The 72,089-nt window shown below is 41.8% G+C and overlaps 2 protein-coding genes across 4 annotated transcripts in view; one reads left to right on the top strand and one right to left on the bottom strand.

The window, feature by feature from the left end:
- GPC6 (glypican 6) overlaps positions 1–25,721 on the top strand; it is an 807,879-nt gene extending 782,158 nt beyond the window's left edge. For both annotated transcript variants that reach the window (XM_080577232.1, XM_080577233.1), the window contains 3 exons: positions 10,417–10,553; positions 20,311–20,486; positions 20,944–25,721. In XM_080577232.1, the coding sequence (XP_080433358.1) occupies positions 10,417–10,553; positions 20,311–20,486; positions 20,944–21,146 (516 nt within the window). In that variant the 3' untranslated portion in view covers positions 21,147–25,721. The remainder of the gene's footprint in view (positions 1–10,416; positions 10,554–20,310; positions 20,487–20,943) is intronic.
- A 17,287-nt stretch (positions 25,722–43,008) lies between these two features.
- DCT (dopachrome tautomerase) lies at positions 43,009–68,036 on the bottom strand. 2 transcript variants are annotated; one of them, XM_080577234.1, is made up of 9 exons: positions 67,672–68,036; positions 60,510–61,275; positions 54,610–54,909; positions 51,698–51,798; positions 50,493–50,659; positions 47,886–48,065; positions 47,656–47,791; positions 45,727–45,928; positions 43,009–44,308 (listed from the first exon to the last, which is right to left on the bottom strand). In XM_080577234.1, exons 2-9 carry the CDS (start codon positions 61,045–61,047, stop codon positions 44,127–44,129), a joined length of 1,806 nt encoding a protein of 601 aa, XP_080433360.1. In that variant the 5' UTR covers positions 61,048–61,275; positions 67,672–68,036; the 3' UTR covers positions 43,009–44,126. The 2 variants fall into 2 exon arrangements, with proteins under 2 accessions (XP_080433360.1, XP_080433361.1); XM_080577235.1 differs by lacking the exon at positions 67,672–68,036 and having other exon boundaries at positions 60,510–61,294.
- Between the last annotated feature and the right edge of the window lie 4,053 nt (positions 68,037–72,089).

Raw genomic sequence — 72,089 nt, 5'->3', positions numbered from 1 at the left:
CCATGATAGAAAACAGAAAATTAATGTCTTCTTAGATTTTTGTTGCTTTAGGATAAAATCTTCTGAGAACACCTCATTACTTTGCTGTACTTCAAACTGGGCTTAATTTTTATCCCTCTTTTAGAGGGATCCTTAAGCACTCACAGTAGCTGGACCCACGCCCCACCGTCTCTGTCCACTCCCTTCCTCTGGCAGCCCTGAAGAAGCTGTGTGCAATTGTTCCACTAGGACCCAGTAATTGGAGTACTTAACCCTATCATGAAAGGACAACAGAGTGCAGCTCCACATCAGTGGAGGATAACCCACCCTCCCCTCAGTAGGAAGGCAATGGAAGTCATTAGTATATTGACACAGTAGATTTACTGTACAAGGCTCCCTCTGACTCAGATTGTTTTCCTGATAAGCTCTTTTCCTGCTGAGCCTACCGGTATTCATACTTTCCTTGTCAAAAATGTCCTCTTATAAACCTTTCTGTCTCTAAAAATATTATTGTTTTAATTCTAAATCTTTTGGAATTTTTAGTTTGGACTTAGACGTTTTAACAAACGATATTTGTATGTGCTATAATAACAACTGGTTGCATCATCTCTCATCTATGAAGCAACTCTGGAAATGAAATTGTGCATCGTACTCAGGCAGCCTGGAAAGAATTTTTGTCCAAAAATACGTATAGATTTCCACATCAGCACAACACATCAGCACAATCAGTGTACACAATGCCTCAAAGCCTCTATGTTAATTTTTAGTTCTTTCCTGACCATATGGATTCACCACTTGCAATAATGCAGATTTGTGTGTTTGGATTAAAATAATCCAGCATGCAAACACACAGGCCATTGAAATCAATCAGTGGTTTCAGCTGAGCTGAATGATGGACAGCCAGAACTACCAGGGGAGGAAAACTTACGGAGCTTTAATTCTGGCTGAAATGCAAGCATAACATTGGAAGAAGCAGCGGTAGCATGCAAACCAATTTGGGGTGTTCTGATAAAACATTATTACAGGTTACAATGGTGGAAAAACGCATCTTGCCAAGTCTAATTTTTTACTGCTTGCAGCTAGGGCTGGTCCTGTCACTCACACCAAGATGACACCGCCCCCGAGCTCACGGGGATTTGCATCACCCTCAGTGGATCGCCCCTTTCCCCTCCCTTTTTTCTTTCCCTTTTTAACGTGGAGAGGAGACGGACATCTACTGATGAGCCTGCAAAATTTCACCCCAAGAGGGGTGACAGCAACCCAGATCCCTCTGAGGATGTGCAGCCCTGCCAGCCCCGCGCTGCCTGAGAAGGGCTCTGAGCATTTCTACTGACCTTAAAACCAGGGTTTAACAAGTCAAGAGAAGGGTTGTACTAACGAATTAATCACTTTGCAGCCTAAGAACGCCAGTCATGGAAGAGCAGGTGGTTTTGCACCTAAACTCCACCAAAAAGTAGTCGGGCTCTGAAAAAACAGACAGTGACGAAAGATCCCTGAAGTCCATAGGCAAGATTGTGCTGTTCTTGGTATCATACAGAAGACATGTCTGATGTTTTACAATGCTGTACAATAATTTCAAAATCTTAAAGCAGATTCTTCAGCAAAACTCTCACCTGCATACTCTGGCCTTACGTGTTGTTTTTTTTTTTGCTTTGTGTCATTTTGGTCACCCTAGCACAGCCTTTTCTCCATCTCTCAGTCTCTGGGTAAACAGCTGGATGAGCTTCCTGGGGCTGAAGGAGGGGAAGGTCAGAAGCTCCGAAGCTTCTGCCAGGCTAGCCATCATCTTATTTCCGAATCCTGAGCTTTTTCAACACATCAAGTGTCCACTGAAATCTTCTTCAGTTTTGAAGGCAACAGAGCTATGTCAAGAAGCAACCACTAGAAAAAAAATGAAGTTAAATGTAAGGCTACTTCAGCTATGAAGTACAATTATCCTTCTTGCTGTGATATGAAAGGATGTATCATAGCTCTTGCTGCCCTTAGAAATCGTATGCTTCTCACAGCTCTTGGGAGGCTTGAACTCCTTGTCTGTTATAACACATGTAGTTCCTGTAAACCCTTGAGATTTAAGAGAAGAAACAGCCACTTTACAACTGGTACTGAATGAATATTTCCAAGACAAATGAAAGCCAGCATAAGCTTGAAAAACTCTATCAGTAATTGTTTACATTAGCTATTAACATTTTTGCTTGGAATGATAAAGGACTGCTCAGAAAAATATCAGTGCTTAACTGCTAGGCCTTGCCACAGAAAAGCCTCTGGCATTTTATCTTTAAGATTCCAGCATATTTCTGGTACTGCTTTTGTACTTATCTGCAATAAAAAGCTGATTCCTCTGAATGCCTTGGATTTGCTTGAATCAAATTCAGGGACCAGCTTTTTTAGCACTGCTCACAGGTATTACAGGAAAGGCAAAAGCTGCTGCAAGTTCCTACAGGTTTCCTTGACAGAGCACTGAAGTTTACAGTAGCTCCCACTTTCTAAAAGCAGTGTTTTTACTTATGGGGGTGACGTGTAGTGAACTTGGCCTGACATACCTACTAAAGGAGGTGGAAGTGCAAAACAAGCCAAGAGCCGGGGTCATTGGTGACATTTCTGGAAAGGAGTAGAAGTTTAGCCCAGGGTGCTCCACCGCTTGAAAGATTCCTCCCTCTCTTCTCACCCCAGCCAAAATGAATGCTGAATGTGGGAAGAATTTGGTGTCAGGCTCTGCTTTCCTGTAAGCAATAATGTCAAATACATATATATAGGCTCCATTTGGTGATGTGAGGCAGCATTAAGCTCTCTCCAGACCTGTGGAGACTGCAGGAGGTAGGCTTTCCAGGTTAGGGTTAAGACAAAAAAGTGGCAATGCTACAAGGCACACACTCACTCTGGTCATATTATTTTTGAGCAAAGGGCCATCAGCTCTGGGAGGTGACGGTCCATGTCTGGGCCATGGCACGTGACCCTGGAGCTGGCAAACACACGGTGTTGTGGCACAAACATCACCAAGCCACAAATGACGAGGAGATTTCTGCAAGCACATATCAGCATTTGTGCAGACCTCTAAATTGTTTTCCTTAAAACACATGCAATGGGCAACCTGGATTGCTTTAAAACACCTGTTCCAGATCAAAGCTGAATGAAACATCCAGAGCAGCACATGGAGCATTCACATACATCTCACAACCTGTAGGAGACTTGCACTGGTCACTGCAGGCTAGGTGGGATACCCTGAGCATCTGGGAAGGTACTAGAGACTTAAGTGGGGGCAACTGAGTCAGTCCCTGTGTTGGTGTGGATTATACTGTGAATGTAGAGATATAAGCATAGGAGAAGTCAAACAGGAGCTGATTCCACCCCAGCAGTCTGAAGTTATATGCCTGATATTCTGAGAATTCAGAAGGACCAGTGGTAATTCTTCACTTACTTTTATTAAAGGCTTTAACTTTTTCTTGTCAAAGACGTGAGCAGCCCTTAGAGATAAGGGCAAAAAAAAAAATTCTTTCATTTCACTTTAAAATACTCTGGTGAGAAACGTCTTGCTTTGGAAAGTCGCCTAGCTCATTTGTTTTATTTCACAAATTACCCAAGCGCCCATTTGTGCTTTATAACTGGGATTCAGCGTTAGTTCTTGATTAGAAGAGCTGTCATCTGCTTTTCTAAGCAGAAACATGAATCATGAGCAGGCAGTTATTGGGAGAGCTCTGGATCATTTTAAGCCGCAAAGTCAAATTTATAAAAAAGGAGAAGCAGAAAAACAAAACAGCGTTTGTTGCGCAAGAAGGCCCGGGCGAAATTCTCAGAACTTGTATGTGCTGAGAAAGTATCAATAACCGTAAAATTTCACAGCCCCCTTTTTAGAACCGCAGCCTTAACATTTTGTAGGGAAATAAAGCTTTGGTTAACCTTGGCACTGGCAGACCTCATTAAAATAACAGCCTGTCACTTTCGAGTATAAAATAACAGGGTTGTCAGTTTTATATGCAGCGGAACAATCCACGGCCTCACTCTCTGGAAAATAACGTGCAGGGAGCAGGAGGGTCTGGCAGCAGCAGAAAGCTGAGCAACACCGCCATCTCCAGGTCCTGCCGACCCCACCCGCTTCACTTCTGAAAAATCACTGCCACGAAGTGCAGGGTTCAGCAGCTACTTGAATTTCAATTTGCTTTTGTGAGGTAATGGGGAAATGCATAATGTATGAAAAAAAAATAATCTCCGCATAGAGCAAATCCGTTCCGCTTCGCTTGCTCCAAGTCAAAGTGGGTCGTCCTCGCCAAGGCACCCAATGGGCATTGAAACTTTGGGCGCTTAATGAGCTGTTCCAGACAAAAATATGCACCTAATCTCCTTGTGCCTAGTCAGTGGAGAAATGCAGGTGCCTGAAAAACCCTGTGAGAGAGAGATCCTCTTTAAATTCAGGCACCTAGGTGTGACTGAGGGAGCCAAGTTCAACTGCCTTTATACATAAGTGCCTTATGCCTCCGAGACATCTATAGGAAGCTGGCAGATGTAACGAAGGACATACAGAAGACGTGTCTTTCTTGAGGGACAGCTCTTAAAACTTAGGGGTCTGAGTTAACTGTTTTTAATTAAGCCCAGTTTACAGGGAAAGCTGCGTGTCAATTAAGATATCCAGCTGTCCTGTACTTACCTGCTTGTGACAGGTAATTCTTGCACCGTCACACCCACATGTACGAGAGACATAAACATAACAACCAGTTGCAGACAGTACATAATATGTGTTTTAAGCCTGCTGACTGAGTCCTTTTAAACAAATTGTTGGCCATTAGTCTGAGAATGCTTTCAGATGAAATCCCTAATGGACATAAATACTGATCGATGTATAAAAGTCCTGGGCAGTTTTCTGCTGGTACGGCATAACACAAATCAGATCATAATGATCTGCTTGTTCTTGCTACCCTGCCATGTCCATGACAAAAGGTATGTTCTTCACAATCCCACACACAGCTCAGGCTGTCAAGCTCCATATCCATAAATCTGTTATCAAGCTGCCCATCATTATAAAAGCTCCGCATCATTATTCATAAAGGCTGCAAGGGTGCTGGGTGGCTGGCTGGGGACATTAGACAAGTCTAGGGGAAAACAAGCAGCAGGCAGCGGAAAGCACTCTGGCTGTTCACCTGGAAATAACGTAGCATGAAGAAAAGGGATTAGTTAAATGTTGTCTGTGAATTCAAGTCTGTGAAGCCACAGCACCTCATCAGAAACATCCACTTGAAACATCTGAGAGGCTGCGCTGCCACTTGCCAGCCCACAGTGTGCCACACAGAGTGGCACCCTAGTCCATCAGAGAAGCAGTGTCCAGTGAGTAGCAAGAAACATTTGTACTTCTTTCCAAGGCATAAAGGCTTAACCTTCATCGAGATTTTGCATTGAGATGTTTCTGAGCATCCCCAGGGAGAAGGTATCAGCAGAAAGGCAAGCTGCATATCCTGCTTGCATTTCAAAAAGAAAATCTGCCAGAACTTGCAGAATAAACCAAAAAAGCATGATGTAAAAGTGTCAGTAAGAAGGAAAAAAGAATGCTAATAACCATTTGTACTTAATATCAGCAAGACTCTTGTATTTCATTTATTGCATTGAACCAGGGTCAGTTCTGGACACATTCCAGCATCTTTGAACACTGTTTTTGCTTCTTGTAAGACTCCTCTGACTATCTGTGAGAGTAGGGATTATGTTGGGGGGATAATAAACTGGAAGGACTCTGAGATGGACTTCCTGTGGGGGAAGGAGGAAGAAATAACAGAAAATACTTTAAATATATATATATTTGGGGGCATCACCTTTAAAATTTGCTTTTTGGCCCACATTGCTTCTGGACACGTTATCCCCCTGCCGAGGAAGTATGTCTCCATCAGAAATTAAACCAAAGCAGATTCTATGGGAAATTAGCTGCTGGCTTCACAAGCAACAGTCTTTTTTGGATCTTTCCTGCTTTATGAAAAACCATCATTTCACTTTTAGTTTTGCATGATATTTTAGATGCATTTCTGAATTATCCTGGTGAGTTTTTCAATTTATCCAGATGTCCTGAGCTAAAACAAGGAATTCTAAGGTCTGATACCGCCAAAATGATGGGCTTGCTATGGGCTTGCTTTTTAGCTCACCTCCTTCCTCTGGAGTCCAAGGTGAGTAAAGAAGACAAAAAAGTTGGTCTGCTTTATTTACCTGCTTAAAATTGAGCCTGTGCTGGCAGGATTGGAAGTGAGCTCATAGGCGGTGGTGTTAAGTTCTGCTGAGGAATTGTACAGCTTAAATGACTGCCCTGATCAGAGAAAGTCAGTGGCAGGAGTAAGAAATTAACTGTATTTCTCATTATAGGGCGTGTAACTATACCATTTTCATGACTCTGGACATGAATTTCTCTTTGGAAATGATGCAAATTTGTAACTTTTCTTACCTATAGAGTAACATCTTCCTTCTGATAGCAATTGTAGATAAAAGCCTGGCTATTTTAATATCCATTTCTATGTATCCCCAGGTAAAAAGAAAAAAAATGTAACTCTTTGCACAGCTCTTGATATATCTTTTTTTCTTACGAAAGTATTGCAACTCAAAATAAATTTAGTACCTTCAAAGTAGCTGAAGAATAATTCAAAATAATGGCAGGGCGGCATCAGGGAGACAGCCAGGAACAGTCACACTAACTGAGACCAAGGAGATCCAGCTGTCTTAATTCAAGTAAATGTCTGCCAGAGAAAGTGGGAAGGAAATATGTAAAATATCAAAATCGCAGACTTCTTGTGTTTAAATGTTTCCACAGAAATCTAACTAAGCTTGAAAGTTAATCTTTAATTCAAAGCACGGGAAATACCAAGGAATCATTTACATGGCCACAGATCACTAGGGGATGGAGTAGTCTGACTTCATAAATCACAAGCAAGCAATGTTAACTGAACCCTTAGTGGCTTTTACCTCATTTTCAAGGGACTGTACATCTATTGCCTGTTTTTTATATGCTGGCAGTGATCAAAACAATGTACAGTGGGACACATGTAACTTTGGGGACTAATAAGAGACTTTCTGAGGCTATGCTTGAGGAGATCCCAAAACTGAAGGTACTGAAACCCACAGGCAAAAGTTTTACTTATCATTGCAGTTGTTGCAGCACCCAATTCTATTCTGCATTTAAAATTACATTAGAAATACTTCAAAGTCATTGCCTCATTGCGCTCCTGGACATCTAGTGTCATCTAGAGAGATCTGCAAATGGTAACCTCTCTCTAAGCTGTAATCATTTTTGCTATTGCTGCCTTTTGTGAGTCATGTAAATGTCTCCCTCTCCCCAGGCTCTAAAATGGGAATGACACCTCACAGGAATACTTGGGAGATTTATTCAGCTGTCTTTTACCAAAACCTGTTGGTAAAGTAAGATTTTCTTTAGCAGATGTACTTCTACAATGCAAATATATATATATATATATTTATTGTTAGGAAATTTAATAATGTGTTGTCTATACGCAGTATACATAACGAGCATGCCAACATTATTTAATATCTTTGAAAGTCATTGGGGATTGGAAGTCCTTGTTTTAATTTTCAGAGCGTATTTCTAGAGAGCCTGTGAACAGTAAGAACCTCTCTTAATCTTTTATTGAATTGTCTGAAAATATGAGGTTTGTACTCCAAATTACAGGAGCTGGGGAAAATCACTTTCCAATGGGTGTTGACTCACGTGTGGTTCAGAATATAAGTCTGTAGTTCTAGAATGCCAGATCTAATTTGGTTACAGTAAGAATCTGAATATAGCTCTTAACATCCAAGGTTTGAATAACTTGAAATAACTTCCAGATAGCCATGAAGTTACTGCTCTGAAAACTAATTACTCACCACCAATATCTATCAGTTTGCTTTTGTAAATGGTTATTCAGGAGAGGTAATAAATGAGAAAATCTGTTGCCTTGCATGTCTTATTACCCAAGATTATACGGATGGACCTACAAACCCTCCCTACATGACCTTTTCCCTACACTGCCAGCAGTTTCAGTAGGATTTCTCTATCTGATTTACTGGCCTATGGTGGTTTTACTCGGGTGGGCGGCCGAGCTCCACCTCAGCCGCTCCTTCTCGGTCCCTCCCTGCCCCTGCTCCACGCGGGGTCCCCCCCACGGGATGCCGTCCTTCCCGAACTGAGCCTGCGGGGGCTGCCCACAGGCAGCAGCTCTTCAAGCACTGCTCCCACACGGCTCCGTACCACGGGGTCCATCCCCCAGGAGCAAACTGCTCCAGCACGGGTCCCCCACGGGTGGGCGGCAGCTCCCCCCAGACCCCTGCTCCTGCGTGGGCTCCTCTCCACGGGCTGCAGCTCCGGCCCGGGGCCTGCTCCTGCGGGGGCTCTCCATGGGCCGCAGCCTCCTCCAGGCCACATCCACCTGCTCCACCGGGGCTCCTCCACGGGCTGCAGCGTGGAGATCTGCTCCGTGTGGGACCCATGGGCTGCAGGGGGACAGCCTGCTCCACCAGGGGCCTCTCCACAGGCCGCAGGGGAACTGCTGCTGCCTGCCTGGAGCACCTCCTGCCCTCCTGCTGCACTGACCTTGGGGGCTGCAGGGCTGTTCCTCACTCCTCGCTCTCCCAGCTGCTGTGTGTAGCAGCATTTTTTTTCCCCTTTCTTAAATATGCTCTCACAGAGGCGCAAACAACATCGCTTGTTGGCTCGGCTCTGGTCAGCACTGGGGCCCTTATCTAACATGGGGCAGTTTCTGGATTCTTCTCACAGAAGCCACCCCTGTGACCCCTCTGCTACCAAAACCTTGCCACATAAACCCACTACACAGCCTAGCAGAAGTTTACACAGCTCTCTGTGAACTCCAGGCAGTTTATCCAAGTGGCATGTGCTGTTCAGCTGTACCACCAGTGACGCTGGGGTTTTTATCTTTAGCGTGCACAGAAGGGGAAGAGCAGGGGCTGCTCTCTACCTGCTGCCCAAAACCCCTGGTCCCATGGACCAAATAGATCAGGCAGGGCAGGCATCCCGAGACCATCCCCACTGCTGATGAAGGCCTGCTCACAGTCTGTAAACTGGAATTTTATTTTTGGCTTGTCAGGGCTCTCCTACTGAGACTTTACAGGCTTACAAATGCTGCTGGTGTCTGTGATATGAAAACACAGCAACGAGGGCTTGGCAGAGGGTATGGAGGAGATTTATAAGATTTCTATCACGGCGAGAAATACTGTCAACAATTCACGCAGGCAAATACTGTCCTACTTATTTCTTACGGATGAAAATGTGTGTGGTGCTTCTGAAATAACATCCTTGGATGTTTCCATCTCCTGGCATATAAAGTGACACTCTACAGGGTTTAAGCACTGCAAAGCAGTGTGGGCCATTTGCTCAGAGAGCTATCATGTCTTCAGAACAAAAGATAAAAGAGATAAATAGCCAAGTACAATATTGTACCTCAACAACCTAAAAGCCAATCTCAGAACAGAATGGAACAATGGAGGGCTTTTATTTCTCATTTTTTTAAAGAATAAAGCTCAGTGATTTCCTTTGAAAGCTATTCAACAAGCTCCCCTAAATCCTATTACAACTTAATGTGAAATGCATCTGTTTCCATAAGAACAACAGTGGCACCATTCATCCTTTGTAGTCTGTCCTTTGTTGTGTTCTCTATCTATTCTTGTAGATTTTTCCACTCTAGTAAACCAAACGCAAAACAAGAACTGATAACGTTTCAGCCAGAGCATGTATTAAGTTGGTGCTGGAAATTCAGTTTATTCCTGCTTGCTGCCTGAATCATGCCAAATTAAATTATTGTTCAAGAGGGAGTTTATAACATAAAGGAACTGTTCTGATACTGTCCCAGCATTTCTTGAATGTGAAGTCTGTATCCAGCTACAGATATTTGTCTCTATCTAGTAGCAAAGACGGATATAGTCTCTGCATGCCTATATATGCATAAACCTCTCATTGTTAGCAAAATCCAAATGTACTACAATGTATTCAGCCTGTGTGTCTTAAATCAGTTGAACATCAGCCCAGCACTGCATCATTTTTTTAGAACCTGCACATATAGTTCTAAGTATAATATTTATTTAAGGCATGACCGAGCTGGTGGGCAAGACATTTTATCTGATGAACACTATTTAACTGAATTGACATTCAGCAGACAGCGAGGCATATTAATTCTTAGAAAGATATATATTTAGAAAACCTTAGACAAATTGAGAATAGAAAGAGCAAGATGTAACATGCTTTTTATTAATGTCTTGCCTGTGGAAAAAGGTGAATTTGATTATTTGTATTCTCTGAACCCAAAGGCACTGTGCCTTGCTCATAAATAGAGGAGTTTAGGTTTTAGCACCATCAGTCCTTTTAACCTCCACCATCATTTATTATGGAATTAAACAACATATTATTTACAATGATAGCTAATATGGCTGATGTGTTTTAACCAGTTTTCCCTTTCATTGTCTCTTAATCAGGTAACAGACATTAAAGAAAAACTAAAGCTCTCTAAAAAGTTCTGGTCAACATTCCCCTACACAATCTGCAAGGACGAACGAGTGACAGCCGGTTCGTTAAATGAGGAGGACTGCTGGAACGGCCATACCAAGGCAAGGTGAGGTGGACCCTTTCTCATCGGACTTGGTCCAAATCCCCATCAGGCCTGAAGCAATCACAAAATGGAGGGAATTTTACAAAGCTATTTGTAAGAGCAAAATAGAAATGGGGAGAACAAGTAATTGTTCACACGTAGTTTGCAGCTGAGATTACCTATTGTCAAGGTGCCATTAAAGCTAGAGTGTGAGTAACTGTAAATGTGCACAGCGTGCCAGCATGTGAACACAGAAAATGTTCACTGGTTCAGCTCCAGAAAGATAATTTATACTGAGATTTCAAAGAGCTCTTTAGCTCCATTTAGTATCCCTGTGTTGGGACTGACAGCTTGTGAAGCAATTGCACTCTTGGGATACCATACTAGGATGAAGCAGAAATTGGAATTTTGGCTCTATTTACAATTGGCTGGCAAAGCTTAGGGCTATTTGCTGTGGGGGAAAAAAAAAAAAAGAGAGAGAGAGAGAGAGAGTCAGAGAGAGAAAGAAAAGAAAGAAAGGAAAGGAAAGGAAAGGAAGGAAGAAAGAAAGAGAGAGAGAGAAGAAAGGGGGGAAAAGAAAAGAAAAAGAGAAAAAAATGGCCAGCAGAGAATAAATATAATACTCATAGTTATCTTGTGCAGAAGGCTTGACCTTATGTTACTTTATCAAAAACACTAGGTCATCTGCCTTTTTTATGTGATGACTTTTCTGTGAGTTTTAATTTCGAGGTTTGCATGTCTCTGGCTTTGGCCAGGCTGGTGCTAGCTGATGAGCAGTGTCTCCAAGTGTCCTAATGTGGATTCATCAGCAGACAAAGGAGAGGATCTGATTAACCCTGCAGAGAAAGGGAGAGAAGGATTGACTCAAGGAGTATAATAGGGACAGTCTGGTCTTGGGTCTGCAGCTGTAGCCTGTGACTTTGAGGAGACAGGAGGAGTTGAAGGGTTTGAGTGTCCAGTGAGTGCTGTTTCTAGAGAGTAGTAACACCTCTTCCTCTTTATCTTCCTTTTACCCGATGATACAAATGAAGCTATAATTTAAATTAAATAAAAATAAATAAAAATTTTAAAAAAATAAAAACAACCCAGTAAGAAAAAATAAAAGCTAGACAAACACATAAAATATAAAAACTCAGTGCAAATAACAGAACATAACAAAAACTCACAAACCTGTTAAGTATCATTTTGCATGGATGGCTGGGTAGGTGGGTGGATGGACAGATACAAAGACGGGTGGCACCCATGCCACTACCTCGCCAGTTTTATGAGAAACACACTACAGGGAGAGGTCTTGCAGTGAATACATCCCTTTCACTATGCCTTACTGCATAATGCTCAGAATAATTCATTTCACAGACCAGAGCAGAGAGCTGTATGGGCTGCCGCTAGTCCATTCAACCCACCTTGAGATGCACATGAAAAAATCTGTCCAAAAGCAGGAGCACTCTTACAGGCCGCTGCTCCATTCCTTCGTCCCAGATCCAGGGAAAGCCCCTGGGGACTCTGACAAAGACACCTGAGAGGAGCGTCTGGCTGTTACAGCATTCATCACAAAGGAACAGCGTGAAGAGAGAAATAAAGATGTGTTTTTACCTTCCTCTATAATATCTGTTCTCATAGGTGTGCTTTGTAAGCTATGACTCCAGGCTGGCATGCTGCAGTGGTTAAACAGAGTTTCCAGGCCTCACAGCTGGGTACCAAGTGTCACATCAGGACGCACACATTAATAAGAGATATATGCTGCTCTTTCTACAAAAGAGCAGTCAAACCAACCTGCTAATGTCCCTCCTGCTTCCCACAGCCAGTGATAGAGTTTGTACCACATCTAGCAAATACTTTTCATCTCTCTTGTGCGCTAAAGGAACTAGCAAGAGCTCCAACTTTGGGGAGGGTTTTGTAGGTTCATTTTAAGCTTTTCATCCTCCTTTTGCAGAATTTACCATGTGGGAAACCTGGTTGTTTTCATTAGATTAATGTTCCGGAGTGGTTAAGAAAATCTATCCTCTGCTGATAATCTCCTTGATTAATTTAACACAGGCATTCCACTGGATGCAGAACCATAGCTTCACAGCATCACCTGAAAGCACAGTCTCAGCAGAACTAACCACAGCTCCTCTATTTGTTTTCTATTTTGCATGCATTCACAAAGGAAATGCATAATCATAATCTTAATAACAGAATTCAATAAATGCTTCAGGTGGAAAGAATAGTAATGAATCAGAGAGATACCATAAGATGTCATGGCCTGTATATGAAATAATATTGAAAATGTAATTAGCTTGATATGGAAAATCACCTCCTGACTCGTGAACAAAGATATTTACTGCGGCGTAAAGAAAAATCATAAATGTTTCCATAACCATATTGACTACCATCTGATAGCAAACACTAGTTTGAAAGAACAAGGGTAGCAATATCTGGCCACTCTGCATATATCTACTTTTGTTCATTATGTAGTCTGTTACAAGCAACCTTGTGCTACAAAAAGAGTTGCATTTTGAGTTCCAGAGAATATGATAGCAGCTCATAAGAAAATAAAAGGAAGGGAAGGCAAGGCAAGGCAAGGCAAGGCAAGGCAAGGCAAGGCAAGAAGAAATTTAATCACTTCCTGTTTTCCCTAGATATTAGTACTACAAATGAAAAGACAACATGTTGTTGGTTACTGCTGGGAAAGGAGATTGTTGCTGGGTTTTGGTCAGAACTTGTGACTGTATAAAGAATTAGAAACTGAATTGCCAGATACAGGTTATGCTTCATATTTCATTTTACACATCGCCCTCCAATGCTGCTTTTGCAGGAAAAAAAAAAAAGTTACAAACCTGAGATCACACAGAATGAAAGCTAGGCTTCCTCCTGAGAGAGACATTACACCAAGGTCACTTGTGGTTATTGCAGTCCCCAGATATCGCACTGTTGCCATGATTAATTTGCAGTGACACCAGCAGGGGCTAAATGAAGTTTTCCAATTCACAAATAATCATGGAGTAACAGAGTGATCCATTATGGCGTTCTGGAAGGGTGCACTTGGCATGTTGCTGATCCTCTGTGAAGAGAGGTTTTAATCAGGTCACATCAGGTAGAAACCAGGTGCTGTGCAAATGGGAAAACATTCATTAGGTGGATGAATCTCTTTTTTGGAAAATCAATTTAAAAAAAAAAAAAAAGATACTTCAGACAAAGTGCCTTTCAGAGAGATGCCAAGCAGAGATTCCCATCATATCCGTATTCATTAAAAAAAAATGAACATAATTTTACGTTTAAATAATGGTTGTCTTCTGCCAGATGCAGAGACAGATTTTTTTAACACATTTAGAACCTAAAACCATCATTAAGACCAAACTTTAGAAATGTAGCTCCTCTCCTACCTGCAAATAAATCCTTAACAACAGCTGATAACATCTTCACTAATACATGTTTTCCAGAAATTAAGGGAATTTCCCAGGAATTTAGGAACTCAAGCTTTAGGAGGATCTACACTGAATCCCAGATATTATTCCTTGAATAAACCAAGTGATTGTTACTGCAGTGAGAACACTACCCAAATCTGCAACCACTCTGATGGCTGGGAGAAGGGCATCAAATTGCTCCAACCACCCTCAGCCAACTGGGTTTAACCAACCTATGTGAGAGATGGTACTTATGTCAAGAACACATAGATAAAAGCTAAAAAAGCTAAAGAGAGCTCTTAAAAAAAAAAAAATACTGCAATTTTCAGTGTTAAATACAAAACTAAATGGTATTTCAGCAAAATGAGCAAGGACCAAGTCTCAGCCAGCATGAATTTTTCTCCTCATGCTACATGTGGGTGAGCACCTACTCCCCTTGCAGAGATCCTGGTGAATCTCAGCTGGGAAGAAGCACTGACCAGAGCAGTGCCTGCCCTGAGCAAGTGACTCTTTGCGGGCCAGCAAGGCTTGCAAAGAGAATGAGCAGAATGTGCTTTACCCAGGTAGGCAAAGATAACCATTTAGTGCCACCAGTGGAAGTGTGAATAAACCACTTCCTGGTAAGTGCAAAAACTGCCTATTCTTAACTGCTGGCTCTAGTTTATTTTTGTGGTTTCTTTAAAAAAAAAAAAAATGGCAGATGAACAATTCCCTCCTTCTGGCTCCTCAAGCTTTGCTCCAATGTGGTTAAGAAATTATTAAAATACTGAAAACATCCTTTGAGGGTTACCTCCTGAGCAAACAGATTCAGATGAGGTGATCTAGTTAGCCAAACTAGCTAGTTTTCCACTGCACTTATCGTTCTGGACCAGCTGTGACTGCCTACCCTCATCTCAGCCTGAGTAAGCTTGTGCTGGATTTTGTGCTGTATTGCCTACAGTTCTGGGCACCTGGAAAAACTCCAGTACTGCCGGCGTGGGATGCTCCAGTTCTACTGCAAACAGCTGCCATGGTGGCAAAATATGGAGAACATTGCCCTTAAAGGCAGATGTCTTTTAAAAAACAGAATGTTCCTCTTTTTTTTTTTTTTTTTTTTTTGTGTGTGTGTGTGTGTTGTGGTTTTGGTCTTGTTTTGGGGTTTTAGTTTGTTGTTTTGTTTTGTTTTTTGATAGCTACAGCTTTTATGTAAATGGTCAGAAAGATTTATCAGCCATTTTTAGACATAAAAAGGAAGCAAACACCCTAGAACATTAAATTGATATTAAAGGAGGGGGGAGAGGGAGAGAGAGTGGTTTTAAATAGGCTTTGTGGTGCTTGGCTATGGTGTGCCAAAAAACATTTTTGTTGTCTCTGCTGAGACAAGCAAGAACTGCAGAAAGGCTAAGAGGAACACAAAGCATTAATATTTTAGAAAACAATGTAAATTACACTAAACTCCTGACATAGCTGAACAAGGAGCAAACAGCAGAAAACAAACAGCATTGTTCAGCTTCTCTATAGTCAGAGGACTAAGAATGCTGGGTTTGGGGGTTTTTTATTTGTTCTTTTGCTAGGAGAATGCAAAGAAAAGACACAAATTCAGGTTGGCATGATTTTGGTTTGTGGCTTTTTTTTCATTTATAATGGGCATACAGCTCTTGTAATGGCCAGGCACACATAAAGATCATTAGTGAGCGCAGAAGCAGCAACAAAACTTTAAATTCACAGGGGTGTCTCCACTTACAGAACTGCAGCAAAAGCAGCTGTGTGCAACAACTTTGCCCAGCCTGCAACAAATCTTCTGTCAAAAAGTGGTCCCAAGGCAAGACTTCCAATTCAGTGCGACTTAACCCTACCTCGCACACATCAAAATGCTTCTGTCAGAACATGTGCTGGGATGCTTCTCAGAGGCTGCCACTCAAGAAACACCATGGGCTGCATGTTTCCATATCTGTACCAGTCCTTTAAAGAAGGAAAACCAATTCAAAGATATTTGCATTCAATATAAGCTTTTCTGATTTTTTTTTTGCCCCTGAGGAAGTAGGTAAACTAGTTCAGTAATGAAGGCAGAATTCAGCTTCACATTCAGACATGTAAATTCACACATTTAAATACAGATGCCTATGAGTGAGCTTACAGACAATAAGGAGTCAAATGTGTTGCCCAAGCTAGAGTAGACAGATATGACACGGGAGACTACCTGCTAGAGATGGGGCAAGACCTGCTAGAGCATTTTAAAAAATCACCCATGTTAAGGTGCCTGAACAGAGACCCAATATCCAGTCAGTGTTGCAACTGCCTAAACACTCTTAGCTACTGCTATGTGAGATGCTGTCATGAAGATATCTTCATGAAGCTGGCAAATAAGACACTGGACCTATGAGATATTCAAACCTTACTGGGGTGATAGTAGGACACCGAAAGGGACACCTTTTAGATAAAGTGGCACTCAGCACTCAACACACAACACACTTACTTAAAGAAAGGCACCTAATATCATGTTAGATGCTCCAGACATCCAAGACCTCCCCATCAAGCCTATAGATATGATGCAGGACCTATGGGAAAACCTCACCTTTCAGGGCTGGTAACCAGAGAAGAGGAGGAATAACCAAGAGCAACTGAAATTGTACCAGATGTCTATGTTTGTGCAACTAAACCCCAGCAGATGAAATCTAATGAACTAGTCAAAGACATGTAGGACCCCAACACGTCTCCCTACACCACTGATGAATATGCCTCTGGCTAATGTTGGCTAGATTGTTAGTCAGGCATTGGAACAGGTTGCCCAGGGAAGTGGTGGCATCTCTGTCCCTGAATGTGTTCAAGGAACGGTTGGACCTGGTGCTTAGGGACATGGTTTAGTGGGTGACATTGGTGGTAGGGGGATGGTTGGACCAGATAATCTTGGAGGTCTTTTCCAACCTTAATGATTCTGTGATTCTGTGATTCTATGATTCTATTTTTTATGACATCACGATGACCAGATCTGGCGAGAGTGGTACTCTGCTCATATTCACACACGTGTATGTAGACATAAGTTTTGATACCTACGGAAACCTAAAGATGAGTTCTTAGCCTAACCCTTATTTTTTTTTTTGTCGTAAATGCCGAGAGGTTCATTTGCCTGCGATTTTAAGTATCCACCTAACTTTTAGGTGATTAGATGGTGATGGATTTCTTGCGATCCACATTCAGTATGGCTAACTTGCCCATCTAGGTTAAGGTGCACCACACCATTCTCATGAGAGGTGAACCAACCTGGAGAGCACATCTTGGGGGCTAGCTGTACTTGTTGGCTCCCATCTTTCCCCACCACATACCATACCAGAAATCTAGGGACATCTGTGCCAAAATTAGATGTCTGCATTATTCATGCTGGATCACAGTTTCATGTTCTTAATGTGAAAACTTCTCTGAGCCATGCTGATATGATTTTTAAATGCCTGAAGTTTGATGAATTTGCTTAAAGCTTGATGAATTGATCTGTGTGATGCTCCCTGTAGAAATGTTAACACTCATCTTACCTAAAAACAGATTTAGGCAGTAAAGTCTAGATTTGCATGCCTTATTTGATAATTAGATGTGGAATAGTCAAGCCCAGTTTATGTTGAAACAACGCTTTCCGTCACATCTTATATTTTCCCTTTTTAGAAACGTTTTCTCTTACAGACCTACTGTAATGCAGCTGTTGGTTCTGCATCCCCAGCACTTCATATAAAACCATCCATATTTTCAAATAAGTTTTAAAATGTCTCCTTTGTATATCATTTGTTGCAGTTTATCCTTTGAAAGCGATTGTAGTTCCTCCATGCCAGGAATGTTTTGGGGATCATCAGATCCTGATGCAGATACTGGCAGGGGGTGACAGACTGAAATCACTTTCTATAACTGAAAGAACTGGCACATTTAAAGTTAGATGATCTTCAGAAGGACATCTGACCCGCACTGATCACAGAATGTGAACCTCAATAAAAAGCAAACACCAGAGCACTCTCTAACCACATTAAGTCTCCAAACTAGCTCATATTCTCTCCATATAAAAAGCTTACTTAAGAAGTCACTACATTCTTCTTTTATTATTGACAATAAGACAAGAGGAAATCAAACATAAATCAGTCAAAGAAAGCCTGTGAACTGCAGTTCACAGCTAGCCATAGCTTCTCATGGATGGTTTGCTATAAAGAGCAGCTAACTCTTCATAAAAAAGGAAAGCAATCCACACAAATGCTCAGAGATTTAAGATCACTTTTAGCTGCTAATAGCTATGGCCTTTGTTATGGACAAGATACTGGGCAAGATCAACATCTTCTCCAAGCCGGTAGGGCAATGCTTATATTCTTACTTTTTTTAATCAACTGCACCTTGAAGTCACTGATTTACTTCAAGGCTGAGTAATTTGTCTACAGCAGCCATTTCATTTGTAGAGACGTGTGACAGATGGAGGTGCTGTTCCTTTGCAGCTCAGAGCTTTCCTGCGTGCCAAGGTCTCCATCCTGCTGCCTCCAGGCAGCTCTGCAAAATTATTTCCAATTTCTATCTTTGGTGATTTGATTCATAACATTGCAGTCTGCAGTCATTTGTGCTAGGGGAGGTAGCTCTGTATTCTCAATGTAGTTTAGACTGTACCACAAGAGTCTGGATGGGATCCCTATAGCACTGTTATTTCTTGTTATGGTACCAGTGAAACATCAAGAAATGCAGTTTGAGGCTGGGTGTTTTTGGCAGTCATGTTTCGTTCTTCTGTGTTCACACTCCCCTGGGATTATTCTCATGTAGGCTTTCAGAGGCCACTGATGACAAATGAGTCTCATCTTGTGAAGCAAGCACCTATTATGATGAGACTAAACCCTTTCCTGTCTCAGCAAAGCAGTCATCATTCTGTGAATCTCCAGAAGCAATACAAAACTGATTTTTGCTTAACCATGACTTCAGTAGAAAGTCCTTTCTTCTTCCATACTTTCAAATTTTTTTTAAGGAATATATTTATTTTCCAGACCCGTACAAACAGAACACTGGCACCAGAGTCAAATTTGAATACAGATAGCGAATTAGATTGGCACCAGTAAGAGAGAAGTAAAATACTTTTAAAACTACATTTGGTACCAGACATCATGAAAGTTTGCCATTAGTAGACTAGACTGTTCTATGCACGCACATGAGGAGTTCTACAGACATCAGTAGGATAGCCTGTTTTGTAGGCTAATTACAAAATGCATCATAACCTGATAATGAACATGAGCAAAGGGTAGATCTGCCCCAAATCCCTTGCAACCTAAATATGAGACAAAGAAAGTAGATTAAAAAAGATAAGAGAGAACAGGGAAGCAGTGATACAGTATTTTCTCAGGATACAATGCCAGCACAGAGAATAATGTCAGCCTTTTATCAGCCCAGCAGCTGTAAAAGGCACAGATAATTTTTTACAGCAATTCAAAGTCAGAAATAAGGTAGCTTTGCAGATGCCTATAAGGAGTACCTATGAGTACAGAGAGCAGCAAGGGACAAAGTGTGCATACTTAACAAAAGATGATGGAGATTTTTACTGTAGAATGATTGGAGGAATAGGCTGATTTTCTAGGAGAGAGATCTGCAAAAACACTCTTGATCCCTGTGAGCCGCATAAGACTGCATTTGCCAAGGTCATAGAAGGGAATGCTGCAGTAATCAAGAAAAGATAAGCTAGAAGCCTGAATAAAAATTTCAGATATGTGGATGGATAGGAAATGCCATACCTTAAATATGTTATGCACGAAGTATGTGGAAGATGCACCCATAGCCCATTTGTAAGGAATAAGGACTGAATGAAAGAGAATACTGGAGTCTGGTGAATTACCACCACCATTTATAAGTCTGGATGTCAGATGTGCTGGAGTTCACTGTGGTCAAAAAAAAAGAATGTGAGGAAGGACTGGAGAAGAAAATGAATTAAGTACTTCCTTTAATCAAGGAGGGTATAAGGCCTCAAGATTGGCTTCTGAACTATCTCAAAACAAATACACTATATATAACAAAGGAGTTCATAATTTTTAAGCACCAAGAAATAAAAACAGAAGAATGCACGGCTGGATGTTTAACTTAGTGCACAACTGTTCATATCAGTGCAGGATGTGCAGTGACTTACTGCTGGATGGTGAATCTCTTCCATAGATTACAGTCGGTGCACGTGCTGGGGAGTATGTGAATAGTTATGAGGTTGGAGAGCTTAAATCCTTTCTTCTTTCCACACAGCCAGGATACTTAAAAGAGCCTTTAGAGTCTGTAAAATTAAAAACATATTTTTAACATGGTTTCAGTGGAGCTGCTAAAGAACTGCGTAATCATTATTGGTGTCAAATTGCTTTGTAGAGCATTTACTGTTCAGTCTGTTTCTGCAATGTACTGCATTCAAACTAATCATTCACCCTACCATATAGATACTTGCCTGAAATTATGAATGATGGCTTGACCAACCAAATCAACAATCCAGAAGTAGATGTGGACATCACAAGGCCAGACACCTTCATTCGACAACAAATCATGGCTTTACGTGTCATGACTAACAAACTGAAGAATGCGTATAATGGAAATGATGTCAACTTCCAGGATACAAGTAAGAAACCATTAGCTGTCATTAAATAACCATATTTTTGAAATACATTAATAAATCATTCCCATTTAAATGGTTTTCCTTTGTGTTTGTGCTCTCTGCTTCTGACAACATAAAAAAAAGTCTTACTCTGTTCCACAAAATCCCAATTACATATTTGTTTCTTTTGCTTCCCTTGTTTGTCATCATATCAAGTGCATCAAAACACTGAGGGTTTTCCATTATGCTGTATTTCCATTAATTTCCATTAGGGGAGTCCACTCCTTTTTCAGAAGGGCATTTCAACACCTAATTAAATAACAGCAGCTTTCATTCGGATGCTTTATTGAATGAAAGTTACTACCCCAAATGCTTTCCCATGATGTTCATCCCCACCAGGGCACCGGGTGGGACAGGAACAAAGAAAGGGACAACAGCTTTAACCCAGGGCCCTCACCCTGTTTCTCTCATTATGCACCAGGTGATGAGACCAGTGGCTCCGGCAGCGGAAGCGGCTGTACAGACGACATCTGTCCCACTGAGTTCGATTTCATCACAACCGAAGCACCGCCTGTTGACTCCGACAGGAGGGAGGTGGAGGCTTCAGCCACGCAGCCTGGCCGGTCACTGCAGATGTTGCTTATCGTCTTCATCAGCCTCGTACTGCAGAGACAATGGAGATAATCCTGGATCTGGTCGGAGAAACTGTGTTTTAGCTACAGAAACAGCCAACTTCCTTCTTTTCTTACACTCTTGGACGATGGACCATGCCACAAACACTTGCAGTTTTCTATGAGAAGAGAGCAGTACTGCAACCTGCTTCCCTTTTTGTTTTCCCAAAGAGTACCAGGTGCCAGACTGAACTGCTTCCTGTTTTTTGCAGATATCTCTGAAGACAATGTCCAATCTTGAGAGAATTCTTTCTCAGATCTTTATTACAGAAGACTTTTTGAGCTTCACTTCCTTTTATGCTGCAGAAGTAAAAGGATCTTACAGCGATTTTTTTTTCCCTGATGAGAAAAAAAAAAAAAAAGGTGTGGGAGGGAAACCAAGAAAACAGTTTCTTTCTGAATTGGGCCTAACTCAAGTCTGCTGCATTTCAACTGAAAATCAACACAACAAAACAAAACAAAAGACAAGAAAGAAAAAAAAAATGCAACTGTTCTTCACTGACAGCCAGGTTTCTTTTAGGAACTTCTGTGGGATGATTCACGTCATCAGAATGATCATTGCTATAGGGAGGCAGTCTGGATTTTTTTCCGACACAAAAGTTTGTCTCAACGGTGAATGTCTTGCACTCCATCTGCCAACCACATCAGATTGGTATGAAGGTATAGAAAGTTGAAAAATAAGTTTATCTTTTAGTATGACAGTAACTCCACTAGCTTCAGAATATCATGTTACAATTTCTTAGGATTTAAATCTTAACACCCAGAAAAAAAAAAATGAAAAAAAAAGAAAGAAAAAAAAAGAGTAGTAGCACGATTTTGCCTAGCTTCTTTTAGTATTTATCCATGTTATACAATTGGCACAGATTTCCACATAGCTCACCATCAGCCGTGGTGGTAATGCTAAACAACTTTCCTGATAAATCTCCCCTCAAGGGTTTGGACAGAAAATAATCTCTTGTGATAAAATCTCTTTCCTTTTGTCACTGTTCTGACATCGATTAGGACTTTCTGCTACTATGTTTATTATCCTACCAAGATGGCAATTCTCTAATGGACTAACAACAGCGACTGGATCAATAGTGTGTTTCACATCTAACTACATCTTTCATATCAGTTAATTTCAGTATCACAAGGATTTCTTCTACAACTTTCAGAACAAACAAGTATATAGTACTGACATGGAGATTTCTTTCACTTTTTTAGTCTTAGTATGATCATCTATTTTTATATATATAAATATATATATAAATCACAGATTTTAACTTCTTAATTACAAGCTCAGGGTTGACACTTCTTTCTAAAGAAAAAAAATGTTTGGTCAACCAGCTCTTCTCTTTTTGTGCTACTCTGAAAAGCAACCCTTTAATGACTGGTCAGCATGAAAATCAAAGAAGAGAATTTTTTACATATCCAGTTGTCCATTTCTTAACAGGTTTGCAGGGTGGGGGAGAAAACCTCTCTCAACCTTGTGTATTTGTGTGAGCATGGGAGTTTGTGTGATAGGCCTAGAGAAGGACACGGATGTCATTTGTGAAGGCAATTTTACTTGCAGATTCTTCAAGGATACATTGCTTTAATAATCATTGCTTGGATGGCTGTGGTCCTGGATAGAGTTTCCGTGATTTGCATCTGGTTGTAAGACCTGAGATGGAAGCTATTTAAATCCTGGACAAATGAGTGTCAACAAGTAGACATCAAAGACTTCCCTCCTCCATCAGCCACAGACAAAGGGCTTCTGTGACAATTCTGTGTGGTGCTGAAATGATTCACCAGAAACTCATTTCCTGATTCTTATGGTGACTCTGGAAATGGTATAGACAAATTATGAAAACATTGCAAAGTCATCCAACCACATAACAATTTAACAACAGAGCAGGTAGATCATATCCATTGCAATCTCTTTTTCTTGTCAAATTATAATTAGCTATCGATTTAGGCATGAAATTAAAGTAGAAAACACACAGCACATTAGGATAAAGGATACTTAAGCACTTTTACCAAAAAGTATTTACAAACTATCTATACAGTATGTCTAAAAAAAGTATATTTTTTTTCATTTGTTTACTTTGCAGTATAATGATCTATTCTTCTTGGTCCAACCTAGTGTGCAGGAGTCACTGGCTAGATGTTCAGACCATGCATGTCCTACACCAGCCTTAGCAGTGTTTCCTGCAACTCCGTTGGCTCACTCTAGAGAGGACCTCATGATTCAGCACTTAATACCTTCAGAAAGTTAAGCAGTGTTTAAGCCATTTCTCACAGGCTTTTTTGTTGACCATGGTGCAGCAGGTACTGAGCAGAGGATCTTCTCTTTGAGTTTTGGTTCTTTGTGTTGTTTTTTGTTTGTTTGTTTTGTTTTGTTTTTTGCGAACTTGTATATACATCCTCCTACAAGGAGAGTCCTGTAAAATAAAACTCTCCCCGGTCCATCTCTTTCTACCGATATACACATCCTTTTTGCGCTATTCCTCCTCAGCAACCTTGTTTTAGAACAAGCTGAGTTTCATTTTTATTACCCCATTGTGTATTTATTCCATGGCAACTGATACTATTTCCATCAGCTTATTCTGGGCCTGGAAGTTTATTGACAGGTAATGAAATCCAGCCCCTGAGGCAGGTCCTCCACCGTAGCTGCTTCACACTGGTGGACTCCAAGGGTCTTTGTGTTAGGCTTGGCCTGGGGTTAGCTGGTCTGATGACTGTGGGTTTGATGGTCTGGTGTGTGAACTGGGTGTCCACTGTGCCCTCAGCTATTTGTAGACCTCCATGGATCATGGGCAAGGAGTAAGAGGGATTGCTAGGAACTAGGGGCTTGCTGATGGCTGTTCTCGGAGGGGGGTAAATGTCCTAGCAAGGAGGTTGCAGGAGGGGCCCCTCTCTGCTTGGGCTGAATCTTACAAACTGATGGTAAATAAACCCAACTGGTCTCTGCTGAAATGTGATTGTCTCGTGGGAGTTCTGTCAGAAATTTATGTCTTTCATATTATTCTTTTGTTTATTTTTCTACTATGCGTGGCAGTATCTTGTCAGGAGATGGAGATCCCTTTGCATGAAGTATTAGGCATACATTTCTTTAATAGTCCCAGAAGGTTGAATATTCTCTTTACAAGTTGTATTTCTCTGAGATTAAGAGAGCTATTAAATCTACAGAGCAAATGAAATTGGGGAGGAAGGAAAGAAAAGGAAGAACAGTCATGTTCATAAATGCGAGAATCTACATAATTTCCAGCACTTCTATTTGCACCTCCTTTACATCCAATAACTCTTCTTTTAAGGTAATTTTTTCATGTGCCACAATTCAAATATTTCTCTTCTGCTAACAGCTGGTAAAGGAATAATAAAGAAGACAATTACCTGTTCAAGAAAAAAGGACACCATTTCTAAGGAAAAATCCTTTTACTGTATAAACCCTTTATGCTGTGCAACCCGGTTCTTGCCTTTATATGTTCTTTAAAGAGGAGGTTCTTTAAAAATCAGATGCAATGAATCACATAGCCAGTGCTAAAGAGCCCTGCAAGGTTTTCCACTTCATTATTAATTAAATTGATTTTGCATTGGCCCAAATTTTTAGTGTTTAGTGTACTGCAGGTTTTTTCTACTGATGAATTTGTGCACACTCCTGTAACTGCAGAGCAAACTACCTGAGGTCTGGCTACATCTTAGGCATTTCAGAAAAGACAATCAGAAATAATTGAAAAGAGAGGATAGAAAATTCCCACTAAAGAGTAAGAACAGAAGAACCTGTGCCCCAGGGTTCTGTTAAGGGCTGATCTATCCCAGTTCCCTAAAAGCATCACAGACCTCTGTCCACAGAAAGCTCACAAAATCGGATTCTCAGTCATACAAATCAGCCCAGTTCTGTGTGATTTTAGCAAGGATCATTACAGCTGCACATTCCCACAGCTGTGTGAACCTGTTTGAGTTGCTTCCGTGCAAAATGGCTATGAGCAAGAGCTGTTCTTGGGAGGTAGGCTCCATGTACATGGTCTCAGCAGGTAGCAGTTGCCTTCATTTTGCTAACTGACCCTGAATCATTATCAAACGTAACTATACTTATTCAATGAGACTTTTTTATTACTTCAACATAAAAAGAAATAAGTTACAGCACTAATGCGAGTTGTGTTATTTGTTTTTAATTCACTCCCAAAGATAATCCATTAAAACTGAATACAGGAAATTGTAGAATGATTCTGATGGAAAAATCATGTTTCTACAGTTTCGTTATGGAAACAAACGTCTGGACAGACTTCAGATATTAAGAACAAATTCACATTTCTCAAACCACAAAGCTAGTATTTACTATATTAACCCACAAATTTTCAAACCTGCTAGATGAGAATGAATAGAATTAACACCAGTAAAACATAGCATCGCAAAAGCCCTAATTTCAAAGGGAAATTGAAAGGCTAAGACTTAGCTGTAGGGTTGAGAATATGTTGTCAAAATGCATTAGAACAGCAATGCATACTTTCAAGAAAATTGGAGCAGGTGATGCACCAAATAGGGCAATGTTTCCATTCCAGCTACTCACATGGTCTGTGATTATCGTATTAACATGTGTAATTATGAATCTTTTTTGAAAAAAATATTGATATTTTTGATTATGTAGCATTGATACTTAACAGCACAACATGGTTGAAAGGCTTCTGTCTCATGGCACACTGGAATTATTTTTTTCTGCTTATTTATCCTCCTTTATTCTGGCACCAGGATATCTGTGAGTTTTCATGCTTTAATCACTTTAATCATCCAGTGGTGTAGTTTGTTTATCAAATTAAGAACAGATGCATTACCAAAAGAAGTTGTCCTTTTTCTTGCAAAGGATGAGGAAAATAAAAGTATCTATTCATCATTAGAAATAAAAAAAAAGTACGGAATGTCAACCATTTATCTTAGATATAGTGGAGTACCTTCTGTCAGTACCTCTGAAGACCTTTTAATGCCAAATTTCCAGGGAAGATAAATGTACTTCCTCTGAAAAAGAAAAGAAAAAAAAAAAAAGTACAATTTTATGAAAAAAAAAATGTATAAGGCTTTTAGTTCCTAGTGGCAGGCAAGATGGGAAGAAATGTACCTTCTTCAAAGTGAGAGGCTAGTCATTTAGGCAGTTATGCTGCTCTCCCTCCTGGAGCTGCTTCTAACCCTGCCCAGGGCTCTGTTGAGCTCCCACTCAGATCACCTGAGGCAAGGACCCTCCTGGGAGGGCCATTTCTCCCTGCCAGCAGGGACTGCATTCTTCCAAAATGTTTAGAGGGACAACTGAGGAGTGAGTGAGAGGAGCAACGACTTCACAGTGACGCCGGGCAGATACATCACTGTAAGAGCTTAGCTGTTGTTAAGTCACACAAGGAATGTCCAGGGCTCCCCACTGGTGTCCAGCTCTTACCTTTACCTACTGTCTGTGAATTTTCTGTGTAATCCAGTTAAAACCATCCACTTGTGTACATAGCAAAGACACAATGTAACAAGTCAGTGATGTTTCTCTACTCTTCTGCAAGGTATCTCTTTCTCTCTCTCATCTTCATTTCCAGGTGCATTGCCTAATTATCTTCCAGTGTGTGAGGAAGAATTTACTACCGAAAACAGACTTCTATGTCTTTCCTAACTTTTTCTATGAAAGTATAAATTATTTAGTAACACAAGTCCTTTTCATTCTCACAAAAATAACTTGATTCCATTACACATCCAGTGAGTTTTCTTCTCAAGACTAAAGAGGTCCCTCGTGTGAACTTAGGAGAAAACCCAAACTCCAGTCATTGAACCAAGGTTTAGCAGGGGTCTCCCAAATTCCACTAAATAGTCCAAACACCAGGTTATAGGTGAGCTGTGGTATTTCTCCCCTCTCTGCCCTCAAAGTATCCTGGACCTGAAAAATCTTTCAAAATTAATGTTTCATCAAAGCTAGTGCACTCGAGAAAAAAAAAAAAAAATCCTTTTTAGCAAACGAGTGTTTTCTGATGATAAACATTTCTAAGCTTTCTGTGGCTCTCCCTCCTCCTGCGTACCACACATCCTTGTCTGTCTTTGAGTCACCAGGGTCCCCATGACTGTTTTCTTCTCCAGGCTGAACTCTTTTCAGTCATTTTAGCTCACTGGATTTTCTATCTCCCTTCCCCAGAGCGCTATGCCTTTGGTAACACTTCAAGCTTTTTTTTGTTTTTTTTTCTTTTTTCTTTTATTTTCAGACAACAGATGTAGCAACAAAGAGATCTGGTCCACTTCTCTTTATGATTTGTTTGTTTGTTTGTTTGTTTGTTTTCCAGGCTTTAGCAGAACCTACCTTTACCTTTTATTTTCCATTCCAAACATATACTATCAGGAGCATGTTCTTCACCACCTGAGATAAATCTTTTTTTCAATCTAATGCAGCATTACAATTTATAGATTACATTTTGACTTATTCAGTTGTGGCAAAATTTTTTTTCTTCCCTGTAACTATAGCATGTACTTTGTATTTCATTACTGTCTGCTGTGCTGATGAGCCAGCAAAGCCAATGGCAAGGAATTTGTAGATTTTCTGTAGCAAGATTAACTGAACAGGTAACGCTGTCAGGAAACATTTCATATCCATTTTGTAACTGATTGTTTTGAGGTTTGGTGATGGATTTATTTTTTTCCTTTCATTTTATTTAACATTTACAATTTCATTTGATTTACTTTCTTACTGGCTATGTGTATATTATATTATATGCATGTAACATAATTATAGATGAACTGTTACAGTCTTTAGATAACACAGACAAAATTTAAGTAGTTGGTCTATCTTTGTCTGCTTGTATGAACTGTGGAGTGATGAACACTCTTAAAAATCTACCCAAAGAGAAATTGGAGGAGTTCAGATTTCAGCTTTATGCTATTGGTTGAGCTTGAGACTGCAAGAATATTGAATATTTTGCAGATCATTTCTGAATATGTGTATGTACATGGTGGGAGGTGGGGAAGGGAGCACTTGCATCTCCAAAATATTCTGAAGCTTCTTTCCAACTTTTACCTAATCTGAAAGCACATTTACAAATGAATAGTTTGCATTCAGATGTTCAGAGATCTCAAACTACATAAAATGATGGACATCTATATACAGACTCCTCCCTGGTTACTTTGCTTTGTTGGTAAGCAATATCGTTTAATTTCCACTAGCAATTTTGTTACATTTAGTAAATTCAAAGAAAGCGTGTAATTGAAACAGGTCAGATGTCTTGATTTGGGTTTCAATTGACATTTATAGTTGCCTGTTAAACTTTTACGACTCCAGATGTATGAACATTGCTTGAAAGCATGCAAATTGTTAGCTCCAGTTTTGATGCTGTGTTTCTAGTTTAGTATTTAAAATAGGTAAATGTGAGTTGATGGAGGGGATGTTTGAAGGCAAGTCAAGTTTAGAATAAAATTGGTTTTACACAGAAATAGGGCTGAGTTGAGAAAGTCTCATTAAACATTAAACCTGCTTTTCTACAGATCCAATTTTAACATTTCAGCCTAATCTGACACCAAAATAAATAAATAAATAAATAAATAAATAAATAAATAAATAAATAAATAAGACTACAGATTCTGTATATAGATCATACCTGAAACTAAATGATACAGCTTCAGCTTTAGGAGAGTTCCAATCAAAACGAAAGTCAAAGAAAAATCCCAAGTTCTCTCATTTCCAAATACTACTTATAATGATACACTATTTAGCAGCATATAACAGTGTGTGTGTGTATAGCAGTGTAGCAAGGCAGAGTTTGAACTTTTAAGGAAAAGATTCTTTATGGCTTTATAACTTCAGAGAAGTAATGTACCATGGACAGGATCAGAAAAATATATACAATTGTTTTGATACATTTGTGAGATAGATTTCACAGAGCCCAATATTTTTTTGAGTAAAATGCCTTAAGTCACTTTCTGTAGGGCTAATGCAATTGAATTTTTTTCTGTATATAGCTTTTTATAATAATTACTTCGGATGCAACACTAGACTTTTCTTTCCACTACAATCATATACAGCCTTAGGATTACTAAGTATGATACACAGACTAGAAAAGCTCTGCATTATTAGCTGTAAATGCACTTTCAATCCATTTCAAGACTTAGAGCTTGGAAGCAAGAAGAGGTGACAGTGCCAAGAGCACCAAGACCTTCCTGATGGGCGATGCTTATGTCTTCTCAGGCTTTAAATCCTTTCCCGCCCACTCCTTTTCCTTTCCTGTCTTCAAGAAAACCAGCTGTGTCTTAAGGCCTAGGGTCATCCCACCTAGCACTAGGCACTTCAGGGAGCACAGCACTTGGCAGGGTTGTCTTGCTAGGTCTCTGCAGTTAGTCAGAAGAGATGGGCACCTCCAAAGCTGGGTTGGAGCTTCTCTCTCTTCCCTACACAGGCAGCCTGGGATGACAAGTTCTGTCATTTAGGCACCTCACTTAAGTGCCTGTAGGTAGATGCTGCTGGTGAGAATGAGGAGATCCAGGACTCTCTCAGACTCTCCCCTGTCCTTCCCCTTGTTGGCACAACGGTGCCTCTTCTTCATGCCAATGATGGAGTGGGGAGCCTGGACAGGAGTCCCAGGTAGGATGTCACAGTATAATGACTCCTTCGTTTCTGGGCCAAACCAATCCTGATGTAACTAGATGTACACCCAACGTACATTCACTGTGCTGAATTCTGCCTAATGCTGTTATGTTTATATTATTCCTTATAAGACTTTTCAACCTGTTCCTAGCTACGAACAGGCATTGTGGCTGCCTTCATTGTCCATATACACAAGGGGATGGAGCTCAAACACGTCTTTCCTAAAAACCCAGATGCCTTTCCAAGGCTGGTAAAAGCAGTGCAGGGGCTCAAGTCATCTCAAAGAGTTAGTGAGGAGTGAGGTGCACATCTCTGAAGGGCTGAGACTATATTACTATAGTGCCTCAAGAGCGAGAGCAGAGATAAAAATACCTTTCAGGTTTAATCATTAATGCACGTATTTTTTGTCATTCTCAGCCCTTACTGCATCAATGAAAGGAAAGTACACATTTTTTGAAGAGGTCAGTAGAGCAGGCAAGGTTAATATGCACAGGATACTGCTAACAAACCACTAATACACTTCTTGCAAAATAGTTGATTGTTATGTGGCAGAAAATAACTTTTTAAAAGCTGAAAATAATTAAGTGCATCTTCCTCTGTAAGTCCTGCCATCTCTTGGGACTCCATAAAGAGGAAATCCTTTTTCTTTCCCCAGACTACCTTTTGGGGGCTGGTACTTGAAATGTGGCAGAAACCAAAAGTCCTAGTTGTAAGGCACCCATTCAATGTCTGATTTTCTATGTCTTCTGCTCTTCCACTTTGTTTTCATTTTTATATTTCGGAGAATGGCATACTCACATATTATATGTGGGCATGCATATTGCTCCCTATATACACATTTATTTACACATATACACACATATATATATCTATATGAATGCAGCCACAAGCCAGTAATTTGCAAGTTCATATGATATAAAAGGGCATTGGAAGGACTCCATTTACCAAAATACTTGACACAGACATAAAGAGGAGAGTACGAGGCAGGGACTTCTGCTTTTGAGATTATTATAACTTGTGTTCTATAAATGTCGTTGCAATTTTCTGAAATAATTGTAGAAAGTGTGAGTCCACAGATGTTATTTGGCAACATCTGCTGGTACTAGTATGGAAAACATGAGGGAGAGGGGGCGGGAGGGGGAAAGAGAGAGCTATTGAGATAAAAACAGCAACCGAAATGATATCTCATTCACAGTATTTTGGGGCTTTACTGTTTTGAATGTCATTATTTCTTGCTTTTGCTTTGAACACAGAAAAACTTGTAAAAGTTCATTAAGCTTTTCAGAACCCCTGCCTCCTTCCTTTCAGGCTACAATAATCAGTAAATGATGACTTTTCTATATTTATGAAAATACATCCTTCAAACATGAATTGGGTAAAATATTGATTATCAGAACTGCCACCCTATTTGGTTGTGTTTTTTATTAAGATGAAATTCATAACCGACAGAGATCAGCTCTCGCTCCTAATGGCATCATCTGACACACACACCCCTTGACTGAGTTACAGATTTGTAATCATACTGCCACTGTCCATCATCCAAGAACGACATGACACCACAATACCCAATGGATTATTCTCGTAGCCACTGGATCTTTTTCATCACATCTTTCCTTTCCACACACTTTCCTCCACAAAGTTTTGATTAGTAGAAATGCATTCAGATTTCCCTGTGGATAAAAGGAAGGGAAATGTCTGACATTTTCAAGACAACTTCAGATGGTACTGTTCAGCCCATTGCTTTTCCATTTCCCCTGGAGTCTTTACTAAGTCCAGTGCACAACAGTTAATGTGGTTTTCACAAAGCAGTGATCAGTAATGTAAATACCATTTCTTCCCTCAAGACTTATAATGAATTCTGTGTTTCTTATGCTTGTTTCTTTCACAATTTGTCATGTCAAGGATGTTAAAGATGATATTTGAAAATCACAGAACAGTTAAACTGTAAACTGCTGTGTTTCTGTCCATTAGTAAGAAAAGTTAGACTGCAGGGATATTTTGTTGGAAGGGTTGTATTAACAGTCATTTACATATATATATATTTGTAGCGCTATGCCTGCTTCTTTCATGTACCTTAAATTACTACCAGATAATGAATAACCCTCTATTAAACTCATTTTTTGTAATGCATCTTCCTAAAATATAGGCATTAGAAGACCTTGTTGCTCAGCCAAGGTAATTTTGCCTGGTGCAATATTGTGTTCCTAGACAAAGGCATTTGAAAAAGGCCATACATTTTATTTTCTAAATCAATACTTCCTTTTGCTGCCTACTGAAAAAATCATTTTTTAGTGCTTACAACACATTTGAGAGTTAGGATAGGATTGTAATATTCAGTAACAGACTGAGACAATAGCTAGCATTCTTAAAGATTAACTTTATTTGCCCTGTCTTTTGCCTGCAAATGTTATCTACCTAATGCTTTTCAGACAAGGTGTACCTTGTTAGTTTTTCTCCTTCATAGTATACATATATTAATGAGTATGTATTTTCATTGACAACAGTGTAAGGCAAGTTATTTCTCTCATAGCGTTATTCTACTGTTTATTCATGTGCATATTTTAAATTTCCAATGGCTTGTTGGAAAGTCTAATTGATTGTCACTGATTACTAGCCAAAGCTTTGCTTTTGTTAAGACACCATTACATAAAATTCTGATCACTAGGTGAAAGTTTAATTCTGATTAGTATTTCTTAAGGATATTCTTTTCAAATTCACAGCAAACTGTTTACCAGTGTATCTCCACAAAAGCAGTGTTAAAAATGTTAGAAAACATAGTTTTTCCAGTTGTCTTTATTATGAGAAATAGACTTTCTTTGGTTAAACAAGAAAATACATTGACCTTTATATTCATCTTACCTTAATTGGACTGATAAAGCATTAAAATATAGAATCTATGATTAATTAACTCTCCATGCAGAGAGCACAATATCTCAGCTGAAAAAGATTGGATTGCTTATCAGGAAAGTCTTATTGATAGAACACACAAAGTCATATGCAGACCGCCTATTACAGGTACTCAGCTGCAACAATTACTGTGCCATGCAATGTCAAGAAAGAAATGAGGAAGTCAAACTATCTGCCCCCCAGTGCCATGAGATTTCGTCTGTCTATGCTGTCAACAGAGAGAAATGGGGAAACCCATACTCTCCGCCTGCTGTAGGTGCATATATTTTTTCTCCTACTTCTCTCTGTTGACAGTACCAAGGTCTGGCATCATGGTATAGTAAGCTGTGTGAATGATTCGTGATTATTTTCAGTTTAGAAACCATTACAGACATGTACAATGCTCAAGCAGGTGGTCTGCACGCAGCCCATTAATCCAAGTATTAAGGACAGCTGATCAGAATCAGTCATTTTTGGTGAGGGAACTATTCCCATGTTTTTTGGATAAGGACTCTGTAATGTAACTTCCTTCAACCTAAAGTTAAAGGTGTCACAGCAATGACACAGCAATGAAACAATGTAATTTCTGCTGTGTGAGGACTATGCAATGGAGGATCAGAAACGCCTTCCCTAGCCTCTCTGGTCCTCCTTCCAATGAACCTAGTGAAAGTCTGCTATTGGCTCCAGTTCGAGGAGAAGCATATCTAACAAGTTTGATACTAACTGTTTAAACTTAAGCTTATATCTTTGGTGTCTCTCTCTTAAAAAACACCTGATGACACACATTTTATTCTTCCATAATTACAACAACAATGAAGCATGGGGCAATCTTTTACACTGTTGCTTAATATTTAGTACTGTATGTATAAATACTTGACACCTCAGTGAAGACTTTGACATGCCTTATTCATTCTAGTTATTTTTATGGTATTGGTTTTGTTAGATTGCTTTACCATATAAAGAATAAAACTATAACTGCTCTGACTTAAAATTGTCCAATTCATTTTTACACAAGATGTGTTAAACATATCTATCCATCCTCATCAGTTCTTTGCATTCTCATCACCATTCACTCATACCATGAAGGCAATGTATATTGGTGGTTTGAAAACAGGGATTTGATATTCTCTGATGGACTACAATAAATATCTGACATAAGTACATGGCTCATGGCTTGTGGTTTCTTGGCTGTAAAATGAAATGCACTCTCTGAAGGCCAGCAGTGTTAATCCCATGATTGCCAGCTACTGGAGAATAATGAGGTAAGATGAATCTTTAAAATCATTTATGAGGAGTTTGTTCTACAGCATTCTTTTTCCAGTTACATTCTATGTGCAAGCGATATACCTCTAAAATCTGTCAGAGAAATGAAGAACATTGAGGAAGTATCAAAAGTCATGACATCTAAGGATGACATTTCAAGCAGGAGTTATTTATCCACTCTCTTGCAAAAGACAAGAGCTTTCTCTGACTATATATAAGAGTTTTAAAAATGTTAATTTTTGTTTTCACTTAGTTCTGAGTCAATAAGATTGCAATCTAATTTAATGGTAGCACTTTATTGCAACTGTTGAACCATAATAAACACTTTTTTTTTACATAACTGTAAAACCATTTAAAGCAAATCAATCTTAAAGAAATGTGGGATTTACCAAACAGAAGGGGTTTGTTTCTCCATTTTAATGCATTTGACTCATTCTAATTCTTGCAGTGGAGTCTAAGATTTCATACAAAGTCTTTAAACTGTTGATACAGCCTCCTTAAAATTCTTCTGTTGATTCAGATATAAGTTCAAGGGCATTGTTCAGCTGTCTATATATTGCTGTCTAGTGTCATTTGAAATGGTTTGGTTTAGCAAAGACATCTGCCCAGAGCCAGCAGATGTAACAGAGTAGCTGCAGAGGCTCTGTATCCTTCTGGATTGGCAGCTGAACGTCCAAGCTGGATGGTCTCAAGAACTTCAAATTAAGTTAAAGACCCAAGTTTAGGCAACAGAATCAATTTTCTAAATTTGGGTGAGCTGAATACCACCCTTACCTGGTACACACCTAGATTTAGGTGAGCTGAAGCTCACCCCAAGGAAGGCTTTTTGTAGGCTAAATAGAGGTAACAGTGCCATTCTGGATGCTGCGGGGTGTGTTTCATTTGCCCAAAGGATCTGTTGCGCATCCTGTGTCTACATCTTCTACTCCCACACATTACATCTTGGATTTTTTAGGGTATCTCAAATGGCACCAAATACTTCTGTGGAGCTCATTGAGTCATGTTTTCCATTGCATGTAAGATACCTGCATGTAGCTGGCAGCTATGCAGAGCAGCAGGAAACTCACACCTTTCTGGGTGAGGGGCTGGAGCCAAAGCACAGCATCATTAAGTGTCTCTAACGGCAATATATTACCCACCTCTGCATACCCACAGTAGCTGTCTAAGATAGATGAAGTCCTTCACCTTCAGGAGATGTCTGTCACTGAGCTGAGAGAGATACTCTCATTTTAAAACGGTATTAGTGAAAGAATCATTCCAGCAGGGTTGGGGGTGCACTCACTTTGTTAGAGGGGACTGCTGTGTTTCCCATTCTAGGCCAAAAAAAAATGAGCTTTTAAATAAAAAAAAATAAAAAAAACAAACAACACTTTTCCAGTTTTCAGTCCCTAAAAATTACTTCCAGGCTCTAATAATATTGCAGCATTTTTTACTTTCTTAATCTAAGGCAAACTTTGCTGTGCATGCTTCATGATATAAAAGGAGGAAAAAAAATTGCTTTTCTGAGGACAGCTTTGTGTAAGCATCGGTTTGAAATTCCACTGCTTCCCTGAAAAGCCATTACCTGCAACGGTGTATAGTCTCTTCTGGGAAGCTTGGAAAATCTGATAATTAATAACTCCTTTTAATTATTATTCTTTTCTCAGGCACCTACCACATGGTTCTGTTAATTAGTGGTGCTTTGCTTTAAATCCTGGTGGAACAGATGAAAATGTGAATTGTTAGAGTTTTGATTCAGTAAAGTGTCCAAAATCTAGCTGCCTGTTCAAACACCACTGAAACCCTTTAGTCTAGAAATGCTATGACAAGCGACCTTTTTTCTGTCAGGTTTCTGATATTTGTTTCATGTCTGTACAAAACATTGCAAGTCTATTATGATATTTTTGTTCCAGCCGCATGCAAATAAAATTCAAGGAGAATGAAATGTGAGAAAGCATTATAAAAAACTGAAAGTATAACTAGCTAACTGTTTGAAAACAACAGATGCTTTCATTTGAATGGCAAGTAAAGGTTCTGGTTTGTTCTACTTGTTAGAGATGACATTTGAAAAACAGCTTTTAGCACTGAAATAATATTGATATACTAAATCCTGAGGCTTTGCTGAATTTATTAACGTGTATTGTTTTAATACACTATTGAACATAATATCATATTTATACAACTCAGCATAGCATATCCATTCACTTGAATGTATGGGTAGTACAGATGGACTTCTGAAATCAGGGGAAATATTAGTAAATTCAATCAACTGTTCTCACTAATCCAGGAAAAACTCTGGCCTAAAATGTTTTCTGATGCATTGCTAAGCTCAGACAGACCAGAATGCTACCAAAAACAGATGCCAAGCAAATATAAAGTATGTGTAGGTGTCAAGGATTGACAATATGATGTAAATGCAGGGGGAAGGAAAAAAAAAACTCACCTTAAATCTGGATTTGCATGAAGAATGATGTTTTCTTATAAACGGAGAAACCATAGCCCATTTTGGTACAGCGACAGGTGACTGGTGGCATTCAGCTCTGAGTTCAGCTGTAGCTGACCCAGCCTGACCCGTGAGAGTGTGTGTGGGGCTGGGCAGCCCACACTGCTGCATGCTCTGGGGTCAGGCCAAGGAGAGATGGTAAAATATGAGGGGCTGGGAGAAAGGACTAGCTAACTGACACTGCCCAGGCTTAATATTTGTAGTTACCACAAATAAATTATTTGGTAAGATGGTGAGTGTGGGAAAGAAGGGAGAGGAAAAAGAGCATCAATACAAATGTCCTTCAAGTGGAACAGATAAAGATGCCAAGTATGGACTCCAATTCTGGTTTTGGGGTCCTTTGGTTGTTTTTTTTTGTTTGTTTGTTTTGTTGGGGTTTTTTTGCTTGTTTTTCTTTTGTTGTTTTGTTTCATATGAAGTTTCTATTTCCTGGCTTTTTTGTGGTTAATGGTTTTCTTCAATTATGTGTTTATCTAGTTTTGGCACAGGAACTAATTAATACAAATTAAGCAATAGAATTCTTACAGATAAAGAAACACCTCACAAACTCATCATTAGATGTTAAAAACTTTCATCTTTTAACTGTAGTCATAGCTATTCTTAAAACAACCGAGAGTACATTCAACACAAATGGTTAACACGTGGAATAATTATTTGCGCCACACATTTTATAGTGCTGTTTAGAAATACAGCCAGGATTAAGTCCCATTCTACCTTCTCCTGCTGTTATAAATATTAGTAAAAAAGCTAGAGGAGTGTGAAATAGATATATTTGTAAAGCAAGGTGGAAAGGACAAGGCAAGCAATGCGGGAGAGGGGAGGGAGACTGGAAGAAGCCTCCAGGGGGACCAACAGAGAGATTGTGGGGCACCTCCCAGCAGAAAACACAGTGGTACACACTGCACAGCAGTGAAAACATGCCAGAAATTTGTGAAGGCTTTTTTTTTTTCCTTTTTCCAGCTGTTGTGAAGTTTGGAAACCTTTGTTTCCCAATTCAATAATTCTTGCCTTATGTGTAGTTACAGTATCCTGAAATGTTGAAATGTGCTGGGAGGCTTCTCCATAAAACAAATTACAAAAAACCTCAAAACTAAGGAGTTTCTATTCTAGTGAAAGCTGCTCCACTGCATACCCCATGAAGTGTGGAAGGAAAGAAGTTTGACATTCCCTGGCTGCAAAGTGAATTTGTTGCAATTTGTCAGGCAGAGGCAATGTTCCAAGCAGTCATTTTCTTGTTCAATAGGTTCCCATTCCCATTCATTTTGCTCTGTAAAACCTGTCCTTAACTTTGCTTCCAAATGAAATAACCTGTGGAATATTCAAGAAATGTAGAAGGAGCAATTTTGTGTAGTGCTTCTAGCAATGCGGTTTCCAGACAGCAGCTATACTGATATTGAATGACTGAGAGCAGCTAAGGCAAAAATGAGCATGAGACAGGCTGGTGTGATGAGCTGACACAAATTCATCCATCTGAATAACATAATTAAGTATACATCAGAGAAACATGACTAGGCAATCCCCAGGCCAAGCTAAAAAATGTAGATACACGCAAGACTGAAATGAAAGGTGCTGCTTTTTTTCCTCCCTGTTCAGTTCTGAGTAGAAATAAGACTTTTATCTTTCTGCTCTTCTGTCCTAACACAGTCACCAGAGTATACTTCTTTCTTACCAGCAGACAGACACAGTACAAATGAACACTGAGCTCTGTCATCACTTTCTCCATGTATCATGTCTCTGATCAGATTTTTTTAGCTGGGATGTTGCTTTCAAAAATAACAAATTCTACATTATTTAAAAAAATGTTTTTTTTTCAAGATCATGAGACTTTCTCTAAGATTATGGGTGGAAAGTGTTGGAGGGCAAAGAAAAGGAAGTAGGAAAGAATATATCTGGACGGGATGAAAGAATGATTTTTCCTTCTGTTAGAAATCCAGCTTTTTCTTTTCTCAGGAAGGATTGTGCTTCGCCTTCACAAGTTGCATTTGTCAAAGCTCTGAGCTGAATTCTAAATCCATAGGGCTTGGCACACTGAGTGGGTGTGCACATCTGCAGAAGAAGAAGGCTTTCTATATATCTCATTGAAGCTCCCGTTCCCAGGCATGGAGAGGAGATGCAGCCGCTTTGGGATGTGACACGAATCCGAACAGTCATCGAGCTGCTCTAAATGAAGCCATTTGTTCGCCTCTCTGCCGGACAGCTATGCCAAGGGGACCGGCGAGAGCAGAGCATGCCAAGCAAGAGCGCACCTGCTAACCACAAAGCCAGCTGCTGACATAGATCCTAAGGACTGCGAGTAAATTCGATGTGCATCTGCACGGGCTGAGCACGCCGGCTCCCCTCGCGATGCTCTCGCTGCACACAGTCGGCAGGAGCCGACGCAGAAAGAAGCAGCTCTCTGGCAGGGTCTCCCTGCCCTGAGCAGCCGCCAGCCACAGGATGGTAGGACTCGGCACCCCGAAAGAAAGTGGAAAGATTTGTTAGTAAAAGCATCGCTTGGGTTTGAAATTCTGCGGTTAAAATGAAAAAGAAACCAGCCAAGGAAGGTTTAATAAGCACTTCAGGCTCTATCTGAAATTGGTGGCAGCCAGCCCAAAAGAAGACAGTCATCAGCCTTTTTCCTGACAATAAACATTTTATGTGCTTAGTAGCTTTTCAGCTAGCTCAGGCAGAGGAGGCAACTGTGAAACTGTTACAGATATCTGAGCAATAACGCCACCACAAGAAAAATCAAGCCGCTGAAAGACATTTTCACAGAGAAGGAAAAAAAAAAAAAAAGAAACTGAAACCTCAGGAGTCTTTCTTATGAGGCAGAAATGAAAAGATTTGCTAAGGGACTCGATGAACACTCAGAGGTGGCAGGGAAACAGAACTGGAAGCAGCCTGGGACACAGCAATGAAATCACCAAGTGAAGGAAGGCACAAGGGGGGACTTTGTAGCCACATCACCGAACATTTAAGCAGTTCCACAGGGAAAAGAATGAGCACACAAGGTAGCTACCCTGATAATACTCTCCTGAAAGCAAACCCTAATTAATAAGATAGCGAGTAATCTTCCTGCAGAGACTGGTAGCCAAAATTGGAGTCGTCCCTCGCACCGCCTCTGTCATGTTCAAAAATCTGAGATTTTTTATCATCTCAGCACAGGAGACAAAGGGTTAGTACACTGCAACCTAGAGAAGGTGCTCCTGAAGCATAGCATTAGCGTCATTTGCAGTGGATGGCTCTTTCAAGCAGAACTTTCCTAGACATAGTACAACTGGGGAGCAGAAGGGGTTGGGTTTCATGAGTTGGAAGAGCGTTCTGTAAGCTTGTCTCACCCTGCCAGGCACCAGTGCACCTCGTGCAAGTCACTGCATCCCAAACAGACAGCTGGGCTCTCCGTGACGTGACCGCAGAAAATCAGGAACTGCAGGAGGAGACCCACCACAGCCAGAACCACAGCGCTGAAAAATGAGCTTTTTAATCTAGCCCGAGGGCAGAGATAAGTGTTGAAAAGTCTTCATCTGAGATGGAGATAAAATGCCTGTCTCCTTAATTTGGGCACTCAGAAGTGCTGCTAGGGGCAATGGTTGGTCTCAGCCCATGTTTTCATTCCATCCTGCCTGTTGAGGTTGCTCCAGGGTTCATGGGCTTGTCAACAGGCCAGAGACACAAGGTAGAGAAATGAGAAGAGGCAAACTGGAAGGGACCATCTGCATTAGAAGATACCTGACCACTTATTCCCTCTCTATTGAATAGCTTTGTACATTCAGGGTGAGCTATTCTTCAAACTGACTGCCACATCCATGTCTCTCATTCTCATCACGACATTCATTAGCTTAGTTGCTGCAAATCCCGTCTGTCCTTACAGAAGAGTGACACTGGGGCCCCTTGAGGAAGGAACACAGGGTGGTGGTAACGTTGCCATAAGCACAGACAAGATCAGTGAAAAAGATCAGGGCAGGAGAAGTCAATCAGACCTGCAGACACTGCAGCTGGGTGCACACCTAGAGTCTGATAAAGTGGTAGGCTGCAGGTCACATTTTCTTCTCGTGTTTCTTCCATGGAGGTCCCTTTGCTTAGTATCAGAGTGTGATTTTGGATCTATACGTTACAATATCTCATACAGTGACTTGACTTGAAACGCAGTGTAGAGGTAGCTTTTGATGCCCATGGTCTTTCAGAGAAAAGGTGGGTGGTCCCCATAAGAAGAGATGGCTGGAGTCTATAAAGATGGACAACACTGGTACCGTTTCTTCTGGCCACCCACATCTTGAAGAGCCGAGTTTTAGCAAAGAACTCTGGATAACGAATATCTTACAGACACAGAGCTGTATCTGTGCTGCAGGAGCACTGAAGTAGAGCAGGATCATACATGCAGCCCTGCTCATAACCTGGCTTTTACCTGTACCTTCATGGAGGACACTTAACTGTCTTCATGCACTGCATGAAGAGCCAAAGGGAATACTTTAGGAAATTAAGCTTCCTTCCTGGTGGCCATCAGCCTACAGGCCTGGTTCTGTAAGCATGTATCTTCACTACGAAATTTAGCCGATCATCTTTGAGTCTATTTCTCTTCTTCCTCTTTGCTTCCCCTCACAAGCACAGACACACAACGTCTCTCCCAAAAGCAAAGTAGTGTAAAATAAGCAGTTAATAGAAGCAGAAGGTCAGTAAAGGCGTTGCAACTTCCAGTTTCACAGCAATAGCCATGAGCTGTGTCTGGTTTACATCGCTTCTTTCCTAAATCAGGGGCAGAATCAGAACAGACTCCTCTTCAAGCATTCAACTAAACAGCCAGCAATGAGATTTAATTTAATTCAGAAAACAAGATCTTGCTAATTCCTTCAGAGAATTTTCATGATAATCTTTTGCACATAAGCACAGGCCATGACTGACAGAGATAATGTGGCCACCACCAGCTTGCTATGGAGTCAAAAAATTAAGCACCTGACCCACTGGATGATTCAGAGAGGCATTAGCTGCCTGCAGATCCTGCACAGTCAACTGAGAGAGCAATTAGCTACAGACTAGAGAGAATTAAACTCCTCAGAAGGATAATCCACTCAAAAGCCATACATGCAGAGCTGAAAGTTGTATAGGTCTAGCTAATAAAATGGGTGAGAATGGGATGGATTTGAGCACTTCTCCCTCTCTGGAGCTTAAATATCTCATTTGCAGTTGCAAGCTACACACACTCCTTTGTGATTCAGAGCCATTTGTCAGAAGTAAGCACCAATTCAGCAGGAATTACTTGGGGAGGACAAGGGGGGGAGTGATGACTACACCCACCTCAGCTTGAAGTCATCCAGGAGTGCACCTCCCCTCTGTCAGCAAAGTGTCTCCAGTAGAAAGTGACCACAGAGGTGGATGCACTGCTCCTTCATCCTTCCTTGCTGCGCTGGGCTGTGTGACTGCTTGGTTATGGATGTAAGATGGAAAAGAGGTGGTCTGTGGGCACCAGTGACCCCAGTCCAGAAGGACACTGCCCTCCTTGTCCCCATTTCGGTGTCCACACTGAGCCCCCAGAGCTGCTGGTGGCGCAAAGGCAGGGCAGCAAGAACCACCTCAGCACCCCAACCCCATGAGCTTTGCACAGATTTGTGGGGCCAAAATCCCAGGGTGTCCTGGGCTCTGTGGATACTGGAGGTGGTGTGTTTTCAGGATTGTTTCCCTCAGCTGAGGAGTCTATGAGAGTCTTCATCTGCTGTTATGGGACAGAAGGATCTCTTTTCTTCCCATTCTGGTAGTAATAGCTTCAGTACAATTTATGCAACAACAGATTTCAGGTATTTATTAACATCTGTATTTAAAAAAAAAAAAAAAAAGTACTTTCTGTATCTTGGGACAGATGAAACATTAAAAAATGTAAAACCAACCTTTTAAATCGAACTTGTTACAGCATTTCCTCAATTCTTTTTGTATGTGCCTATTCTTAACTTTCCTTCTTTTTAAATATTTAATGTAAAGATTACCTGCACTTCTTCCTTTCACCAAGGACACGACTTTCCTTGTTGCTAGATCAAGACTGCACTTTTAAAAGAGGAAAAAAAAAAAAAAACTTCCTAGTGTCACCAGGTAATTTCCAAGTAAGCCGCGAGAGGGCACGTTGTGCTCTCGGTACAGCTTGCCTAAACCAGATTTTTAGAGGCAACTGTAAAACTGGCCGCCGTTTTAAAGCCCTAATTATTAAAGTAATGCCAAGCAAATGCTTTCAAAGCAAACAGTTGTATCCCACCTGGGACATAAGTCCAGGACTTGGAGATTTCTTCATCTTTATTGGCTCTGCTGCTCATCAGTTTGCTGCCGCGGGCGCTGTCAGCTCTGCATGCCTTGCCCTCTCCCAAAGAGAAGTCTAACAACTAATGAGAGCAGCGGCACCTCACAGTCCCCAGACCATGCCCCCCAGTCATTGACAGCGTATTCAACAAGGGGCCCAAGGGACCTGCTATGCCACACACTGGCAGAGTGATGCTGAGGCACACTGGGACCCCCCCGAGGCCCTGCGGAGCAGCAGAACCGGCGGCAGATCAGTTAATGCAACAAGAGCTATCTGAGCACATGGTGAGCAAACCATGACTTTTATTTGCCCCAAAAGTCAATACTTTAAAAGTAAGTTTTGTGAGTTATATGTATTTAACGCTATGTGAAGACCTACTGATATCTTCTTCCTAAACTGCATGGCTAATATTGAGCAGGCCTTGGAGAAATATAGAAATCATTATTAACTGGAATTTTTATTCAAGGTTACAAAAGAAAAGGAAAAAAAAAAAAGCAGTTTTTCTATAAGACTCAAGATGGCAGACTCTACGCAAAATGCAAAATCAGAGCATTCAATTAATGCAACATTGTGCACCAAGCCTGACACAATGTGTTCAGGACTTCATTTCCTGTGCAGAAAACATAGGACAGCCTCTGAAATGTCATCCAAGCCCCTGTTTAAATAAGTAAATATATAGGAAATGTATAAAGCAATATTTAAAACAGAGGTATAGGGTGTGCCGTATCCAAAACTAATCCCCTATCTGCAGTCCTTGGTATTGAAAGCTCTCACAGTCTTGTTGACTTGAGTCCTGGGTCCCAGACTTTGGAAAGTATTTAGTATTCACTGATTTATGAAACAACGCAGCAAAGCCAAAATAGAGAAGGCAAGCACCATTTTCAACTTCTGTTACAGGTTCCGAACACAGGCGTAAAACTTTTAATCAAATTTTAGGAGAATTTGAGTTTGGAGGCTTATGTGCTGCTAAAATCATATTGATCAGAAATAATATATGGAATCGTATAAAATAATATGATCATACTTCTGGAGCAAACTTTAACCATGGTGTTCCCATAGCATTTTGCCAAAATGCATAAAACATTTTGAACCTCAAGAAAAGACTACAGTATTCAGAGTATTTATTGACAACTGTAAAATAATATGTTATTCAAATATATATGTAGAGTTAATAATTTTCAGCACATCCCAGGGCTCCTAAATGAAATCAAAAACACACTGGGATGAAAAAAATATCTTGCTTATTCAAGTTGTTTTTCTTCTATTTTGATTCTTAGCTGTCTTGATCTAAATCTATAGAGGATGAGTTCTGAATGTCACACTACAGATAATGTCTGGTAATGAGAAAACTCTGGACTGTCTTGGGCCTTGCACATATGCACCCAGAGACTTTGTATATCACAACTCACAAGATAACTGGAAAACTAAAGGAGAATAATGTAGTCAGCTGCCAAAGGTGTGTGTGATAAAGTTAGCTAAACTCAGCTAAGATCTGTATAAATCAATCAAGGTCATTTCCTACAAGAATAAGCAAGGAAATGAAGCAAGAGCACTAGGCCTCTTCCATGTACTTTTTGGGGCTGAAGCTCACATTCATCAGTGGTTCAAAACCCTTTCTCTGCCTTCGGTGCTGGAAAAGTACAAGCAGCAGAATGAGCATGGCCAAAGCTATAAATGCTCCTCCAACTGTAGATCCAATCTTGACAGCCCATGCTTGGGTTTCTTCAGGTGAACCTGGAAATATGAAAAGTCTGAAGTGAGGACAGCCCAAAACTTAATTTCTCAATTTGCTTGAAACAAAGGAAATATCCCACAGCCTGGTCATTATCATTAGCTGTGTGGATAAGAGACCCAGTGTCCACAGGGGATGCACTGTGTAACCAACACAAAACCAGAGCTAGAGACGTTTCCTGCCAGAGAAGTCTATAGCTGAATTTTAGCTCCAACCTTTCAAACAAATAAAAGTGTAGAGAATGGGAAAGATGCACAGTTGGAAGACATCACAGTGAGCTAGTAATTTATTTATGTGGGAGTGGAGAAGCAGCAGAATCACAAGATGCCTTTGTTCCTCTCTGGGTAAGCCATGCCCAGGGGACAGCAGCATTTCCAAAGCAGGAGAACAGACAGTGGTTCAGGGGGAGGAAAACTGAAACTCCATAAAAGGGAAGTTTCCCCTTTTTCAGGGAAATTCTGGGGACACCCCTGAGAAAAGCACTACCAAGGCAGCTAGCATGTCTCCACAAGACAGGATTTCCCTGCTTGAATGCAGCTTAAGGACAAGGGTTTCAATCTGTTGCAGTCTGTAGACCTTTAAACAGTTTCCACAAATTAAAACCACAGATACACGGTAAATACTTAGAAGAAAATTCTGGCCACATAGGTCAGATAAACACCTACTGCTTCTTAAGGGAATAGCAAGATGGAGAACGAAACAGCTCAGATTTAATCTTTGGTAAAGCAGCTGTTCTTACACTTTTGCCTTCTATAAATATTTGCAGCTTGTGTTTCAAATTTTGGATTTTGTGCATAAATACTTAGGTTTGAGCGGGAGGGAGGTGAAGAGGTTGTCTTTATCTGATTTGTGTCAAAGGTAATTTCAAACGAGCAAACCCTTAGGCATATCACACTTAAAGGCAAGGAAAATCTTTAAAATCAGGGTTTTATAATACAAAGCACACAGATACATCTCTCCAGGATATCCAGAGATTATCAGAGTGCATCTCTAATGGGTTTCATGGGACAGTATAATTCAGGGCCCTGTGCAAAACAAGTATTTTCTAGTGACCAGCATTAGCCATACAAGCTCTCTGGCAGAGTGCCTGACCTCTGACAGGTTAAAGGATTGTAACAGGCATCAGCAGTCCTGGGGAGAGGAGCCAAAATCAAAGCCTCCTTAGCACCAAAGGAGCGTTGCTCTCAGTGCCAGAGCAATTCAATTTCATGGATTTTGCTGCAGAGCAGGAGCAAACTAATAATATACATTCTTCTAGTTACCACAGCATATCTGGTGAGTTGAAACTACCTAAGCTACACCATGGGATTGCCAAGGACCAGGTGAATACACCCATACTTCTGTGAGTAGTGCATTATTTTCCAAATATCTGTATCACTGAAAACTTGAGCTATCTCATCTCTTGGTCTCTGAGACATACCTGGCAGGTCAATGGCATAGGTGTAGCCAAGCTGCTCCGCAGTTTGGAAGAGTTGGTCATTTGTCACAGGAGGGAAAAAAGGGACCATATTGTACAGTCTGTTGTGACCGATAGGGGCCAGCTCCTCAGGCCAGGCATTGTCAGGGGGGTTAAACCGCTTCATCCACTCGTCAAAGATGGCATCAGTGAAGGAGTGAAGAACCTGCAAATTCAAGCATAGACACACGTGTTTATTAAGGTCTTTCTGAACTCACCAGGTTTTAAAGCAGTTCCCCAGTTCAGAGCATGTCTTGAGAAAACCACACAAGTGATCAGAAGTGTAGAAGGTGCAGAGACACTCATGACCTGAGAGTTAGCAGATATGACCTAAGGCTGCAGCCTCCCCTTCACAAGCCCAACAGTTGTGTCACCTGAGGTCACAATGGGGCTCAGGTTGTCACTCAGAGTCCTGGGGATGCTGAAATTCTGCCTGCCACTTCCCGGGCTGGGGACCAGCCGGCACAGCTCCTGAAGGACCCGCCAGCTCGCACGTTCCCCCACCAGAGAGACAGCAGCAGCCTGGGGGTAAATACACTCTCACCTACAGTGGCAGTAGCTTTTAAGTGAGAGAGAGGAGGGTAATCTAATCCAGGTGGGATTTACAGAATAGGAAACCAGAAAAATTTAGGAGAGTGGACTAAATTAATCTTCTTCATGAGACGTTTTGCTATATACTTTCTTGTTGCTGTAGTGTATAGTGAGCTCTTCCTCTGGACAGTATGGTATCAGCTGGCAGTGAGTAGGCGGGTCCTATCTCTCACATGAGGGCCAACTAAGTTTATTCGGGTAAACGTACCTCTCAAACCTATTTTATTCTCTCTCATCTTAACATGAACAGGAAATAACAGGAAACTTGATTCCTTCATCCTCATTTTATAGTATATCACCAGCTCCACATCTCCAGGTACCCACAAATTGATCAAGTCCTGTCCAGTGAGCTTATCAGTCTATAAAACACTAATGCAGACAGTTGTCTTCAAGTTGAGTTCAGACAACTAGTAGAGTTGGCTGGGGCTCTTCAAATTAATTACTGGTGTACTTACATTTTTCATGTGCTATCCTGAAAGAAAATTAGAAACTATCTTATTGAAAATAATCCTTCATATAAAATTATATAATAGTGAAACAAAGATTTGACTATATAAGTAGGAATTCATGTAGGAATTCAAGAATTATGAAGGAAATAAACTAGAGAACCACTACATAAGTATTTCGGATAATTTCTCCAACAAAAGACTGCAAACTTAAAATAAAGGTAAGAAAGAAATGAATTGTATTAGAATTTCTCTATACAATCACCGTTGTTTAATCTAACAAAGAGGAAAAGAAATTGACATGAATTTATTAGATAAGGAAGACGTGTAGCAGTCAGCTGCTGGCTTTTTATTTGCACATAGCTATTCATGCTGCTCACTGCACTGCAGTACTGTACTAACACAGCAGTGAAATCACGTTAGTTTTACTCCCCGAGAGACCCTGAAATTAGATGTGCTTCATGTTAGATAGTGAAGTTTGAAACAAAGAAACAAACTCAGTCTACTGCTCTAAAATAATTAACCCAATTTTCAGGTTTTTCTTGTTGCTGTGATTTCTGGTAAAAGACGTTAAATTTAGATACCACCTAATGAAAGAATTCAGGGCAATGTGACTTGGAATAGCAGCTCTTCTCCCCAGAAACTTATTATATGTTTCACAAATCACCCTGAGATTTCTTCCATCTTTATTTGACCATCACACAGGTGTGGCAGAGTTCAAGAACAGGGTTCTCCTTTTATATTTAAAAGACTCGGTTTTATGGGATTCATTTTACTTCCACTTCTGCTAATCTCTGGTGAGATAGCTGCCTCGGAGCCATAGCCACTGACTATGGCTTGGGGGAAAAGGCCATACCACAAAGATGGGATCGTTGGCAGCTGCATGAGGGAGAACACTGGTCCCATTCAGGAAAGAGTGAGCCAAATTATGGAGGCTCAGCATCGGCGAGTTCAGGGCTCCCTCTGGTTTATTGAAGCCTTCCAGTGCATTCCTATGGACAGGTGAAAGGTGCAATAAGTAACCATATTTTGCTGATGAATGCACAAATGAAAAATACCCGTGACCTAGCTGGCTCTAGGACAAACCTGAAGCTGAAACTGGAATTGCGGAAAAATGGGGGGCTGTCGAACTCCTGCAGGGAAAGGCACCTCCTGACATCTTCCACGGTGGGCAGCTGCTCACCCGAGTCCCTCTGCGGCCTCCGCTGCAGTGGCCCCTCATCACTCCCGTTGCACAGTGTCACCAGGCGGTTGTAATCATCCAAGCTAAGCGTGAAATAGAAAGAGGCACCGGTTAGGAAAAAGGGATGAAGCCAGGCTTGTCAGCTTTTTTTCATGTAGCATAAAAGACAAACAGGTTGACCAGTCAGGTTGTGAGGTATCCTTGGAGATCTTCAAAAGCCACCTCGACAAGGTCCTGGGCAACCTTCTATGGGTGACCCTGCTGGAGCAGGGGTTGGACCAGATGAGCTCCACACGCTCCTGCCAACCTCAACTACTCTGTGATGCTGTGATTCTGGGGCCCCAGCTGCAGGTTTAAGAGAGCAGGGCTTAGGGACAGACAACCTATGGGGTGGCCCATTTCTCCTCCCATGGTGAAGCTGAAGTTATTGCTGAACAGCTAGTCCTGAACAAGGACAATTTTTTAACTCTTAATAAAAAGGAAAAATGCAGGAAAGTCCCACTGTGGGGTGTGGTAGAGAAAATTAATGTATGACAGAAAACAGATTTTAAGATTCCATCCTTCACCCCTTTTAGAAGAAAAGCAACTGAAATGCATTGCATCCTCTTTTTCAGGGTCTGGAGGATAGACTGCTGTTGCAGGGGCTGCCTACTAGTTAGTGAGGGAAAAGTCTCTAGTATTAGGGACAGAAAGAGGGACAGAGGAGGAGAAAAAATGTAACACTCGGAAAAAAAAAATCTGTGTTATTTAACACAAAATGAAATGGCATTTTCATAAACTCCTCCTCTCTTTAACTTTGGCAAGGCAAATTTTAGTCATTCCAGTTTTCAAGAAAAAAAAAAGAAAAAAGAAAAAAAAAACATTTATCTTAGAGAAAAGGCAGGGACCAGGGTTAAAGTCAAATAGTGCCTTTAAAGCTAGAATTTCAAGTAGCACTTTAAGTACCCAGAGAAAGAGACTTTCCTGAAAAGCCTTGAGCTCCCAGTACCTTCATCTGGCTGGCTGCACGCTGCCCCAGATCTGACTGGCATTATAACTGGCAGCATCCTATGCCATAGTGCCCCAGTCCTGGACATGAATACATCATCAAAGCCCTGCACTTAAGCAAATCAATATATGCCTACTAACAGCTGGCAGCAAGAATGTCGTTATCTTTATGTTCTTTCCTGTGTGAAGTCTCGGCCACTTCAAGGTCAGTCATAGAATGAAAATCACAGAATGGCTTAGGTTGGAAGGGACCTTAAAAATTACCGCATTCCAACCCCGTGCCATGGGCAGGGACACCTCCCACCAGACCAGGTTGCCCAAAGCCCCATCCAGCCTGGCCTTGAGCACCTCCAGGGATGGGGCATCCACAGCTTCTCTGGGCAGCCTGTGCCAGTGCCTCACTACCCTCATAGTGAAGAATTTCTTCCTTATAGCTAATCTAAACCTACCTTTTTTTAGTTTAAAACTGTTACACTTGTCCTATCACTACACTCCCTGACACAGAGTCCCTCCCCAGCTTTCCTGTAGGCCCTCTTTTGGTAATGGAAGGCCACCATAAGGTCTCCCTGGAGCCTTCTCTTCTCCAGGCTGAACAACCCCAACTCCCTCAACCTGTCTTCACAGGAGAGGTGCTCCAGCCCTCTGAGCATCCTTGTGGCCCTCCTCCGGACTTGTTCTAATAATTCCATGTCCTTCTTGTGCTGGGCGCCCCAGAGCTGAATGCAGCACTCCAGGTAGGGCCTCATAAGAGCAGAGTAGAGGGAGAGAATCACCTCCTTTGACCTACTGACCCCGTTTCTTTTGATACAGCCCAGGATATCATCGGCTCTCTGGGCTGGAAGTGCACATTGCCGGCTCATATTCCGTTTTTCATTAACCAACATCCCCAAGTCCTTCTCTGCAGGGCTGCTCTCTATCCACTCGTCATCCAGCCTGCATTCATGTTTGGGATTACCCAAGCTCAAGTGGTTCCCAATACAGACCACATTGCCAAAAAAAGATGTTAAATAGTACCAGTCCCAGTACAGACCCCTGAGGAACACCACTCATCACTGGTCTCCACCTGGACATCGAGCCATTGACTGCAACTTTTTGAATGCAACCATCCAGACAATTCCTAACCTACTGAGTGTTCCATACATCAAATCCAAGTCTCTCTATTTTAGACAGGACAGTGACAAATGCTTTGCACAAGCCCAGGTAGATGATGCTAGTTGCTCTTTCCTTCTGCTGTAATCCCATCGCAGAAGGCCAACAAATTTGTCAGGCACAATTTGCCTTTAGTCAAGCCATGGTGGCTGTCACTAATCACCTCTGTTTTCCATGTGCTTTAGCAAAGTTTTGAGGCGTCCCTAAATTTCCAGGAGTCCTATAGTTTCCATAGTCCCAAAGCCACTCTAAATATATCAGAGTAAAGATCTCACCCAATGCAAGGAAACAGATTTTTCAGCCCACCTCTTACTTTCTATAATGCCGAAACAAGACTTGATCAGTACACAGGCTTGCCTTAGGTATTCCAGTACCTGTTACAAACTATTTGCCACCGAGAGAATCTGGAATTCAGGCTGATTAGCCCCAGGTCATCTGGCCGCGATGCTCCAAAGAGCTGGTCCGTGCACACATCACACACATTTCTACCCGTGGCAAAGTCCCAGTAGGGCAGTGCGAAGGAGTCATTGCCCATCAGTCGCTGCAATGGACAGAAACACAATAAAAAAGTTAGTGAAGAATCACCTTCAAAAGAAAGAGAAAGAAAGTGATTCCTGTGAGTCATGTCACCGAGCACCCTGTATTCTGCTTTGCACTTGAAGGCAACTACCCATGCTTCATAGTGCTGCTCCAACTGCTTTCAAAAGATTGGGGCATTCAGTGAGTCCTAGCAAAGACATTATGACTGGTTAATCTACTGTTAGATTGCCCTTTTTTTTGGCCATGTTAGCTCTAGTACCAACTCAGAGACTGAGCAGGAGAGCAGAAGCAGAGATTAATAGAGCCTTAAACAACTAAGAGGCTTTCTGAGTGATGCAAGTGGGTAATGGGTAAAATTGTGTGTGTGGTTTGCTTTTATTAGAGCAAGGCTAGCCCTGGGGAAGAATCTGAATTTGTACTAATAGAGGAATCCAGTGTATTTGCTTGTATTTGCTTGTTAGATACAATTTCATGCAAGAAAGATCCTGCAATTATTTAGACACCAACCATGTTCATTAGAGATCTGCAAGGCTGACATACATCAACACTGCTAATGTAGAAATACTGCAAATGGAAATGAGTCAGTGCTTGGGCAACTGACTGCCGGGTACATTAATGTATATTTCTTTAAAATATCTACACCTAAATATAGGAAAATATAAAATCTATAACATGGCATATTTAAAGAGGGTAATGTTTGGTGTTGCTTTCCAGCTTGGTGTCTGCTTTCCAGCAGACATTATTAACATGTAAGTGTTTCTTTGATTTTATTAATGAATGGTGCTAATTCTTATCTTCTGCTCTCTGTTGTAAAGAAAAATATCTAATATAACCTTCACATCATTGTTCACAGAAAGAAACTGTGAACTGTATCAAAAACAATAATTTCCCTTTAGATAAAAAGGATCAGTGAGCAAACACTCTTTAGAGTTTGTGTAAGAATCAGTCCTAGGAAATAACTTATCCTAGGCTGAAGCAACAAAGACGTGCAGCAAAAGAGAGAAGCTGTATGAGGAAAGGAAGAGGCTGTTTAGCTAACCTGCAGGTCTCTCTCCAGCAACAGCAAATGGTACCTATGCCAAGTTACAAAGGCAGGTCCTTGATGGGAGAAATCAATAGCTGTGAAGGGGTGGCCTGGCCCTACAAAGGGAAGATAAAATAAGCACTTCAGCACCAAATGAAGCCAGAAATAAAGACAGCAACCTTCTTCTGTTGCCCGTAGCTGAGTTAAATAAAAACCTGCTGCTCTGCACGTTTGCAAAGAGCACACAGATCAGAAGCTGCAACGCTTAGAGGGGACAAGTGAAACTCCTCTGTGGATACTGACTTCAGTGCTTCCCAAAACTTCACATTCCCCAAATAGTTGGATATCATGCAAATTTCTTCACATTTTTACAGATCTTTTTAAGAAACAGTCTTACTGTTGAAAATCTTAGCTACTTGCTAACATGTACCACTTTGTCTCATTCTCTTGTTCAGCAGCAGGACTTACACAGTGTACCTATCAAGAGAACCTCAACAGTTCCCATAACCTGCCAACAGCAATTCAATATGTCCTTTGCCACTTTTCTTCAAATCCTGATTGTTATTTCTCTTCGGGCTTCTGCTAGTTCCCACTGCAGAAGCTAGCGAGGGAAACAGCTAAAGCAATGAGTGGTTTCTGCAGTGAATCATAAGGAGGCAAAGCAGGAATCTGGGAAGGGAAATTTGGTGGTGTTAAGCTTTTTGCTACAGTCCTGACCACTGTTTCCCTTACTGTACTTGAGAACCTCAGCAAAAGAGCTACCCCACAATTTCAACAACGCTCAGTGAAAATGGGGTACATTTTTTTCTGAAAGTGTAATGACAAAACAGTTCCTTCTTTGTTTAGCTGACCGATTGCACCTCCTTTTCATTTTTTACAGATAAATTCTTATCTTAGCAAAAACATGCTACTTGATGCAACACAGCTGAACCCTCAGTGAAAGAAATCACAAAGCTGCCTGTAATGTCTTAATGCATGCCTTGTACATAAATACTATTTTCCAAGCAGATCATAAAGGCTAGTCGCATTTTTTGAATTAAGTCTCATGCTAGATTTCAGAAGAAATTCAGACTTCTTCATTCTAGAAATCCAGTAAATTTGGGGGGTTCTCCTGAGGTTCACAAATAAACCTAATCTTATTTCCTTACAGGACTACATAATTTTGTAGTGTCCAACAGGCTAAAATAACTGTAATCATAAAAAAAAAGAAAGAAAAAAAAAAAAGTGGCAGACCAAAAAACTGCTTCCACAAGAACAGGTCCTCAGGCATCAGTTGTTTGATCTGACAGCACAGGTTCCCACCCTGATGTTTCTCAGAATACAGGAAGCTTCACAGTGTCTGAGTGACAGTATTGGAGGTGAGCAACTCTCTCAGAAGAGTTTTTGATTGACATCTGTCTGACACAGCATATGTTTCTGAATATGATAATCCAGCAGGTTTTTAAAGTATACATTTTTAAGCTGAAAAAATCTTCAGAAAGAACACACAATGGAAATGTCTTTAGATGGGTACTCAGTTCAGAAAGATTGAAAAGATTTTCTAATTAGTCCCCTATTTTCTACTCAAAATTAACCTGCTTGTCTCCTTGCTCAAAGCATCACAGACATGGAAATTCAAATTTATGGATCTCTACAAAGACAGATTAGTTATCACTCATGGTTTCATTTTTAACAAGAACTATTTCAGACACATCAATTTTGCAATAAATGTTTCAGCAAAATACCGCATAGAAAATCTGCTTCAAATCCTACCTGCATTTCCTTGATGTAACCAACCTGATATACTCCCATCCTAATTTTGATATCTGATCGTCTGACAACCTTTCCCATATTTGTCTTTAAAACAGCATTTGGAGAAGAGCAATTCAGTGGGAGAAGCTACACCATACACATGAGAAATAAGACACTGAAAGCCTAGGGGCCTCAAACCACATTTGGATTTGCTTATTGCTTCAGCAAGCTTTAACCCACATGTGGGTTTATCTATCTTTGCAGCAGCAGTGAAAGTTGCTTCTTCCCTTTTCCACATGACTTCCATACTATTGCCTGAAGGACCTTTGCTCGTGGTAGGCCAGAGACTGCTTCATTCAGTCCTGTAAAATGGGACAGTGTCAGAAGGGGAAACAAGAAAACCAACTGCGGGGTACAAGATACCCTCTAGCAAGAAGGTAAATGTGGATAAATTTCACGGGCTGTCTCACTCAGATGGACACACTTGAATGCTAAATTCCACAGCCTGTATGTAGCTCTGCTGGGTAGAAAAGCCATACTGCTGCCTCTTCCTGTGGGACCGGGGCTTTGTGAAATGGGGCTGGCATAAATACTTCAGTCTAGAAGAGCCACAAGGACTAGGAATCCTGATTTGGGAAAAAGTGTGGAGATAGATGCCTAAACATCTAACCTGGTTAGTTTTTGAAAGCTCTCTGTGGTTGTTCAGACAAATCCCACCCTTAGTGACTTGCTGAAGGCCATAGAAAGCAGTAGCACTCCAGTCCCCAAAGTCTGGATCGTCTCTGCCTTCACCACTGCAGAACCTCTTTCCCGCTGCTGGTGCTTACACTCTAGACTGGGAACGTCTTTTTGAAGTGGATCACTGACTGACCATGCTTTGGTTCACCCAAGAGAGTAACATGTGAGCCTGTAAACTGCCTGCATGTCAGACAGAAGGGGCATCAAAGTGCATCTGATGTGCACTCTGATGCCTGGGGGACCAGGGCAGAAGCAGGTCAGAAGCAGGTCCGAACTGCCCTCAACTACAGAGATGTCCACCAGATCCTCAGCATCAAATATTTTACTGCACAGACCTCTTACTGGGCTTCACTGCTTGCTAAAGTATCCCAGCTGTATTAAACATACTTACCCTTGTTCAGCGATACTTTTTATCCTCTCCTTTACCTGCAAAGCCCTTGGGTAAGAAAAGCACTCACCTAGTAGTGTGTCTCTGACTGAGTAGTAATGAAGCCAGACAAAGTAGTTATAAATGCTACAATTGGCAATTTGTGGTTCCTCTCCAGTGGGTCCAAGCAGACTCATCCGGTGCTGAGTTGCAATTACATAGTCTGGGTGAACGGTAGTCTTTGCAAGGTCTAGAGCATCGAAGAACTGCTCCCTCTCCTCTGCTGTCAAGGAATGGATGTTCTTCCTGACAACTGGCGGCTTCCTGACATTGCAGTCAGGGCCAGTCCAGCCAAATTTGCAGTCACCACAGTTGTAGCCAGCAAAGTTTCCTGAATAAAGAGGGAGAGAGCAGTCATGAAAATACGAAACATTGGAATGCAGAAGAATTATGAATCATCTTTCTTTTTCCCCAGACATTTCAATTCCTGGAAGGGACAGCAGCTGAGCAGACTGGCAGCTCTGCCAACTGGTTAACTAGAAGGATGGCTCACTTCCCAGAGCCACGGCAGGGCCAAGAATCACACTCAGCTGGTTGGGAAGGCAAAGCACTGGATAATGGGCTTGATGCCCCAAGGCGCTAAGAGCTCCATGAAGCCTTCAGGCATGTGAGGAGTCTCACTGAACAGAGAGTTAAGCACTTCAGGTTAAGCAGGTGATTAAATGCTTTGCTTGATTGGCCCTCAAGTACTCCCAGGCTTCCAGGATGAAACCCAAAAAACAGTCAGCTCACATGGATATTTAAACACAGAGAAAGATCCTCAAACAAAACAAAACAAATGGGAAAAATAAATAAATAAATATATAAAAATAAACAGTTCTTTTAAGGACAAAGCCCAGGGAACACCAATGTCCATTCACAGTGTATCTGGCAACCAGCACAGCCCAGGACAAGCACCAGAGGTGCTGCCGGTCACACTTTAAATAGTTATTAAATAGTGCTGAAATTAGAGCCTGAGAAGTAGTGCAACACTGTCGTTCCTCTCTGGCACCATTCCTTAGGCAAGTAATCGGGTCCACTCCAGGCTATTAACTCAGATCCCCTGACGTGGCGGAAGAGCCCGGGGGCACAGAGCTGGCTTTAAGCACAGCACAGGCACCATGGCCTCCTGCCTGCTGTGGCAGGGCGCCAGAAGCAGCAGAAAGGCCCTGCTGCAGCTCCCAGACCTTTGCTGGGGGAGAGGGGCATGACCACTCCGTCAGCACAGGTCTGCGAGGTTTGCAAAGCAGCGGTGTGGGACAATGGGCATTGCTGCCTGGGGGAAGGAGGGCATGGAGAGTCAAGCAGGGCTCCTCTGGGATCTCCCCTCCGTTCTCCAGAACATGCACTGAGACTCTTTGAGACCCCATGTACACAAAAACACCCCACAAAGACCATAGTAACCCTCTTTCGAGATGCCATAAAACCTCACTGCTCCCCACACATCTGTGCTGCCAGACCCAGGATGAGCTTGGGGTTAATACAGAAATGGGGAAGTGGCTTGTGAAGAGCTCCTGGACTAGCAGATACCCCTAGGCCGTAGTCATGAGTCTGTGAGCAAAACAACAGTTAACACTAAAGATTCCAGATTGTCAGGGGCTATTTCAAAGACCCCCAAGGTTACGAGGGGGGCTCTGTAGCTTAGGGCCTGCTGTTACCCAGGCCTGTTACCCGTCAGGCTATGTAGCTAATGGCTAGCTCTAGGGTGAGGGATGCTGAGCTGTAAACATATGTGACAGACATTAAGAGGTTGTGAGGATGCTTAACTACAGGTTCAGAGAGTTTGTGGCTACTTCAGAGGCAATGAGATCAATAAGTTATCATGAAGCTTAGGACCAGCTTAAGGACCACAAGAGTGAAGACTTCAACCAGGTTTTGGATTGTGCGAAGCCTGATGGCATACCATGAGGAGAGTTTCTAAGTGTATGGCTTACCTTCCTTCCCCATGTTTTCTTTAAACAATTCTATAAAAGATGCACTAAAACTTCAGTACACATCTATATGCCAATCTCAGAAAGTGGCAGAAAAAAAATATTAACAATAATTATTTTTAGCTTCTCAGTGAACTCAAACTACGCCATTGTCTGACCAACATCATGATCTGTACTAGCAACCACATGACTGACTGCGGTGGTCTTTTCACAATAATCTTCTGTAGTGGTTTTTTTTTTTTTCTTTTTTTAGGTGTTGCAACAGATCTGTATCCCATTACTACAACTTTATCCTTTAGAACTCTAAATAGCATTCAGTCCATGTCTTCTAAATCAATATTCTTCTAAACCAAAATTAACTATCCAACTGCAATACTTCTTTTTTCTTTTTTCTTCTTTTTTTAATTAGCCAGAAGTGTCCATTTTCAGGGTCTATTAAATCAGTGCATCCAACATTTTGCCTAATTCAACACATACAGCTTGTATGCGATAAGTACAACACATACAAATGACCAAATTCCCTTTCACATACTACAGCACTCTGTCAGAAACTGTCATTAGGCCATTTCAGTTTAAGAACTAATATTAGGTTCACTGAAATGAATTGCAGAATGCACATAATGGATTCAAAACTGAAATTAGACAGGAACTAAACATTCTTTGTTACCTCCCGGCTACATTCAAGCCATAACCACAGCTTTTTTTCTAGAGATATTTTTGTTGCTAACAACACATTGCATAAAACATACAGTGAGCAGCATCCTGACAACAGCCTTACAATTGTCTTCTTGATTATGGCTTTTTGTAAAAAAAATGGAAGTAAAGCTGGATCTTTCTGTTTTACTAATCTTATTCTGCTGCATTTGTCTCTGCTTAAGGAAAGACATTATTGTCTGTTAAAGCCTAAAAATCAAAAGGAAATGCTTTATCTGTTTGTTTCTTTTCACACAGAAAAATTAAATGAATGAAAAACTATGAAAATAATCTGGCCCCACATTAACTAACCAATAACCAATGTTGGTTTGTGTTTGGGATTTTCATTTTTTCAGAAATGTTCAGCACCCAGACCTAGGTGGAGATGACTTTCAGACTTTTGTCCTCAATGAACAGCTACAGCTTATGGCCAAATATTCCTTTATCTTTATCAAGTTTCTAGCAAAATTCAAATGGAGCACTTATTGCAAGAAATCTAGCATCCCCATATGGAAAATACAGGCTCCACTTCCTCCCAGCTCCTCCAGGCTTCCTACCATACTGCCACAAGCTATGTGGCACGTTTCAATGGTGCTATCTAAGCAAATGTAAAAAGCTAAATGGAAGTTGCAGTTTCCATAGCTATTGCTTATGCTACATATGAACAATAAATTAAATAGTGACAAGATAGCACTGGAACACAGTTTTTTATATCGTTAAAACTTTAGACAGAGCCTTGGCACGGACTGTCCAGGAACCATTTCAGATAGGTGGTCTGTACACAAAGTTCATTCAATAAGATGCTTTAATAGTACAGATGTGCACTGTTCCACGTCCCTTTGAATGAGGGTATTTAATTTACTGTGATAGGTACCATAACCACAGATGCCTAATGAAAAACACACATCACACCATTTAAAACTCTGGTGTGCAGACAGGCAACCAGTGCAAAACAGTTTTATACAGATATATATATATATGTTTATATATATATATACAGACACCAATAGACACAGACTCACAATCACAACCAATGTAAATACATCAAATCTAATTCAAATCTCATGCCGTCACTAACTTTTAGCATTATCCTAGAAATGCCTTTGCATGAAGCATCAAGCCGACCACTGCAGAAGCAAGCCCAGGAAACCTTTCTTAAAATCATCTTTAAGGCTGCCACCCTAATGTTTTGTCACTGGTATGTTCAGAGAACAAAGACTGCAAGGAGAAAGAAGAATATAACAAGGAAAATATGAGAGAGAGGGAGAGAGAGAGAGAGAGAGTAGAAGCAGAAAGGGAGAAACAAAGATTTAAAGAGCTGAGGAGGGCGGACAGCTCAGCAGAAGGAAGGCAGCGAGAGACGACCCGACATTACAGCTGTGTAACCTAGGACGCAGACGAGCAGATATCAAATGATGGTATTTACCTTTATTTGGACAAACTAATTAATCTCTGCCCACACTGCTCCCCACTTTACTCACAGGTTTTAATGCCCTAACTATGCAGACCGCATAAATATTATTATATGCCCACATGCTTTGGTGCTCTTCTGACTCAGGGTCTGTGCCTAAATGCGATGCCTGACTTTAGTTTTGGAGGTATGTAAGAACCTTTAAAATGGAAAAAGAAAAAAGAAAAAAAATAAAGAAAAAATATATCAGTTTTTTTTTGTAAAATGTCTGGAAAAGTACTTCCACACAAGCATTTGAAATCTAGTCAAAGCAAGAGATAAAATTTGATTTATAGCCTAATGTCTGTTGCTATTGTTTCAGACAAGCCTCAATAACACCATCTATCCATTTAAGCCATCTGCCACCACCTCTCTGCTTTCAGTTCATAACAGCATTGCAAAACTTAACCTCATGGACTGAAATCTTCTGCTATGTGTCTTTCTCAGATTGATTTGGGCTTTTCTGATAGCAAGGGCCAAGGTACATTTTAGACAAAATAGGTCAGCTATTTCTAAGAATCAGATTGAAGGCAAGTAGGCTGTTCTTAACATGTTGGACACTTCAAACAACTTTATATTTCCAACAAGAAATCCAAGGCTGCATTTGAAATCTGTCTAGAGGGTGCCATCAGTTCTGGAGACATGCTTTTTTGCGTGGGGGTAATATTGGTGGTAGGGACACAATGGGACCAGATCATCTTGCAGGTCTCTTCCAACCTTAATGATTCTGCGATTCTATGACTTCTGACACCACGCCCTGCCAGCCCTGCAAAGAGCCAGGGCTGAGGTTGGGCTCCTGCTCATTTTAACCCCCTTAAACAAGGGCCGCTCTTGAAAAGTGGACCTGCCTCCTTACCCTGCCCAGACCCCACCTTCCTATTCCTCTCCTGGTGGACCAGGAGAGTCCAGACCTCTCCTTCCTATTCCTCCCCCTGTACTGGGGAACTGGTCTCAGCAAAACCTGATCATTTGGGCTGGGTTAGCTTTCAAGTGCATCAGCTCCCTGATTCATTTTGCTTCCCAGCACATGAAGTCAAAGGCCCGCACAAAGTCACAGGTGGGAACAAGAGGATGGATATAGGGAGGAAAAAGACAGGGTGGCCTCTTTGGCAGTCATATAGTGCAGTTACACAGTGAAGTGTCCAAAACTCTGTGGAAGAAGGGTGATGAGGAACTACAGGAATGACTCTAGGGACATAGAGGAAAGCCCAAAAGACTGCATGAGAAAAAATGTGGGTTTTTTTTGCAAGAGAAAATGCTCTTGCGCTGAAACCCCTGTACAGGTCTATCAGGGCTTGGCCATAAACATGCCAGTATTTTTAGGAAGGTGATAATACTGAAAGCCTTCTAAGAATCATAGAATCATTTAGGTTAGAAAAGACCTTCGAGATCATCAAGTCCAACCATCAACCTAACACTACCAAGTCCACCACCGACCCATGTCCCTTAGTGCCACATCCACACATCTTTTAAATGCCTCCAGGGACAGGGAATCCACCACGTCCCTGGGCAGCCTGTTCCAATGCTTGACCGCCTTCTCTGTGAAGAAATTCTTCCCCATATCCAAGCCAAACCTCCCCTGGTGCAACCTGAGGCCATTGCCTCACATCCTACCACTTGTCACCTGAGAAAAGAGACCGATACCCTCCTCGCTGCAGCCTTCTTTCAGGTAGCTGTAGAGAACAATGAGGTCTCCCCTCAGCCTCGATTTCTGCAGACTAAACCACCCCGTTTCCCTCAGCCACTCCTCCTATGTCTTGGGTACTAGTCCCTTTGCCTGCTTCTTGATGCCTCATGCCATCTGGGATGTTTCTGGCCTTCACAAGACAGCTAGCAGACACGTTCATTCCCATTCCCTCACCTCACGGCCGCACTCACCTGTGCACCAACAGCTCTGGTTGAAGAACTTGAGGGGCCACCATTCCCGGTCATCCACATTTCGAAGAGTGTAGGGGCCACTCCAGGGCTGAGTGTCCACCTGCACCCCCTGGCAGCGTCCTCTGCCCTGCAGGGACCCACACACGTTGCCTGGCTCCGGCCCCAAGGCCGGGCAACAGCGCTTCGACCGAATGGCCTCCACCGTCATGCAGACACGGGGGAACTGTGCCTCTGCCCCGCGGGGACAACAGCAGCTCAGGCAGCTCAGCCCAGCCCAAAAAAGCCACCTCAGGGCACCCATTGCTGCTGGGTGCAGCCTGGACCCGAGTGAGCGGAGCACAGAGCTCTCCCCTGTGGGACAACCTGGCCTGAGATAATCCCTCTCACTGCTGAGGATGCTGGTGTCGGGTGTTTGTTTAATCCTGGTCTCTAATTGCCTTGAATGTGGTTCAAAAGACAGGAGCTTTGGCTCTGCAGTGCCTGCCCAACAGCCACGGCTTTGAGCGGGGCTTATATCGAGGTTGGGAGAAGCCCTCATTAGAGGGATTAGCACGGCACAAATCCTCGTGTTTTGCACATGACATCAAGGGCAGAAAAGACGCCAGCGTGAGAGCAAGTCCTGAGGGCTCTGGCGGCTTGTCAAGAGGGTGAATGCCTCAGATTTATTTCTCCAGGACTTGTCGGTCTTTCATGCACTTTGAGAAATTGATGGTCTTGTTTTAGCTGAGGTGGCTGGAGAAACAGATTTATTCTTTTAATCACAACCCTGTAAACAGATAATAAAAAGAAGGGGAAAAACCTTCTTTTTGTAGTTCATTCACTGCTAGATAACACTTTCCATGAAAGCAGTATCTGTAGAAAATGAACTGGAAGTACAGAGAATATAGGTACATCATTAACAAAAATTAATAAAACTGGTAGTAACAGCCTGGGATGGAGACTCCATCTGCTGACTACAGAATTCCAGTGCTTGCACCGTAAATATTTTAGTGGCAAGTGGAGAAGGATTCATTTCTTAGTAGCCTTTTTGCATTTAAAATAAATTATTTGTTTTTAAAGGGTGAGTGGTACTTGTCTGTTCTCTAATCCTTCCTCCGTCATTACACCAGAGATTGTTATGGGGCTGGTCTGGCTGCTAGACTTTCAGAACGGTCACAGCTGAGCATTTATTATCCACCTGGCAGGAGACAGCCTGTAAGATCAATACACGTACGAGACATGCAGACAAGTGGTTTTGTTCAGAACATAGACAAAAATGGCTTTAAAAAGCTGCTAGCTAGCAAGCAGCAGTTCTCGCCCACGATGCAACTCCTGTGCTACAGGAAGAAAATGAATAAATCAAAACAAAGTAGTGATAAGTCATGAGAGGAGTCTGAAACAATATCTATTAGTTCAGCTCCATCGTGCTGAATAAAAACTTGCATCTCCCACTGCTTCACTGAAAGCTTTCTCTATAACCCCCCCACACACCTCTATTGATTAGCCATCTTCCTAAGTATGTATAATGAAAACAGCTGTGTTTGCAGCCATGACTGTGTCTCTACTATTCAATACTTCCATGGATGTTCAAGCAGACCGTTCTGGCACTAGCAGCCTATTACCCACGCAGCACACTTACTGCCTTTGTGCAGCTAAGTCGCTCCTCCGCGCTGCAGACACTATCATCAGCACTTTTCAGTTTTTATATCAAAAATTTATTAGGTGCCAGACAAAGTAAAATATGACACTACTCCATCTATGAAAGCACAAAGCCAAATAGCAATACCACGCGATATGGAATGGTTTCAACTCATCTCCCTTAGGATTCAATTTACCTGGAACTGTCTTTTGCCTCCTGCTGTCCTTGCATGCAAAAATAAGGCAGAAAGTAAGACTAGTTGTTGGAGAAATGTGTTGAAGAAGCTCAGGAATTATAAATGGAGGCACTAACTCAAAACACGCTGAACTATGCACCTCCCCAGACTACTCAGCACCTGAAAACACCTCTCTGGTGTGGGAAGATCAGTCCTTGGAGCTAGGTTAGGCAATGTTTTGAACCAATGCTACCAACATAGCTTGTTACTGCAGTTAAAGTGAAGGAAGACGAAATAAGTAATTTTTAAAGAAGTTGTATTAGAGTGTGGAGAAAAGGAAAAAAGGAACAGCAAACGGATGACACTATGGAGATTATATAGTTAGCAGGGGAAGGAAAACCACGTGTAGAAGAGAGGTACATGAATATTTTCCCTTGATTACTTCCCTCCATCACAACAACATCATTTTACAAAATTGGGAACACGCTACGGCATGCAGTACCGGAATAGATGTAGTGCTAGGCTTTAGACCTCAGGTCCTTAGGTCTCCCAGCAGGACAGCACCCGGACAGACAGACAGCAGATCCCACATCATGTCAGTGCCCGCTCCACGCCTGCCAGGATCAGCAGCCGCCCCCCTCTGTGTGACAGACAGCGTGGAAGACACTGAGCAACGTTTCAAAAAGACGGTTGTCTCTTGATTGTTTACTGGAGAAGTGGCAGGCACTGTCTCTTACTTAGTGCCTCACTGTTCAGAAGTTATCACAGCTTCCCCTCGGCTATTTTGATTGAATAAAGGAGCCATTATTAGGGCTGCACGATACTGGCACTATACCAATTTTAAAATAGCATGCTGAAGGACTTTTTATTTACTATGAGGTTCTCCTGTCTCTTGAAAATGAGTATCACCGTGTGTTGGCACTGCTGCTGAGGGATGTTTCTCCACAGCTATCAAAGGACCTTTCGAACAACTGACATGAGCACATGAGCCATGGCCAAAGCCCTGGAGATTCAAACCCTGACCACGCTGCCTTGTCAGCTATTCTGAGATACCAAGTCGGGCTACCGCACCTGGAATTGTGTTAAACTGATTTGTTAAAATATTTAGGCTCTGCGCTGGGGACACAGGAACACAGAGTATCAGTTACCTCGCAGCCCATGTCCATGCCCAGAATCGCCCCTAAGATCAAACTTCCTACCCTATCCTCTAAGACCCATACGGATTCCTGCTCATCTTGGGAATTAATACATTCACTTTTTTTTTTCAAGAGAAAGAATAAAGAAACAGAATACTCAAAGGTACAGGCAAAAAATCTCTACACACAACTCACGCTGAATACAGAATTCCTGAGCAATAAGTAGGCAGTAGGTTCCCTTTTTTTTTTTTATTTTGTCAATGACAGTATTGTTTCTCAGGCTCCTTCTACTGCACTCAGGCACAGATTAGCATCAAGCCAGAAAAGTATTTAGCCTTTGGAATTTTGGAAAGAATTGAGTCCAAAATATACAAAAATATGTAGGAAACAATATGTCAATAGAAAGAATAGATCACACAATGATTCATAATGACAGGTGATAATTCTGGAGATAACTAGAAAGATAATTCCACATAGAAAGCTGCAAGCAGGGAAAGGATCAAGATCAAAGTTGAATGAAAACAAGCAGAAGGAGCAACACCCAAGTGTGTGCCTCATTGGCAAAAGAGAAAGAAAAACAGAAAAGAAAAAAGGAAGGGAGAGGGAGAGGGGAGAGGGAGAGGGAGAGGGAGAGGGAGAGGGAGAGGGAGAGGGAGAGGGGAGAGGGAGAGGGAGAGGGAGAGGGAGAGGGAGAGGGAGAGGGAGAGGGAGAGGGAGAGGGAGAGGGAGAGGGGAGGGGAGGGGAGGGAGGGGAGGGGAGGGGAGGGTGAGGGGAGGGGAGGGGAGGGGAGGGGAGGGGAGGGGAGGGGAGGGGAGGGAGGGGAGGGGAGGGGAGGGAGGGAGGGAGGGGAAGGGAAGGGAAGGGAAGGGAAGGGAAGGGAAGGGAAGGGAAGGGAAGGGAAGGGAAGGGAAGGGAAGGGAAGGGAAGGGAAGGGAAGGGAAGGGAAGGGAAGGGAAGGGGAAGGGAAGGGAAGGGAAGGGAAGGGAAGGGAAGGGAAGGGAAGGGAAGGGAAGGGGAAGGGAAGGGGAAGGGAAGGGAAGGAAGGGAAGGGAAGGGAAGGGAAGGGAAGGGAAGGGAAGGGAAGGGAAGGGAAGGAAGGGAAGGGAAGGGAAGGGAAGGGAAGGGAAGGGAAGGGAAGGGAAGGGAAGGGAAGGGAAGGGAAGGGAAGGGAAGGGAAGGGAAGGGAAGGGAAGGAAGGGAAGGGAAGGGGAAGGGAAGGGAAGGGAAGGGAAGGGAAGGGAAGGGAAGGGAAGGGAAGGAAGGGAAGGGAAGGGAAGGGAAGGGAAGGGAAGGGAAGGGAAGGGAAGGGAAGGGAAGGGAAGGGAAGGGAAGGGAAGGGAAGGGAAGGGAAGGGAAGGGAAGGGGAGAAAGAAAGAAAGAAAAGAAAGAAAGAAGAAAGAAAAGAAAGAAAGAAAAGAAAGAAAGAAAGAAAGAAAGAAAGAAAGAAAGAAAGAAAGAAAGAAAGAAAGAAAGAAAGAAAGAAAGAAAGAAAGAAAGAAAGAAAGAAAGAAAGAAAGAAAGAAAGAAAGAAAGAAAGAAAGAAAAAGGAAGGAAGGAAGGAAGGAAGGAAGGAAGGAAGGAAGGAAGGAAGGAAGGAAGGAAGGAAGGAAGGAAGGAAGGAAGGAAGGAAGGAAGGAAGGAAGGAAGGAAGGAAGGAAAGAAAGAAAGAAAGAAAGAAAGAAAGAAAGAAAGAAAGAAAGAAAGAAAGAAAGAAAGAAAGAAAGAAAGAAAGAAAGAAAGAAAGAAAGAAAGAAAGAAAGAAAGAAAGAAGGAAAGAAAGAAAGAAAAGAAAGAAAGATCATATCATAAGAAACAAACCCACTCAGTCAAGTGAATCCATGGTATCTCAAGGTGAGCACCCAAAAGTGATGAACACTTCTGGAATTTTTTCCCCTGTGAATATTTTTCTATTTCTTTTCTTTGAAGAAAATATTACACCTCTGATTCTTTGTTCTGCCAAATCTTCATATTAGTTTAGGGTTATTTACGTTGTCATAAACCTCATCTGAGTATGAACAGATTCTGTGTCTGTGGAGCAAACTTTCAAGCCTGGATAAAAAGGATTTATCAGTGTTGGGGAATTTTTATTGTATCTGTTGAGGTGATCTGAACACATATTTGTGCTTAAATATAAAAAGACTTAATGAACGATGCATTGGACAAAGTAGTACTGCTGTAAGCAGTTCTACAAGGGGTCTGCAAAGCTGCAGGAAGAGCTTATTCCCTATATACACTGGCACCAGCAGCAATCACATCAGTGTCAGCGTCATGCACCTTAGCCTGGCATTGGGTTCGTTCCCCAGCACCAGTTCTGCCCACCAAAGGTGGCCCGTGTGCGCTCACACTTCACAATTATTACAACACAATGCTGCAGCATTTCTTATCTCACCAGCAAGGGAAACTTCACTCCTGTTCATGGAGCCATTCGATCTCTGGCATTCCTGCTTCAAGCTATGTTAAAGCATTCTACAGTCAGGCCGTCTTGCCCTCTCTCCATGCCAGATCATTCCTTGGTCACAAATTACCACTGCCGAGAGTTACAGTTTGAATTTCCCCTTCATCAGCTGGCAAGAAACTGAACTTCTAATACCTTGGTACGTTTTTCATTGCTCCAAAGATCATGCAACATACCTTTTACTTATCTGTGACATGAAACGCCCGTACTTGGTATGCTTTGAATGGATATCGACCCAGAACAATCTTTATCCAAAGCTTACATCAAATCCACCTTTTTGTTCGTACTTTAAGTGACAGATAAATATTTTGGCTGCTGATTTTAACTGCTGTCAATTTATGTGCTCCAGATTTCATTAGAGCAAGAAGATCTAAGGCATTTTTCCAGCGCTGCCACTAGGTATTACTTGAACACTTATGAAAGTATCTCACTGGAGAATGTCTGAAGCAAAGCTATTCATGTTACAAGGTAGAAGTCAATTCAAAAGTAAGATACCTTCATTATGCGTCTACTATGTATGCTTCTACCTGGGAGCTTTATAGCCAGTAGACATCTAATCGATATAGTCGATAAAGTCTAAAGAGTAATTTGCCTGGAGGAGAAAGATTTCAAAGACATAAACTTCGAGTTTCAGGAAATCTAGAATTTGCTAGGCAAGTAGACGAGACATTTATTGCCCGAGATGAGGTAAAGCCTGCAGTATAAGATTATGCATTACTAGACACCAGAGATTCCACAAGTAAGTGGAGATTTTAAGTGACCCGACAAAAGAAAAAGCTTGCCCCTGAATAAATAAATAAATAAATAAATAAAAAGGAAAAAAAAAAAGGCAACTCCTATATAACAAAAGCAGCCACCAAACAGAAATCCACGGGAAGAAAGGCTTCCCTATGACTGCTGAACTTGTTTTTATTTGATTCTGTGAGGGACCCAAGTTCAATCAGATTTACAAAATCATTTATGTCATTACATCTGGGGACAAAAAAAAAAAAACAACCTCAGCACTTGCAGAAACCATCTTCTCTTAGGCTTACATCTCAAAGCAGTATATTTCAGAAAAACAGTTTCTCTATATGGAGGCTCCCAGATGCTCAACCAGCTGCTCTCTCACTGCCACTTCTCAGCAGGGCATAGAAAAATATAAGATGGAAAACATCATGGGTCGAGATAAGGACAAGAAGATCACTCACCAGTTATTATCACAGGCAAAATAACTTGGGGAAAGATCAATTTAATTCATTACCAATTAATAATAGAGTACAATAGTGAGAAACAAAAACAAAACCAAGAACACCTTCCCCTTGGCCCCCCTCTTCCCAGGCTCAACTTCACTCCCAGTTCTTCTACACTCAGCAGCAGTGTCCTTCGCGAACTGAGCCTGCGGGGGCTGCCCACAGGCAGCAGCTCTTCAAGAACTGCTCCCACACGGCTCCGTACCACGGGGTCCATCCCCCAGGAGCAAACTGCTCCAGCACGGGTCCCCCACGGGCGGCAGCTCCCCCCAGACCCCTGCTCCTGCGTGGGCTCCTCTCCACGGGCTGCAGCTCCAGCCCAGGGCCTGCTCCTGCGGGGGCTCTCCATGGGCCGCAGCCTCCTCCAGGCCACATCCACCTGCTCCACCGGGGGCTCCTCCACGGGCTGCAGCGTGGAGATCTGCTCCGTGTGGGACCCGTGGGCTGCAGGGGGACAGCCTGCTCCGCCAGGGGCCTCTCTGCAGGCTGCCGGGGAACTTCTGCTGCGTGCCTGGAGCACCTCCTGCTGCACTGACTGCACTCACCTTGGGGTCTGCAGGGCTGTTTCCCTCACATTTTTCTCACTCCTGTCTCTCACAGCTGCTGCACAATGACTTTTACCCTTTCTTACATGTGTTTTCCCCAGGGCACCACCATATCAGCTGGGGGCCTAGCCGTGCCCTTCCTGTACAGGCTGTCTTTGACTTAGGTCCTCTCTCCTCCTTCCTCCAGTGCAGATCACTGCCCTCTCACAGCCTTATTCGTTGTCTCCCTGTCCTGCAACTGGGAGAATGAAGCCAAAGTTTGGGCATGCAGAGCAGCTCTGGAGATCTCATGATCCTGCCCTTGCACAAAATGTCTCTTCATATGAACAGTCTCATCAGCTCCTGCTTTCTCATATTTGTGTTACTTATCCAGTCCCTTTCTAATCTGCAGACTTCTTTTCCTGTAGAAGTCTCACTGAAGATCGATCTACATGCTATGGTATATTCACACACTGCTAGAACAGAAGAGCAACCCACAGAGGAGTAACCTGCTCAGGCCTCGCACCAAACACACAACAAGACTGCACCAGGAATTCAACCTGAGTTAAAGACAGTTTCATTGTCTTAGCTGTTTCCTTTTCTCAACAGCCACAAGGCTGCCGTGCTTGTGTCCCATCAATCTGGACTCCGGATTGCTCAAGCTTTCCTTGTATTGTGAATTTCACTCGTCCATCTTTCCATGGCTTTGCCAGCAGGCTTCCTGGTGACAGCGGATGAAATTTATCTCATCTAATCTTAGACATCTATTGATTACTGAAATCTACACTTAACTGGTCACCCGAGGCTCCTTTACAGGATCCTCTCTTAATGGTGAGAAATAGATGTTTTTAGGGTGCAATTCACTCGGCCTGTTTTCTGTACCCACAAGAGGAAGGAATGAATTGCACCACAGAAAGGCATACCCTTCTCCATTTACTTATTGTAAGGGTTGCCTAGGGTTCAGTGGTACTCAATACTCATTAAAGGTCTACGTTTAGACAGATGAGTCCCACCTGGGCCGCTCGCTGATTCCTCACTAGGCCTTGCAGGCTGGCTGAACTTAGCTCCCACAAGTTGGGAGCTGACTGCAGTGGGAAATCCCTACTACCTGAAGACATCCACTTTGAAAGTTCCAAGTCTGATGACACGTTGCTTCCCACCTCTGCAAGGACGTGTGCTAGCTGAAGCATGTCTACATACAACTTCTTCAGAAAGGTCCTGAAATCACGCACTGCTTTAGTACAGCAGATGTCTCTGCCAACTCAGCTAGATCTTTCCACAGCCTTAAATAAATGCTATTTAGAAATTGCTGATACATTTTTACACAACTTTGTCAGGTATTGCCTGAGTGTAGTTCTATTCATTTTTGTCAGAGATAATGTAGGGCATTTGATTTCCTTTGAAAGATCATTCTTCCGTCTCTTATTCCCTTGTTTAGTGTATCTGAGGAACCTCTTCAGAGATCAAGAAGCAGTATCATCATTCAGCTAACAATTTAACCAGTCACTTTATATCTAAATAGACATACTTTTTCCATTGTCTATCAGATGTAGGAACAGGGATGAAAGCTTAAGCTACTTACAGTTTAGGTAAATACACCACTAACTGACAGATAAAACCATCCTGAGAAAGCAATGCCGCTAATCTCAGCATCTTCAGCTGACACAGGATGTGTAAATAACATCAAAGAGATACACCACTCAGGAGCAACCCTATGTCTGCCTCTACACCACAGCTCTAGACACCACTTGTCCAAAGTCTGTCCAAGGACTTCTTTGGAGTTATTCCATCAGATTCTAGCCTGGACAAACTATCAAGGCAATCATAGAATATAAGATAAGATTCATTTAAGGAACCCAGGCATCTGGGAGGTAGAGAGCTAAATCTCAGATACCATGTGGTGGTTCCCAAATAGTCAATGAAGGTGTATTGGGTTTACAAGACAAGGGTTTAGCGGCAGGGGAGCTGCAGGGTGACCTCTGTGAGCAGAGCCCAGCAGCTGCCCCATGCCCCAGATCAGAGCCAGCTCCAGACAGCTCCAAAAGGGACCCGCCGCTGGCCAGAGCTGAGCCAGTGACGTTGGTTGTGCCTCTGGGAAAGCAGATTTCAGGAAAGGAAAAAAACTGCTGTGCAACAGCCCTGCAGACACCGAGGTCAGTGCAGGAGGAGCAGGAGGTGCTCCAGGCACCAGAGCAGAAGTTCCCTTGCGGCCTGTGGAGAGGCCCCCGCAGGCTCAGTTTGGGAAGGATGGCATCCCATGGGAGGGACCCCACGGGGAGCAGGGGGAGAGAGTGACCATGAAGGAGTGGAGGAGACAAAACATTAGGGACTGACTGCAGCCCCCATTCCCTGTTCTCCTGTGCCTCCTGAGGTAAGAAGATAAGAGAGGGTGGATGGGCGGAAGGTGTTGTAGTTTGCTTTTGGTTTCTTGCTGTTCTAGTCTGCTAGTGATAGGCAATAAATTGTGTTAATCTGCTTATGCTGAGTCGGTTTTGCCTGTGATGATAATTGTTGAGTGATCTTCCTGTCCTTACCTCAACCCTTGAGCCCTTTCCATCATATTTTCTCCCCCTGTTCCTCTGAGGAGGGGGAGTGAGAGAGCGGTTGTGGTGGAGTTGAGCTTCCCAGCTGGGTAAAACCACCACAGAAAGGAACGGAGCACCTCCACAGGATGACTCGTCCCTTTCTCAGACAGGCATCGTGGAGAGGTCAAATAACCCATCTCCCTCCTAAGTTCCCCGTCTTGATCTTAAGAGGAGGTGTGGGTGACTAACTCAAACTTGGACACTGAACTTTTACATGCTTAAAGTGAAGTGGGACAAATTCCACTCTAAACAACTGTGGTAGGAGACAATCTGATTTAGATAGAGCAGATGCATGCTTGTTGACAACATGGGAAGTGAAATGTAAGTTAATAACCTAGTTTGGGCACATGTGCAGCTCTACATGTGCAAAACCTGCAAGAAGCCAGCAGTCCAGCTAGCACACAGGCTGCCTTTGAGGCCCGTCACTCAGCACACAGTCAGGAGGGCGTGAGCCAAAGACCTCATGAGCAGCATGAAGGGGGTAGGACAGAGGGCCTGGCCTCTACCACTCAGCAGTGTAACAAATTGTGCCAATCACGGGGAAAGAAATATGAGAACAGAAAACCGCATTTAAAAAAGTTTTGAAAGACAGTACAAACACAGTATTTGAAATAATATCTGAAACCTCTAAGGTCTTGACCTTGCATTAACTCCTTCAAGAGAGTTCTAGAAGATACTCACAGTTTTTATTCAAGATACTAAAGCTACTACTTATTCCAACAGAAAATAAAAAATGGAACAAAAGATATTCATCCCTCATGTCATGTGGGCTAAATCTCAAGAACACTGCCAACCAAACTAATGAATGCACCCTTGCTTTAAGCAATTACGTGTATGTCCACACAAACAAAAATGTACTGTTTCCCCTGAGGTTTACTGCAGAATAAAGATAACATTGATAAGCATAGCAGAATTGACAGTTAAGATTTCACTTAACTGCCCCAAATGTCTTCTTATGTATACCACCAATTCTGTATTTCTACATTTCTACGGTATATGAATCCTACAGAAGCACAAAGCAGGAATCCTGAGGTATATTGGTGGGGGTGGAAGGAGGAAACGAAAAACACCCAAACTCCCAAGGAACTGAATCAGAAAAAACTTTCTTACATGTGTTTCCTGAGCTGGGCGCAGACCAGATAAAGCTTTCCTAACTTGCTAACTCACAGGAAAAAAAAAAAAAATGATGAAGATTGAATGTAGAATGCTAGATTCTAGAAATGTATAGTCAGCTGATTTTTTTTTCTTTTTAAATGTATTTCTTCCCCAGAAAAAATCCAAAACAATTTAGCTCTTTTTTTGGGACCAGTAAACAAATAAATAACAACTAAGATTTGATATGAGGGAAAAAAATAATAATAATAAAAACTCAGACTGAGTCCTTACTGATGTTTTTAAGCCCCTTGTATTGATCATACTGCATATCTTACTGCATATCTAAATGGGATTTAATGTATGTCTATAAATAGCACAGGAGGCAAAGTCAGAAATATTTTAGTCAAGAGGCAGAAACAATTATTTTCTAACAAACAAATCCAATTTTCAGTGCAAGGAGAAGGAAATTTTACTATGTATAGGAACGACATTTATTCACCACAGAGAGGCATGCTAGACAGTAACAAATACAAGGTGCAGAAACTGCCTGCAGGGACAAGGAAGGGATTTCCTCTATTTGCAGATACAGAAGTCTGGGGGTAGGAAGGAGAAGGAGAATCTCATCTGAGGAGGACATGAACTTTCTAAATGCTCAGAAAGCCTATGGAATATGCCAGGCACAATAAGTTATTCTTGCCACTGTCAGAAATAACAAATAGAGGGTGTTTCCAAGTAAAGCTTTAAGCTTCTTTGTTATTT

Source organism: Anser brachyrhynchus, assembly GCF_964034855.1.
Source record: "Anser brachyrhynchus genome assembly, chromosome: 1".
Lineage (NCBI taxonomy): Eukaryota > Metazoa > Chordata > Aves > Anseriformes > Anatidae > Anser > Anser brachyrhynchus.
The sequence above is the reverse complement of the archived record's forward strand: the minus strand, read 5'-3'. Positions and strand labels throughout refer to the sequence as shown.

Coding starts and splice junctions, on each gene's coding strand:
- DCT (XM_080577234.1), bottom strand. CDS start 61,047: ATGAGGGCTTCTCCCAACCTCGATATAAGCCCCGCTCAAAGCCGTGGC. Junction 54,910..60,509: donor CCAGAGCTGTTGGTGCACAG/GTGAGTGCGGCC, acceptor CTCTTTATTCAG/GAAACTTTGCTGGCTACAAC. Junction 48,066..50,492: donor TGGCAAATAGTTTGTAACAG/GTACTGGAATAC, acceptor TTTCACGCTTAG/CTTGGATGATTACAACCGCC.